Genomic DNA, 72,089 nt, shown 5'->3' with positions numbered 1-72,089 from the left:
CAGTTGTATTACTCCTATCATTGCACCACCCACGATCACTACCTCATGATGGTGTGATGACACAAGATAACAACTTGCATTAATATAGCCCTGCTAGCAAAATCCTTGAATCAGAAATGATTTTATGAAACCCTTTGTCTTCTGATATAAATGATATTAAAAAGTGCATATTTTATGAAGCTTTATATAGTGGAATGTGTAAATTATGCAAAAGTTACAGTACAAGATCTGTATTAGTTGTTGTGAAGATATTTAGTGCTTTGCAAGGTCCTCTCCGCTTCCCTCCCCCCCCCCCCCCACCTTATCTCTGGCTACCTGCGCTGATTTCTTAACTCTCAGCAAGGGTTTTCTGTGCGGTCACAAGTAGCCACATATGCTGGCCTAAGTTATTTTGGAGCAACTATTAGCTGTCCAAACTGGCTTAAATGGCCAAAACAGATGTAGGTGGCTGGTAACGCCCACTTTTGAAAAAAATTCTAATCTTAAAAAAAAACCTAACCAACTCACTTACATTAACTAATTACAGGGCAAATTAAATGTGCAGAATGAGGATTTTTAAGATACTCCAGAAAGATCAAGTTGCTCCAAAAGAAACAGAGGAACTCCTGGATAAATTTGAGCCCTCTGTAATCTCCTTCAGGCTACAACCGCCCCCCACCCCCCGAGATGTCTGCACCTCTCTAATTCTGTCCTTTTTGAGCATCCCTGTTTATAATCGCTCAACCATCGGTGGTGGCCGTGCCTTCTGTTGCCTAGGCCCCAAGCTCTGGAACTCCCTGCCTAAATCTCTCCGTCTCTCTATCTCTCGTTCCTCCTTCCAGATGCTCCTTAAAACCTACCTCTTTGACCAAGTTTTTGGTCACCTGCCCTGATTTCTCCTTATGTGGTTCGGTGTCAAACTTTTTATCTCATAATACTCCTGTGAAGCCCCTTGGGATGTTTCACTAAGTTAAAGGTGCTATATAAATACAAGTTGTTGTTGTTGTTGTGTGAACAGGAGCCATTACCTGCATTTTCCCCTACCTACCAGCTTAGTAAAAACACTTGAGGAATAGGACCAAAGAACGACACCAGACTTAAATATGCATTTCTCCAAATCAAATGCCTTTTTATAAACCAAATGACATATTACTGACTAACATAAGTCTTAATGGAAGCAGATTTTGCAGCAAGTAGCTAAAATGAAAAGATGCCACTCAGCCCACAAACAAAGTATAATTTAAAGAAAGTGTTTTGTGTGATTTGAGGCATATAAGATGAAAAGGAACTCTAACAAAAGAAGTTGGGTAATAAAGAGGAATGTCTGAAACATGAAAGGAAATGCAGCAGTAATTGATTATAATGCATGTACGATTATAATTGTTGCAATTCAAGTGTAAAAGAATTGTTAATATATATGAAGAGTGGCTAGTTAAGGAAGTTAAAATAATAGGTTTCAAGGAATTCCTTCTTCAAAAGGAAGTAAGATCATCCAAAAGATAGATCCGGCGAGAATGATCTGAAAGAGGAAAGAAGATACCCGAGATCCGACAATATTACCACCCTATTCTCCTGTAATACCATCAGTCTCCACATAGTTCTTTCGCCTTGTACTTAATGGAGAATGTACTGTTCAGGTAATATAATTTTGCTCTTAGTTATAGTTGCACTCCTTGGCTCAGTTCACCATTCTTTTAGAGACTTTTTGTTGCTTGTGGCTCAACAATTTATAATGCTCTCATAGCCTAGTTTTTCCTGTAGAGAAGAGTAACGATGTAGAGTAGTGCGAGAGTGTAGAGGAGTGAGTGTGAGAGTAGAGGAGTGAGTGCGAGAACAATAGCTGGGATGACAAAAATGGAATTTGGGTGAATATTGAGAGGAATATAGCTGGGACATTGAGACACAAAGGATGAGCAGGTTGGGAGAAGTGAGCCTTATTTAATTCTTAGTTCTCTCCCGTGTGTTGCTTGAGTTCTGCATGGCTACTGAGAAGATAAGTGGAGATGTGTGGGACTTGTCGTTTAGTGTATAAGCTGAGAGGGGGAGGGAGCAAGATTTAGCAGAGTGCGGATGTCTTGAGTGGGATGTGAGTGGCTTGAGTGTGAATCGAGGAAGGAGTCGTGAGAAGAGATGCATGTTCATCAGGTGAGAAGAGTGTTTTAGTGGAAGCAGTGACGGGAACAAGCAGCAGATGAGTATGTATTAGGAATGAGCATGAGTCATAGTTCAGTGCGCCCTTGTGATTGGTGGTGATGGAAGTGATGCAGGGGTAGTGATTGGTCTGAATGGTGGAAAAGGGAGAAGAGAGAGAAGAGGAGCAGGTGCAATGCAAGGGATGGGGATAGGAGAAGGTGCTCAGTCACCTTTCCTGATCTAGTGATATCATTGAATCTCTTGCTGTACTGGATCAAGGTCCTCTGGGTGATGCTCCGAGTATTAACTTCCTCTGCCACCTCCAACCAGGCGTTCTTGGTCAGGCAGTTCACCAAGAAGAAGAACAAACACAGTGATGTTACCAAGGTGAAGTGGTTTCTGGAGGATGTGTGGCTGCATGAGCGGACGGTCGGTGGTCTTGTGTCTGAAAGGACATATGAAAGCCTGTAATTCATTGACGCAGGAGACGAAAAGAAAGATCTGCTCCACAATAAAGGAAAACTGAAGCCTAATTCTACATCCTCTTGCCACATTGTGGGAGCAGCACTTCACTCTTGGCTCTGACTGCTGCCAGCACCACCTCCAGGGAGGCACCTGAGACATTGGGGGTAACCTTACCCCTCTCTCCAGCCATCTCCTAATTGTAGCTCAACAATAAAACCAGCTGAAAGCAACCATAGGCAACCTCCCTTTGAGTTGCCTTCACCCTTTAAATAGTTCCCTGGGACACCTGCTGGAAATTGCAGAGTCTAAGTCAGCGGTCTGATGCAATTGGCCGGCCTATCCAACAATCTTTATGTGATGAGACCTGGCCAATAAAGTCAGTCAGACTCAGTTTCCGAATTCCAGGTTTGCCACTCGCTTCAGAACCTATCTTGCACCAATCTTGTTAAAATTGACCCCATTGTATTACCGATATTATACCTGTGAAGCTGTTTATCAAAATATGTAAGGTGTGGAATATTTTACCTCATGACAGTCATGTGATGTATATCCACAGTAAATTTTCTGTTCTTCAGTGATGGACAAATCATTGTCATGGTTAGGTTGAAGCGACCCCACAATAAACGTCAAAAACAGCCCCTCAAGCTTCCCATTAGGAATGCTACAGGAGATGTACAATTAATAAATATCTCCCGTTCTCTCCTTCGATGAGTTGATGCCTGCCTTTGACATTCAACTACTGCAAAAGCCATTTATTTCCGGAAAACTTCTGACAATCACTTAATTAAGTTCAAATATAATTCAAAAACTTTGTGAGCCTCAGTGGGTGGAAGGGCATAAACCCCACTTGTACAGATACAAGGATCAAAGTAAAGACATTTTAGCAATTCACTCCTTCAGTACCGTGTTAGCAACACACCTACACAGAGTAGTGTGCCATTGAGTTGAATGAAGGTCATCAGACAATATTAACTTGTTCATACCTAAAATATATGTGCAGCTAAACACTGCAAAAGATTTGGTCCTGTTTGTGTGTTGTAGTCAGTTAGATTTTTAAATAATTATCTTTTTTATGTTAAATACAAATACTCTGAGGTTGGAATTTATCTTGGGTGTTGCAAAAAATCAGGCGATAGTAAAGCGGCAGTTCATTTTAGACTCCACCCAATTTTCTTTTTTGTTGGTTTAAATGGAAAGAAAATCGAGTGTACAACAGATTTCAGATTCACTATCACCCATTTTGTGGGACCAACCGAGGCGAATTTCAACCTCCTCATGCCCATGCGCACAGCAAGATACAAATTCGATTATGTATTTTTTGGAAACATTTTGGAAAATATAAACCTGACCATTCAGTTTGTAAACTGTGCAGAAAAAATTGGCGCTGTAGTTCAAATGCACAATGTCTTCATCTCAATCTGATTAAACAGAAAAATCACAAACAACACTGTCCCTAGTGGAAAAATGACATGTTCTTATGATATGAACGTAAATTAGAAGCATTTGCATCAATGTCAACTTGCTGAGGCTCTGAAATTCCCAAGCAAGCGAAAGAGATAGACTGTGAGGTCAAAATAGAAATGCATTTAACTCTTGGCAAATATTAACAGCACTCTGGACAAGGTAACTCACCCGGCAGTATTGAGTCTACTTGATACAAGGAAATCATGTCAGGTTGTTAGTTCAATGTTGTTCCCACTTTTAAGATGCACTCCGGAGACCAAGAAAGAAAGTAAGCAAATTCTTTCAATTTCTTAAGCAAAGAAATAAAATTGCTAGAACTGGTTAAATTTAATTTTCCCCGTTCATTTGCGGCATTTTTTTTGGCGTGCGGCATTTTTTGGGGCGTATTTATTTTTTTCGAAGTTTCCCCCTGTGATCTGCGCCGGCGTAACTGAGTTAGTTACGATTTTTTTTTTACGGCTGCGCTGGTTTTTACAATTGTTCGCAGTTTGGCCAACATTTTTTTCTCTTAGGTCGGTGTATCTGGTCACTCCTGAAAAACCTTCTGGTGAGTTAAGAAAACCAGTGCACATTCACAAATCTGCGCTGAAAGAAGCCATTGTTTTTAAATCGAAGATTTTGGAGGGAGTCAAGAACACTGTCAAAATCAATAATAAAGTTCAACTTTTTTTTAAACCTGTCAACGTAGAAGTGTAAATTTGTTGGATTTCAGAAGTTCTCTCATTTTTTAACTCACTCACACGCCACCAGCGAAAGTCTTGAAGCAGGGCTGGAGGGTCATAGGTTTGGCCGGCAGAATTGGTCCCATGCCCAGACACAAGGGCTCGGGGCTCAGCTACAAAAAAAACCGTGGGGGGTGGGTGAGGGGGAGGAGAGGAGAGAGAGAGAGAGCGAGGTGCCGATCGGAAGGCTTGGAGCCCGGGGAGGGGGTGGGAGAGAGAGAAGTCACAAGACTCCAATTAGTAAAAGTGGGGGGGTGCGAAGAGGAAGAGAGAGAAGTCACAAGACCTTTGGGTGTGGTCCATCCATACAGACCTGGAGAGATACAACTGTGAGCCTGTGCTGCCTGCTTTACTGCCATTTTGAGCTTCTTTCAAAGTATGGGGGCAACACTGACAATGCCATAACTTGTGCGAACCTTCTGCATGATGGTGCTACGTAGGAGAGAATTGATTTGACTTCATCGCATCAGGGACATCAGAGCCCGTAGGGTGCTGGGCAGGAGGCCTTGCCCACCTCGGGTATATCGAGACAGGCGTTCGTACCTCCTCCTGAGTGATGCAGACTGTGTCAGAAGACTGCATTTCCGCAAAGATGTTGTAAGTGAGATCTGTGAATTGGTCAAAGCAGACCTGCAACCTAGAAGCATCAGGAGGACTGCTTTGTCAGTTGAAGTGAAGGTTACAGCTGCACTTTCATTCTATGCCTCCGATCGTTTCAAGCTACAACTGGGGATGTGTGCACCATCTCTCAACACGCAACACATGTCTCCATTCGCCAAGTCATGGCTGCACTGTACGCGCGTAGGAATGACTTCATAAAGTTCCCCATGAATGCCCAAGCAATCCATGACAGGGTTGTGGGCTTCTCCAGGATTGCTGGCTTCCCAAAAGTACAGGGCTGCATTGATTGTAACCACATCGCTTTGCGAGCACTTTTTGAAGGGTTCCAAGGTATATAGGAACAGAAAAGGCTTCCGCTCCATTAATGTGCAGCTCGTGTGTGACGACATGCATCATATCATGTCAGTTGATGCAAGATACCCTGGGTGCACCCATGATGTGTTCATCCCACACGACAGCATTATATCTGCTATAGAAACATAGAAAATAGGTGTAGGAGTGGGGCATTTGGCCCTTCGAGCCTGCACCACCATTCAATATGATCATGGCTGATCATGCAACTTCAGTACCCCATTCCTGCTTTCTCTCCATATCCCTTGATCCCTTTAGCTGTAAGGGCCACATCTAACTCCCTTTTGAATATATCTAACGAACTGTCCTCAACAACTTTCTGTGATAAGAGAATGCCACAGGTTCACAACTCTCTGAATGAAGAAGTTTCTCCTCATCTCGATCTTACCCAACCCTTATCCTTAGACTGTGATCCCCTGGTTCTGGACTTCCCCAACATTGGGAACATTCTTCCTGCATCTAACCTGTCTAACCCCGTCAGAATTTTATATGTTTCTATGAGGTCCCCTCTCATTCTTCTGAACTCCAGTGAATACAAGCCCAGTTGATCCAGTCTTTCTTGATAGGTCAGTCCCGCCATCCCGGGAATCAGTCTGGTGAACCTTCGCTGCACTCCCTCAATAGCAAGAATGTCCTTCCTCAAATTAGGAGACCAAAACTGTACACAATATTCAAGGTGTGGTCTCACCAAGGCCCTGTACAACTGCAATAAGACCTCCCTGCTCCTATAAAATCCTCTCGCTATGAAGGCCAACATACCATTTGCCTTCTTCACCACCTGCTGTACCTGCATGCCAACTTTCAATAACTGATGTACCATGACACCCAGGTCTCGTTGCACCTCCCCTTTTCCTAATCTGTCACCATTCAGATAATGTTCCGCCTCCCTGTTTTTGCCACAAAAGTGGATAACCTCACGTTTATCTACATTATACTGCATCTGCCATGCATTTGTCCACTCACCTAACCTGTCCAAGTCACCCTGCAGCCTCTTAGCATCCTCCTCACAGCTCACACTGCCTCCCAGCTTAGTGTCATCTGCAACCTTGGAGATATTACTATCAATTCCTTTGTCCAAATCATTAACGTATATTGTAAATAGCTGGGTGCCATGTTTCAGCAGCAGCCAGAAGGGCACAGCTGGCAACTGGGAGACGGCCTCTCCACCTGGCTCATGACGTCTCTACGCATAACCTGGATGGAAGCTGACCGGGAATACAACATGTCACACATTGCGACGCGCAGCATCATTGAAAGGACCATTGGCATATTGAAACAACGTTTCCGATGCCTGGACCATTCCAGTGGCTACTTGCTATACTGCCCTGAGATTGTAGGTCCGTTCACTGTTGTGTGCTGCATGCTGCATAACTTAGCCATCATGAGGCAGCAGAACCTGGTAGTGGAAGACCCACCTGCGGTGAGAGTGGCTGATGATAATGATGTGGTAGATGCAGGTGACGAGCAGGAGGAGGAGAAGGACGACGACAACGAGGATGAGAAATCTATGCAAGTGCCTGAGGCCAGAGCACGACGACGGAGGAAGGCGGGCCATCGTGCCCCTGTAACAATTGTTCGAGCCTTGCACCAGCAGCTCATCCGTGAACGCTTTACTGATGCCTGAGGGCTCAGTGACAACTATTCCACATGACATGTTTACTGTTTGGAGCTGTTTCGTAATGCTGTGTTGTGTTAATGGAACATGATTTAATGTAAAATATATTTTATTCAAAAGTTTACAATGTATTTAACTTAACTTTAATAAAATTATTCTTGTATCAAACTTTACTTTAATATCACTCTTTAAGCACTTAAAAACTTTAAGATCATATAAACTTGTAACTTTACATAACTTACAAAAAACTTTTAATTTGAGAACAGTTACAACAGTAACAACAATAATAACAACAACAACAGCAGCAAAGAAAGGATGCACACATCTCTCATCCCCCCTATTTTAAGACCGCCGCTGCACTTGGTTTTGGACACTCCACCACTCTTGCCCGTAGGCGATGGCGCAGTGTTTCTGGGCTTGATACCAAACTTATTCTTTCTAACATCTCTGGTAATGTGCACCTCTTAAGGATGGGGGGGTGTTGGTGTCAGGCAGCAAGTTGGAGGGCCTGGCTTTGGGCTCTTCAGAGGCTGGTCTGGGGATTGGGGTGCGAGTGACAGTTGATTCTATCAATGGACGTGGAGTCTGGGCGTGTTCCCTTATTGCAGCAGCTAACTCCAACATGCCGTCCCTCATGTGCCCTGACAGTGTCTCAACATTCCCTTCCTCATGATCAGTGACGTGGTTTGCATTACCTCTGACTTTCCCTCCCTCGTGGCCACTATTCCCTCACTGATGGTCCCGGATATCGTTCCCATTTCTCGTGTCATTGCTGTTACTTCTCCCGACAGTCCCGCTACCTCATCACTCACTCCATTGACGGCGTCCAGGAGTGATCGGGTAAGGTCAATGATCTTCACACTCAATGACATCATCTGAACCTCATCTGTTAGATCCTGCACCTCAGGAGAGCATGGTTGAGCTCTCCTTCCCCCTCCTCCCCACGGGTGTGGCTCACACCTCAAAACTGGGACCTACAACCTCGGAAAGTGGGGTCCTGGGTGTGCCTCGCTGCACCACACCACTGGGACCCACAACCTCGGAAGATGTGAAACCATGGAATTTTCTATCAACACTCAAACCACTAGTCACGGAAGGGGCTGTCGCTTCCATGAGCGACACCTCCTACAAAGTCAGTACAACAGTGAGAGCTTCATCCAGCTCTATCCCCTCCCCCTCCCCCTCAGCCCCCTGTTCTTCATCTGGAGGGTTGGATTGGAAGATGTCCTCTTCAGGCTCACCCTCGTCTGAATCTTTTTCTGCATTGTCAGGGTTGGCCTCAAGTTCTGCAAAAGATAACAGGACAGTCAAATGGTTAGCAGCAGAGGTGGGGGCAGGGTGGGTGGCATGAGTAGGCTCACACATCGCAGGCCAGGCAGCAGGCTAATTTGAAGGGCCATGATGTATTTGCAGGACTTACCCTCTCCCTCGAGTGTGGGCCCAACTTGTGCAGTGATGGTTGCTTTTTTCTAGGCAGGACCCATCAAAACAGCGACCCTCTCTTCCAAGGGTATCAGTGGCTGCAGATTTGCTGGGCCTCCTCCTATTCGAGTTCTTTCCCTTTTATTATGTGCCACCTTCCTCTGCAAAGACGAAAATGCAACTTTTTAGAGAGAATGTCTTTCTACAGCTGGTCACATTTACAATTGCAATTGCAATACCATTGAATAAATGAAAATATTACTTACACTAACTACTTGACCAAGGTCCTGCCATTTCTTTTTACACAGGCCTCCAGATCTCATGGTGGTCACCACTACACACTAATCTTCTGCAACTTGGTTTTAGCGTTTCTTCATTTCTTTGGATGGAACTTTTATGTGACCTCTGCTGGTGTCCAGCTCCTGCCATCTGTTTTTAATCACAGTAACTAGTGCCTCCACTTCTTTTGTAAGAAATTCTTGGCCCTTGCACCGCGTTGCATCTTGTATTGCTCCAGCTGTGATTTTCCCAATGCTCTCACAGCACTCCTTCTCTCACACAACTGGCTCTTTAAAAATGGCTGATACGCCAGAAAACGGGCTTGGGGAAAATTGAGTCCACAGCGAGTAAGTGATTCATAATGTGTGGGAAGCTTTATCACTGTAATAGTAGTGTTTGTTTCAAGATGACAGTGAGCTGAAAACTTAAAGCTGCTCGTCTACTGACGGGACAAATCAGCTGCAGTTCCCACTCCACTATTAGGTGTGGTACAAGTAGTGTAATGGTTATGTTAGTGGTAACGTAGAAGCCTAGAAGTAATCCGATAGAGCAGGAATTCATATCTCACCTTGAGCTGTTTTATGGGATATGCGGATAGTGCAGGAAAGTGGAGTTTTGGTAGAAGATCAGCCATGATCTTATTTAATGGCGGAGCAGGCTCGAGGGCCTGCTGCTATTTTTTATGTTCCTAGTCTCTCCTGAGTGAATCCTGGTAGAAAGTGAGGATGTGTAGACATCAGGTAAAGTTAGGCTCCAGATCAGTTATAATTCCCTGTGGTCAAAGAATTTGCCAAAGCATCCTTTCTGGGCTCACACATGAAGATCTGTGAATTTGGTATGGTATTGAAAGGTTCATTGCCTATGCAACGATACTCAAGCATATAGGAGATGGGGGAAGAAACTTTGGTATGGCGAGGGTGAGGAGGTTGGCCCAGAGAGACTGGAATTTTTCTGGACCTGCCCGTAGAACTAACAGCTAATACTGTGGTAACATCAATAGATATGGGCACTAATTTAAAGATGAAGTAAATACATGTTATCCAATTGACACTACATTGTTGGGAAGAATTGTGAAATCAATCCAATAACGCTGCTTTTATAGATGAAATATCAAACGATAAAAGTACCCAGGGAAGGGAAATAGTTTAACTGCAAGCCATCTGGTGTGTGTATATGACATTAATAAGGGAGTATGCAATGCTGGTGTTGAGAAAACAATGATGTGATTAAAACACTTATTCACATTCAGGTCACAGAAAACGTACCACAAAAATGATAAGGATGCAGTTACTTTTAGTTCGATTACAGAAAGGGGAGAGGTGGCTAGACTGGGAAAGGGCCACGTCTGAGTGAAGCTCTGTCAGTGGCTCCTGCAACATTTTTAAAAAGCCTGCATCCCAACATTGTTTCTTTGTTTTAGCCCCTTCACTGACAGAAACTTAAATAGAGGTTGGTACCAAATGCCCTCTCAACAACATTAACTCCAAGAGGTTTGAATATCATTCACATTGGATATTAGCACAAAGTACTGCAATACAAAATAAGAAAGTGATCTCGATATGCCAAATGGCTTTCTCTCATTTTGCAGCTTTCTATGTTCTTAAGTACTTTCCATGCCAAAAGCAGTGGCAGCAACTCATCTGGTCAACAAATGGATTAAACCGCCTATCAGTCTGAAACCTCCAAGTGCTCAGTGCAGTTTACCTGAAGACCGAAGCACTGTTGGTCATATATCAGCATTTTGGCCTACAAATCTGATCACGCCACATCCACTTTTCAGGCATAAGAACATAAGAACATAAGAAATAGGAGCAGGAGTAGGCCATTTGGCCACTCGAGTCTGCTCAGCCATTCAATAAGATCATGGCTGATCTGATCATGGACTCAGCTCCACTTCCCTGCCCGCTCCCCATAATCCTTTATTCCCTTATCACTCAAAAATCTGTCTATCTCCACCTTAAATATATTCAATGACCCAGCCACCACAGCTCTCTGGGGCAGAGAATTCCACAGATTTACAACCGTCAGAGAAGAAATTTCTCCTCATCTCGGTTTTAAATGGGCGGCCCCTTATTCTAAGATTATGTCCCCTAGTTTTAGTTTCCCCTATGAGTGAAAATATCCTCTCTGCATACAACTTGTCGAGCCTCTTCATTATCTTATAAATTTCAATAAGATCACCACTCATTCTTCTGAACTCCAATGAGTATAGGCTCAACCTACTCAACCTATCTTCATAAGTCAACACCCTCATCTCTGGAATCAACCTAGTGAACCTTCTCTGAACAGCCTCCAATGCAAGTATGTTCTTCCTTAAATACAGAGACCAAAATGGCATAAAACGGGCGCCTAATTGTCCAATATGGTGGACAACATGGGACCTGCAGCTGGTTCCTAGTCCGTGTGGTTGCGCAGCACAAAGCTACCCTAATTCAGAACTAATTGCCAATCTTACTTGAGAGATCACAGAATGTCTAAGATGGGAAATTGATATATATTACACTGCTGCAGTATATGTGCTCTTCTAAGGGTTGGGGCTGAGTTTTACTCTGCATCTAATCATGTGCTCCATGATCTGGGAATTGTGATTGGTTAACTTAACTAAAATGTGCTCCTATCTCCATCACACTAATATCCCTCAAACAGTTTTAATATCCAATTCTATCTGAAAATATATTACAAGTATGTAATGTAATGTTATAGCCAGCAGTGTGATGTGACAAATCTCTCTTCCTGAGAGGTTCACCATAACCAGTCAGCCTCACTTGTGAAGATATTTATCATATAATGCTGCTGGCCATGACTTATTCTCTACATCTGTGTTCTACATTCTCCAATGACAATGCTGTGTGTGATGACATTTATACGTTCACTTTAAATTTCCACTTGCAGCTGTTAGTGCCTATAGCATATTGAACACTTTCTCGGAGGAGTTTTGATGTTTAGTGAAATTGAAAGGTTTGTGGTTATTTTTCCTGACATCCATGGACTACATTTGGACAAGTATTTAGTGCCTGAAGTTATGCCAAAGCATGTGTGCGCAGCTATTACTCAGCAGATCCATGTACGATAGGGTGTCAAATACCTGCCAACATTCCACCGAGACATGAAGGGATACATCAGAACTTTAAAACTGTTGGGTCACTTGGACGCATGGTAATAATTGCCTTAACAAAAGACTGCTCTTCTTATGTGCGCTCCTGGTACACTATACTTTGATTAGCACCCACATGCATTGGGCAGACCAAGAGAACTAAATTCAATAACAGCTGGGTTTAAGTGACTGGTGTACTGGAGAAGGACGTTTACTTGCTATTCCGATGGGGCAGCTCAGCATTGCTTTAGACGGTGAATTGTTCACTTGTTGACCAGCTAATGTTCCTACAGAGGCTGATTAATTCGAACTGATAACCTGGTTCTTTTACAAGAGTCATTTTACACCAATGTGATAATCCACGTACAGTTTCATCAGAGTGTCAGCCCAGGTATTAGCAATAGCACTCTCGCTTCTGAGTCAGAAGGTTGTGGCTTCAAGCTCCAATCCAGGGACTTGAGCACAAATTCTAGGCTGGCACTCTAATACAGTACCAAGGGAGTTCTGCAATGTCAGAGGTGCCATCTTTTAGATAAGACGTTAAATTGTGCACCATCTGCCCTCTCAGGTGAACACAAAAGATCCCACGACACTATTATGAAGAGGAGCAAGTTAATGCTCCTCGATGTCCTAGCCAATATTTATCCCTCAACTAACATGACTAAAAAGCAGACTATCTGGTAAGTATCACATTGCTGTTTGTGGGACCTTGCTGTGTGCAAGTTGGCTGCTGTGTTTCCTACATTACAACAGTGACTGAACTTCAAAAGTACTTTATTGATTGTAAAGCACTTTGGGACATCCTGAGGTTGTGAAAGAAGCTATATAAATGCAAGTCGTTCTTTCTAGTTGCAGTTGGTCAAATTATGCTTTATTCATTTTATCCCATAATATTGGCAAAAGAAAGCAGTATATTTATTTGAAGTAACAGCATAGTGTAGTTCATTACTTGGCTTGTTCAATAAAACTAACCGAGTGCCTGTGAGCATTTGTAGAACCAGTTGACGTGGAAGGTGGAACATCAATAAATCACCTAAATTTTAAAAAAGCTTGTGTAAGATGACAAAAATAGATTTCTATAATATATACACCATGTAGCGTAATGACCATTAAAGTGCTGCTGCAAAGTATTCTAATACTACAGGTCCACAAACACAACAGTGAGATTCTAATCAGAAACCATGCAATCATCAGCTCAGTAAACTTAGTGCAAAAAACAGTAGAACTATAGGGTAAATTCAGTGCTCCTGCACTGCCAGTGAGGAGCCCCACTTGAGAAGCAGTGTACGTCAGAGTTACGGCTACAACACTACCGAGCTAGTTCGTTGATCCGTGCTCCCTTTGAGCAAAGCTTCCCGCTGGGAGTACAGGATGACTAAATTTACCGCATTAGCAAACAATACATAAAGTAACAAATCCCTGGGAGTGAGTTAAAAGGTTATGCTCCAATCTCTGTACGATGTTACCGACACCTCCTCAATTGAATTATAGCCTTATAACTCACATGCCGATTATTTTGCACTTATCAACTTTTTGCTACTGCCTCTCATAATGCCCAGTCAGTTATTGATTATTGAAATTATCAACTTGCTTCTCCGAAATCAAACATTACTTTAAATAACTTAAATAGTACTGATAAGTAGGAACCATAAACATAATTGGATATGTTGACAATTTAATTACCAATCTCTAAAGCTGCAGAACTGACAGCACAAGAAATCCTTGGTCATTCATTACAGTCCCGATATTAATGCATCAGCTCATACTGCCAGCAAGCTACTTAATCCATGAAACATGCAACAAGGCAAACGGTTTCAGGACACAATCAGCTGATGCTTGGGTATTATACAAGTTCCCAATAATACGTTCATATGATATGCATTTAAATGGATTGTTTCAGATCCCCACAAGGAGACCTGCTAAGAGCAGTAAGCATTGATGCTAGTCTGATGCTGTGAGATGATGATAAAAATACTGATAGTATAACCATGAATCCTCTTGTAATACTGACATATTTTATAGCATAAGTGAGCTTTTGAAACCTCAGCGGTTCCTTCTTCAGATGATAAAGTGTCTTGAGTGCTTATTTATGACTAATATGGGGATACCAATGACTCCATAATAAAAAAAAATAAACTCATTAGCACAAAAACATACTATCACAGAAATATTTTGTTCCTGTTCTTTCATTTCCATTTTATCATTTTTAGATTTTCTTTTTTCCATTTTAATAAATGAGAATTATATTAGTTACGCTTCCGACCATCCTGGTTTCTTGTTGGTTGACTATTCCAAAGCACCCCTGGCCGGCTGCCTACGTTCTAGCCTCCATAAACTTGAGGTCATCCAAACCTCTGCTGCCCGTGAACCAACTCACACCAAGTCCCGTTCACCCATCACCCCTGTGCTCGCTGACCTACATTGGCTCCCGGTTAAGCAACGACTCGATTTTAAAATTCTCATCCTTGTTTTCAAATCCCTGCATGGCCTTTCTATCTCTGTAATATCCTTCAGCCCTACAACCTTCTGAGGTATCTGCGCTCCTCCAATTCTGTCCTCTTGAACATCCACGATTTTAATCACTGGCATGCCGTGCCTTCAGCTGCCAAGGTCCTAAGCTCTGCAATTCCCTCCCTGAACCTTTCCACCTCTCTATCCTCCTTTAAGACGCTCCTTAAAACCTACCTCTTTGATCTGCCCTAATATCATCTTATGTGGCTCTGTTTCAAATTTTGTTTAATAAGGCTCCTGTGAAGCACCATGGGATGTTTTTCTATGTTAAAGGCGCTATATAAATACAAATTATTATCGTTGTGTGTGATGCTCATTTGAGTATCTCATACAAGAAGGATTGGCAATCAGGAACCATACTATGAGTGTTTCCATCCAATTTTTCAGCTGCAATAGATACTTTAAAGGAGCTATTATCACCTTCTTCACACTTCATTAAATATTAACAAATAGATTAATAAATATAAATATATAAGCTGATTTGTTATAAGTGACAGTTTAATCTGCGTTAAGTTTTTTTATCATTTGATTTGAGTTTCAGTAAATTATATGTTAATAACTAAAATAAATGATCCATTTGGTCCTATTCTGTAATAAAGGATCCTAAACACAATAAAGTAACCTGTTCTCCACTACTGGATCAAATTTAATAGAATATATATTACAGCCTGATTAGGAATTACTGTTCTACTAATTTAAAACAACCCTCGTAATCATTTCTTGCCAGCCCAGTTGTATTCTTTATTTTATATTATTCCTGATTAGGTTTCAGTAACATGAGAAGTTATATTTAGTGGATAGAGAGGGCTACAGTCTGGATTTCAGTTCAAAGTCTCATTTATTGTTTTGTTCTAATTTTCTCTACTGCTTATTTGTCTCAAAGGCATTACTGGGGTGCAGTTTTATGGTACTAGTAAGTCTCAGATACCTTGCCGAAGTGACCATTCTTCACATGCAAGCCTAGACAATGAGTGTCAACAACGAAGCATCATAATTGAGCCTAATTCTCTCCTGACTTGATATTCACGTGTATTTTCCACCAGGGGGTCACCGGAAAGCATTCAGAAGTGAGAAACCTGGTTGAGTACCACCCTCCTCCACCCAGTCTTAGGCTGAGGACACTGAGACCAATAGTAGCTCTGCCTCCCCCCCAACTCTCAGTTCTTAACTAAGCTACACAGACCTGGGACTTCCAGTGCCATAATAGATGGTCCATTTACCCATTGACTATGAGGAGAGCATAAAGTGCCATTATATTTTTTCTCAGCAATTTTTTTGACATTCCTGTTCCTAAAAAGAAAGAAAGGCTTGCATTTATATAGCGCCTTTCACGACCACTGGACATCTCAAAGCACTTTACATGCAATGAAATGTTTTTGAAGTGTAGTCACTGTTGTAATGTGGGAAACGCGACAGCCAATTTGCACACAGCCAGCTCCCACAAACATCTATGTGATAATGACCAGATAATCTATTTTTATTATGTTGACTGAGGGATCAATATTGGCCAGGTCACCGAGGATAACTCCAATGCTTTTCTTCGAAATAGTGCCATGGGATCTTTTACATCCACCTGAGAGAGCAGACGGGGCCTGGGTTTAACATCTCATCCAAAAGACAGCACCTCCGACAGTGCAGCACTCGCTCAGCACCGCACTGGAGCGTCAGCCTAGATTTATGTGCTCAAGTCCTGGGAGTGGGACTTGAACCCACAACCTTCTGACTCAGAGGTGAGTGTGCTACCCACTGAGCCACAGCTAACAAGATAGCTCTTTGCAATGGTATAGTTCCATCAGTACCTGCCAATTTTGGCCAAAGGACCAGTCTTCAGATCTGAACCTTGACGGAGAACATCTCATAGGAAGAGGGAATATTGCACTGACGCGTGAACGAGTCCCATCTTCTTTAGCCCACGCATGCTGAAGCCAATTATAGAGCCTCCTCAGTTGAGATCAGCCTATTCAGCACTGCTCAGAGATCAAACCTAGTCTGCATGGTTCAGCAACTCACTGATAAACTCAATGAGCTATTGGGAGAGCAAAGTCTCATTTAAAATGTTTATGTTCTATAGAGAATGCCTTATTCAATTCTCGGGTAATTGTTTTATAAAACTCCACGCAACACACCTTGAGAGTAATTCTGAGATTGGTGAAGGTGTAAAACAGGTGATATCAGATTAGGCGGCCATTGTATATCTCTCCCGATTTTCACTTCAGAGATTTATAACGGGCGGCTGATGCGATATTGCCTGATTCACACTATCGCCCAAAGACAAAGTGACCCAGCTAACTCAGAAATCTAGTCCTCTTGGCTGTGGGATTATTACATCAGTTTTAACACAATGGAAATGTAGTTTCAGTGTGATATTAGAGTCCACATTGCAGCTGTACTGCTTATCCCTAGACAATAAGGGATGCCAGTGTGGTGACATGGTATGATATCATTGCATTACCATCTGCCTGACCTTAGACCTTATCTCAGTGGTACCTGAGATGCCTCACACTGGAGTCACACAGGGTACAAGTATTAATGGGACTTAATGTAACTGTTTATTGCTATAAAATCAATTCTGTGTTATCAATTTCAAAATTACCACAAAGTTCAAGACATAAATTAAGTTGAAAGAATGACTGATACTGTCGGCTTTATTTCAAGGACCTTAATAATGTACATTCCTCAGTTTCATCTACATTCAAGGAAACAACCGAGATTTTACTTTTGGTCAAATCAGTGTCTTGTTAGGTGCAGTTAAAAGGGAGAAAATAGAAAAATGGTTAAAAACTCTACTACTAAATAAATCCAAACTAAAATTCTAATGATGAAAGGTCAGGGAAAGAATAAAACCAGATCTTTTAAGAATCCCTCAGTGACTATTGACAAAAGTAAAGTATAACAATATTTCTAACCTTTTTGCCTTTCCTTCACCTATTTATTTGTCTTCGATTTTAATTTCCTTCAACCTGCATTCAGTAAAGACAGCATTCTATGAATAGCTGCAAGAGAATCAATATCCCAAATAAAACCGCCCTTTAATACCATTAATGTATCGTTTCCACTCCACCCTGCACAATACGGAAACTAAAATAAATGTTGCTGTTCATACACATTGTAAATTAGTGTTTTATGCAGACAAATTATGCATCTACAATTTTCCTTTGTTCCCTTCTTTGGGAATGATCCAAAATTTAATACATAAACTGGATTGAAGAGAAATCTATAAAAAGAATCTCAGAAACAAGATACACCTCTGCTTATAAATGTTTACTGTCTAATGAACAGGGAGAAAAATTCAGAAATAAACATTTCTCCTTCAGAATGTGATATCAATTCTCCTGTGAAAAAGGTAATGAATTATCCATATAAATGATGGATGGAAAAAAATTAGTGGCCGTGCTTTCGAAGCCATGGGACACAGCAATTCTTAATAGATCTATCTGAGAGCATATTAAAGCAGTGCAATTTTTGTTCTCACGCACTCTCTTAAGGGTTAAAGCTGCAATTTATTATACAGAGAACAAATAATATTTGACATGTTCCCGGCCTCACTATAAATCTTGTTTTATATTTCTAAAATACTGGCATTGCAAAAATCAGGTATTAAAATTATTACCGATGCTTTGACTTCTTCCCACCTCAACCTGGAATCATTAGGGGATAATATATAGATCATTCCATCCAAGTCAGTAAGATTTCTCTGCAGTGCATATCCCTGAGAAAGCGAAAGGTAGGAAATTAATACAATCTTTTGTCACTAACAGCCTAATGCACCTCAGTTGTCTTAAATGTATGATTTATCTCACCAGTAGCTGTGTGCAATGCAAACCAAACTAGCTGCATTGTTTGTGCTAAATATATTCCTGCAGTACACCATAGCTTCAAAATATCCATAGGCTTTTTTCCAGATGGCCTACCTTTGCCAGAGATGCTGCAGACAGTTGCGTGGAAATTAAAGCAGTTTAGTGCATGTATAGATAGGTTGGTGTGTGTGAGTGTATTTATATATTGGTCTATATTTATATGCAAGGTATAAAGATTGATGTAAATGGTAACAAAATGTGACTAAATGTATTGAAACCAGTTCAGGCAGCTGTACTTTACAGTTTGCATGAAAATAGCAAAATCCATAGATAACAGATAAAATATAATCTGCTATTTGCAGTACTGTGGCTGTTGTATGGTGCAGTTGTGTATAAAATCAGTCACAAGAACAGGATGCCTGGGACCAATACTGAAGATCAGAAATCCTCCTGCTTTTGGAACATGTTACAAAAATATTGCATAGATTATGGCTCACAGGGGAAAGGTGAAACCTGGTTAGTTTTACAGCTGTGCGCTTACATTTTAAACCCTGCTCGCATGCTTTCTCTCGGTGCTGAACAGCTGGCTGCAGCGAACAAATAAATCAACGCTCTCGTTACCCTCAAACTCTGCATAAAGAATCCGTCGTTAAACACAGCATTCCCTCCGGTCTTATTCATGGGCAATTGTCTTTGGGGCCCAGTTCTGGAGTCCGGAGGCCCTCCCCTGGTCAGTTATCACTGCTGACCTAAACTGCTATCTCTGGAGATTTACACTATTCAGCTCTAATAGGAAGTCCTGTAGGAGATTAGTGCTCACCAATGTAGTTCAGGAGGACCCAAGGGGTGCACTATCTAAAACTGATCTTCCTGGCACTGTAGGGCAATCGACCACAAGGATAACAAGTGCTATCCCATTGATATTGAGGGGCATCGTTACAAAGTAATGAATGAAGCCTAATTCACAGAGGGGTGGCCGGCCCAGTTGGTTTGTATCTTTAATATTAATCACCCCCAAGTATTTTGCCATTAATCGCACAAGCAGATGAAGGGAGAGAGAAGAGGGGGTAGAATCAATTTCCTTTCAAGTTCCACCCTTTCAAGACATTTCCATTGTTTCCCTCGGCAAAAAAAAACAAAGTTCAACAAATTCAGCACGGTTTCTGTCAATATCTATTATTATATCGATGCTTACCATACATAGTAGGGCCCTACTGAATCACCGGGACACGTTAGCGGTAAGATGAGATACCTCTTTATTTGGCCTGGCTAAAAATAGCAGTCAAATGGCAGAGTCAGGACACTGCAGGACAAGTAGTCAATGGGCTGAGCGAGCGATTGAACTCCAAATACTCCCGCCTCGGCAATCTGCAGCTGACAGGCTATTTTTTGCCATGGTTAACTAAATATGGTCAGGGAGGGAGCAAGGCTGAAGAGACTGGTCGCCGGTAGTGCGTGTTTCAGATGCTTAGCTGGGTATATAAGTACTAGAAATGTGGTCCCACTTTCTGATTAGAAAGTATTCTGAGCAGCCCCTCCTGCGTGTGTGAATCCTGACCTCTACTTCTGTCTGACCTCTGGAGGGGAGAAGGTAGCCTCATGCGGTCCTGTTCAGCGCAGCTCATATGTATCAAGGTGTGCTGTGCTGCAGCATCAATTCAAGTGAAGGTTGCCTCTCCTCAACTCCTGGCTATGTCCTTCAGCGTGGTCTGCCTCTCTCTCTCTCTCTGTCTCTCTCGCTTGCTCTCTCTCTCTCTCTCTCTCTCTCTGCCTTGCCTGTATTCTATACCTTTTAACACCCAACAACGTGGGCAACTCTGTGCTGCAGCAGGATAGGAGTTGGGGGCTGCCAGATTCAGGAAGAATTTCTACATCTGAGGACTAATACCATCACAGGGCCCGTTTTCTGCATAAGAGATTGGCTATGAGAGAAGGCTGACGGCTGCTGCATGAAGTGCATTATTACCTCGTGATACTGTGACCCTCCTCTATGCATCCCTAACTCTCCAAAGCTGATTCAGCTTTCAGCTAGTGCTCTGGTGACACAATGCTGCAACAGAATCTCTGATCTGGTATGTTTTTCTCTTCTTTCCCTTCTCTTCTAACTGCTCTGACTGCACTTGTGTCTGACAGTGGAGCCCCTTGTCCAGACAACAGATAGACGTGTCTGTCTGTGCGTGCCAGTCGGTCTGTGTGTCTGTATCTGTACATATATTTTAGTGTGATGGTGGGAGCCTGTGTGTGTGTGTGTGTGTGTGTGAATGCAGGAGGTTGCAAGGGTTTAATTCTGCCGTGGTGTATTTCGTATTTTTTTTTTAAATTGCAGAGCAAGCAATGCACTGGAATGATCTAAACAGAAATATGAGACCTCTGACATGCGATCACTTTGAAAGGTTAAACAACCTTTTATGCTTAATGCTGAGACAGGCTGCTTGATGGATGCTGACTGAAGTGATGTAAAAAAAAGCAGTGATAAATAATAATAATTACTTAATAGCAGCAGATCTTACAATGTGACTAGAGTTACTCAAAGCCCATGTCCCTTAAATCATAGTTGAATAAAAACTTTCATCCCACGTCCTGCCTGGGGAATTCTTAAAAAATAATGTTGAAGCTCAGAGCGATATTGTAAGGGGGCAGAGGGGGGAATTCTGTCCATTTCCTGCCATCCTCGTGTCAATTGCATGTAAGCTTCCTTAGTGAGATCATCTATATCCAGCTTCTGATTTCATTTGTCTCTCACCGTCTGCCCTCCTCATTTGTCAAATGGCCGAGGAATGTGTTCCACATTCATCTTCACCTTCCTGTGCTCCCATTATCATGTGAAATTTTAAAGGTGCTGACTAGTGTTTGAGAGAATGCAGTGCAGCTGAACTATCCCTGACATCTGAGGAAAGTTAGCGTGTTCACGAATAGAAATTAATTTCAGACAAGTTCTCTCCTTTGTAATGAACTAAAAATGACAAGTAACAGTAAAAAAAACAGTGGGGCCTTTTTGAATTTTTTTTTCTTTTGGAAAATTAATATTTCCTCCCAGCTTTAAATGGTCATTGCTGAAGTTTGCGTAAAGCCTCCCTGGTAGTTTTGATCAGAAGAATGTGTGAAATTGTAAAATTCATTAACACCAAGACATTTGCTCTGCATTTGCCTGCAAATTGGTATTGATCTGTGAGGCTTGGACGGAGTAGCAGTCAACAAAGCAGGTGAGTGGACGAGCAGAGCATACCATTACAGCAATGCTGAATGAGCATTAAGTGCCCCGTGTGACCTCTTGCTTTTGCCTTAGTGCCTAAATCCTGCCCATAATAGCCTTTTATTCAGTCTGATCATCATTTTCAGCGTCGCCACTCTGGCCACATTGTTAGGGGAGGTTTAAAGCTCAGCCCCGAATGACTGTGCAGCAGACAGAGAAAGACAGAGATGCAGAAAGAGCGACTGAAAGCAGAGGATGGGACTTGAAACCACGAGGGGCTGAGCCGGCGCTCCATCCGGCCTTATGGGATCTCTGTTTGTGGGGAAGCCTCGCTGTCTAACAGCGACTTGCAAGTGAACTGACAGCAATGGCAACAGATGTGTGTTTCAGCGGTGCCAAGTCTAAACGTGCTCGCACCCCGAAATCCAGAAGTAATCCCGGGAGGAACTAAATACCCACTGGTCAAAAAATGACTTATGAGACCCCCTAATAAATGGAATTTGCCACTTTATACTAGGTAAGCAAAATTCATTTTTCTTTGGCTAAACTGTGTGTTGAACAACCAGTTTGGATGATGAAAAGTCTTTTTTTGATCTTGGCATGAATTAAAATATGCAACATGGCATGGCTGCAAGAATGTCTCTTACTTTAAGCTGTTGTGAAATGTAGCTTTTCCACACCATCCCTGTTTCCCTCCCCCACCATCCCCGTTCCCCACCCCCTGCACACACCCCCCCCCCCCCCCACACTCCCAAACTATACTAATCCATGGAAAATATGTGAAGCAAACTGCATTAGCACATTGTAGTTTTTAACGATAGTTTTAAAACAAAAATGAGGGAAGGGGTGAGGGGGAAACACTTTTAACAAGTGCTTTAAGTTTGTTGCATGTAACCCAGACCCTGGGAAACAAGGATTCTGAATCAGCATTTTTTTTTAACATGAAGGATGCGCATCCAGCAATTACCTACTTGGAGCACATACTTCTTTATATGCCCATATGAACATTGCAAGCTATGGAATGTAAAGAAGTATGTATTTCTGGTAGGGAATGTTCAACGAAGAAGAGTGACCATTCCAGAAAAAAAAATTGCCTGACAGGGCAGCCTGAATGTGGAGTCAATTGATGAGCTTGTTGTAGTGCATGTATTGTTCTATCACTTTTCCTGTGTCAGCAGGTGGAATTGCTCATCAGGACATTAAATATTCAATATGCTGACTGCGGCAGTGCTTTGAAATGCAAGGCTGGAGGAAAGCTCTCTGTCCACATTTGTTTTAACAAACCAGAATCAAAATAGCATTCATTTTATTTATTTTGAAAGGGGGAATAATGTCAAGTAAATGGTGACAATTGTGTTTAGTCAGGCAGTCGCCACATTGTACTACCGTACTTCAAATTTCAGGAGTACCCTCATCTCTAGATAGGTCGAACAGCATACAGCAGCAGACTTACATTCTTTCTGGTGCCAAAGAAATTATTTAAATCTGTTTTCTTCAGCATGAGATAGTAGTAACTTTAGTATTTTGCTGTTATTATTACCAAAATTAGCAAATTAAGAATTTCCAGCAAATTTTCAGTCAAATATTTTGCAAACAGAACATTCATATATTACTAAACCTTGTAGACATTTGTTTTAATGTATTTTCCAAAATGTAATTCAGCAGGAGAGTAGCCCACCTCCCATATTGGGAGCTGCACCATTTGGAAAGCTTGGCCTAAGTTACAGGACAACTTGTATACAAACTAAAAAGTTTTGCCGCAAAGTCGCACTCGACTTTCCAGATTTAACTGATTATGTAGATCGTCACTGTTTGTCTTTTGGATAACATAAGAGTAAAATTGTCACGACAAATCTTTATTATAAACTACATTTTATGACCATTTTTAAATGATAGATTTTGCCTTCATTAGATGTTAATGTGAAACTAGTTCATTACTGAAAAACCAAAATTGAAACCCTGCACGACCTTCTAGAAAGATCGAGTTGTAATACAATGTCGCGAATGAGATTTTTTTATTGATGTTTTACATGTGGCATGTTTCTTCACCATATTTTGCTTCTATCTGGCATGGCTGTGTATACAGTTTTAGAAATTATACATTGAATTAAATTGCCGGTCATATCTTACGGTTTTGACTCAGTAGTTAGGAAGAGACTAGTTAGTTACAAATGAAAACCACTAATAATTTCTAAAACAGGATTTTAAATCCCGCAAAAGAAAGAGAAAATCAGTTTTGTGAGGTACCGTTATGGAAAGGCAATTGAAAGTTGGCAAGTCTTGGAAGAAGGTCAGAGGGTGTAAATGTTGTTGATTAGCCAACTGTCATGTGATACATGTTCTTTAGGAGAATCCCACTGATGTTAAGCCCTGCAGTGGAACTGCGGCAGCAACAGGTGTGAAAGAGACTAGATTGAGAACATTCTGCGGTTTAAAAGGATGACCTTTGATGAGGCATTGTGGGTTATATTCAACCCAACTTGACAGGCACAGTTGCACGGTATAAATCTGCATTCTCGGCTAAGAACTTGGTCCATTCGGGCATTGAATAGCATTTTATGACCATGTTGGGCTATTTGGTTAATACATTTTATCTACCACTCAATGCCAGCACCTCAGGGAATTTATGGTTTATTAATAGAAAGGTAGAGGCTACTGCTTTTGAGTCATTTTTCTTGACTGCAACACAATCTTCCATTTACCAATTCGATTCTGATTTTGAATTTCGTATTAAAGTAACACGTATCCTAGCCTTTACATTGCTTTTTCAAATATATGCTCAAGTTTTAGATTTTCTTTTCTACTTTAAAGCTTAATTCCAAAATTGTAACATATTAGATATTTTGCACTGAGAAACATATTGGAAGTGAATCCAGAAAAGGTGTCCTTTCTGAAGTTAATTTATTATTCATCTATTACACAACTAAGAAATGCCAATGGGATCTTTCAATGAATGTTAGTTGGTAAACTAGCAATCCAGTCAAATTTAGTATCTACAAAAGATAAGACCGCTTACAATCCAAATTTAATAGCTCAACTATCAAAGGCAGTAACCATTTTATTGCGCAAGTGTTTAAGAGCCTCGACTTGGCCCCAGTGTAAGCATTAGTGAATGGTGCATAAGCAATCTCATTTTAAACTGTCGTCGCAAAGTGAAAAATGTTGTTGTGTTGAGAAGTAAACCACTATTAAGCATGATTAGATTGACCCAAAGGACAGATACTTCAACTGCTGCTTTAGAGGTCGATCGCTTCTCTCACATCAGGATGGAGAATTGTAAGACATTTTTTTTTAAAAGAGCGCAAGTGAAATCAGAAGCACGTGTTGAGAATTTAAGGACGGAAAGCGTTTGATGTAGAATGCCCAGGGTTAGCAGAAGTGAGAATTTTATGTGTGGCAAAAGGTTAAAGAAGGCAAACGCCAGCTGCCGTTTTAGCATAAATTGAGAGTACGGTACCTGGATCAACAAATCAAAGAAAAATCTGCTGAGTCAGAGTTTGGGCTGTGCACGTCCTATTGCAGAAAGATTAGCACTGCAGTGCAGTATCTCTTTATGCGTCTGACACTGGCCTGGCTATTTAATCTTGCCCTATTTCCACAGTTATATTCAGATAAAAGTAGGGAAAAGGCCACCTCGTCCCTCAAAGACATTCCATCGCAATGGTGTAGTTGCGTCACACACACTCTATGCTAAGAAGGGCCTTCTCTATCGGTTTGATTAACTTTCACCCTCCCTATTCACTCTCCCCTCCCAAAAGGTGTAGAAGTCTGAACATTTGCTGACACCGTTGTAACTGAAGGATTTTGTCAGGAAGCCTGATTGACGTTCCGAACAGATGCAGCTTTTTGTGAAACGCTCTGCTGCCTGAGCAAGTAGCTCGCCATGCCCTGATATGGGCAGTGCATGGAAGTGCGCTGTTGTCTAAATAAGCACCCCAGCAGACCAATGTGTCCAAGAACGCCATGACAGCTGATATAAATAGTCCTCATTCTCAGCTGCCCTCTGTGCCGAAATCCCACTTAACTGGCTCCTGTAATGGAACTGCAAGATGCTTTTCATGGTAACCAAATGCAGTAGTGTATAGTGATTGGTAGCTGAGCAGCTGGGCAAGATAAATCTGAAATATTCCTGTTGTTGCTCATCATGGCTTAAATTTAAAGCTGTCAAAACCAATTTTTAAATATATATATATATATATATATAAAATCTGTCAATTGCCACATCTAAACCAGCAATATCTGAATGTTTAAACCCCAAAGTAATAGCTAAGTTATAAGTATTGATGTTTTTCTTTATCTTAAAGCTGTTGGAACAATCTGATTTTATAAGAGCTGCATACATAAAAGATAGCACGCATTAACAACTATAAAATGCTTCCATAATATTTGTGGTCATTTTTAACCTATTTATATCAAACACAATGAGTACTGCATAGAATGGCATAGCCTTGGCTTCAGAGTGAAATTCTGCATGATTACAATTTGTCTAACAAGATTGGAATATCGTACCCAGCCGAAACAATCCTATTTAACAAATACTTTGCACGCTAGCATTCAATAAGATTTATTCAATGTAATCTTTAAAAGAGTCTTATGGGGAAAAAAAACTTTTACAACTTTCTTTTACAAATGTAAGAGTTTTTGAATATGTTGGAATTTAGAGGCTCTTAGCCCAGTGGGTTATGTAGTTATGTGATAAAGTTACCCGCACAGTCAATTGAGCGCACTAGATGTGACATTTAAACTCTGAATTTTTCTTCCTTGGGCCTGATTCAGTTTATTGAAGTATTGTATTTGTATTTGTTCAGCTAAATAGTACAAGTGCTCACTGATGGTCAAATCCAGGCCAGTTGGCAGGAGAAACTCTGAATCTATTCAGCATTGTACAAAGAGCAACAGAAAATAGATGTGCTAGCTCATTTCTATCCTGAGTGCTCATTTAAACCATTTGAAGTCAATATTCTTTCTCATTGATTTGGTTCAATGTTGTGAGCAATTTTTTTTTTAATGAGATTTTAAATGAATAATTAATATTTTATCAGACCAGCTTCCTCATTAAATAATCAAATTTGTGATGTCAAAAGTTTCTGGGTTTTAAGTTAATATTTTTTTAGCACATTTGCATTAACAAAGCAAATGATGTCGCTGATTCAAAGTTAAAAGATCTGCTGTCTCAGATCTGAAGCTCTTCACCATATTCATAAAGTAATGAAATATTTTTATACATTAAAATTTAATGCAACAAGTGTTGGTAGAGAGGTAGTAATAGTATTATGAAGAAGAACCTCAAAATGACTGTTTTATATTAGCCTTTAAACATTTTTTAAAAGGTTGGGTTGAAATGTTAAACATTCTGCAGAGGTTACCTTAGATTTTATCAGTTAATTGATGTTATTACTTACTTTTAGAGGCAAATTCACACTTATTTTGATACAATTGTTTAAAAACATTTCATTTCTTCGAATAAACCTAATAGCTCAATAAATGTTCAAGGTAAAAGCTGTGAGAACCCATTTCACCTTTTACAATTACATTGTGTTTTGATTTTCCGTATTCCAACTGATGATAATGGTGATTCAAAGACCGAACTCTCTCAGAATGTCTATTTCAAGAGCGCAAAATGGATTTGCAATAAGCACTCTATGGGCTGCTTTCTTCGCTAAAATAAGTGATTAAAGATGACAATAAAAGCTAAAATCTTTGAAATTAAGTTGTGTCTAACTTATTAGTCCTCAACCCTAAGAGTACGGAAGCATCAAACCACTGCAGCTTTTGTATAATTTCTGCCATGCAGTATATGCAAACATTTAAAAGCGTATTTTTTTATAATCGCTAACATAAAATAGTAACACTTCTTGTTCGTTAATGGTGGAAACCATTCAAAATACTTCAAATGCTTCCTTTAATAATAATAGTTATGTAGTGCATCCCCTTGTTTTTAAAAAAAAGAGTTTTTTAAATCTATGGACTTCAACAGATTTATAACCGATTACTCTATTTACTTAATAGGAGAGTTACTAGGTTTAGAGGTTGTCAATAGTGGATGATATATTTTAAGTCATCTTACAGGGAGGTTTTATTACCAGCTTGGACACTGCAAGTATTGAGATCTAAGATGGAATCTTAATGGCAATCCCCCAAACTCTGTGATTTTGTTTTCTTAGTCTGTAACCTATTTTGGAGCCAATATCGTCTGTTCTAATTATTTTCTATGCTGTTTTTTTTTAATTTAAAAATTAAAAGTTCACCAATATAATCTTAAAAAAAACCCAATGCATATAAAATAGTGAGGTGAATAAAATGAATACTGTGAATCTGAAACTAAAACAGCAAATGTTGGAAATACACAGCAGTGCAGTCAGCATCTGAAGGAGAAAGATGAGCTAATATTTAAATCATTAGGAAAAAAACAGGGGTTTTAAGATCTGATGTCAGCAGCTTTTATGGAACAAGTATGAGAGATGGAAACGTGGTGGAAGAGTATGGTCCAACTAACTCAATAATGTCCATTTCTGAAACTTGTGAAGTCAGACTCTATCTCTCATTAACAAAAGTGATTATGGGAAGCATGACTATTTTAATCAATATATAAACAGGGACCTGCCCCTTGTTCAGGAACATATTTATGAGACCGAAAGATCAATGCAAGCTCTCTGCCACTCTTGTGGCAACTGTAGCTATGAAGTCAACTAGCTGACCTCCTGACGATTCCACTCTGTATTGACTGTCGAGAGGTATGATTCACTCTGTAATTGCCATCCCGCCCACTTCCTTTGCTTCTATTCAGCGTCTTTCTCCAGTATACATCTGAAACCAGGAGCAGAACAGCATAGGGAATTCAAATTTGTGTCTCACCACAGCTGGGTTACACTAAAGATGTGTCACAAAGCACCGTGTCACTGCACTCCCCCAGCACCTCCATCTTCATATTTCTTTGCAGTCAAAATAGAACCTTATCTGGCATTCGGTAAATACACTGCAAATAGAAAGGGTACAATTCAAGAGGAATTTTGACAGAATTATAAAAGTAGTTATCACCACAATAAAAGATAACATTTAAATTAAGTAACAACTAGAACTCTGTGCTTTAATGACAGTGTCTGCGACAGGCATAGCTTGGCCACCAAAGGGTTTGATTCAATTGACAATTAGTTGGCCACAAAGAGTAATATGATTTGTGACGTTCATTTTATGGGTTTGCATCATTCAACTGGGATGTGTTTTGAAGTATTAATTTTATTTCTCACAAGGAGAGAATCCATTGGTTTTTGTCAAGAAAAAGTATAAAACACATAAGGATTTCTTATATTTTGGAGGTCACACAGGTAAAATCAGGAGGAGAATTCCCTACAAACGTTTGCACTGAATGACTTAGTTGTTAATAAATCACAGGCTGGCAGACTTCCATTGAAGCAATCACTGCGTAAAATTGAAATTAACCCTAAATTAAGAGAAATTTATTCAGGAGCAATTATTCTGTTAAATTTGAAGTATTGTTACTTTTCCTTTTTATTATTGAAATACTTGTTATGGCTTTACTATTGTAAAATATACCAACAAGCTTTTCAAAACCATACAATCTTATAACACAGAAGGGGGCCATTCAACCCATTGTGCCTGTGCTGGCTCTTTGAAAGAGCTATCCAATTAATCCTATTCCCTGCTCTTTCCCCATAATTCTGCAAATGTTTCCTTTTCAAATATGTATCTAATTCCCTTTTGAAAGTTACTATTGAATCTGCTTCCTCCACCCTTTCAGGCACTGCATTCCAGATCAGAACAACTTGCTGCATAAAAAACTTTTCTCCTCATTATTCCTCTGCTTCTTTTGCCAATTATCTTAGATCTGCGTCCTCTGGTTACCGACCCACCAGTCAGTGGAAACAATTTCCCCACATTTGCTCTTTCAAAACCTCTGATAATTTTGAACACCTCTATTGAATCTCCCCTTAACCTTCTCTGCTCTAAGGAGAACAATCCCATCTTCTCTAGTCTCTCCATGTCCCTCATCCCTGGTATCATTCTGCTAATAGCTGGAAGTATCCATATGCCCCATTTCATGCTTCTAATAGTAGCGGGACATTAGTTGCCTGAAATGATAGAAACTACCATTATCAGTGGTTCTGGAATGTATAGAGAATTGTTTAAGTTTAAAACACCATAAAATGACAGTACCTGTAGTAAAGATGGAGACTAGTTTTAAAACAAACTATTAAATTGACAACTTAGGTGACTATTTTTGGATAATTCAATGTGTACTGTTATGTACTTAAATAAAAACTCCTGTTTTTTTTTAACGTAAAACTGTTAGGCTCATTGTAATGTACTGGAACTTTCTTACCTTACATACAGTAACCATATACTTATCTACGCATATTTCTCATATCGCCGCCTCAGTTTAAGCAAACATGTAAAATGTATCTGAGGTTTACTTATTTTATGTCACAGGAATGTTTCCGTGTTTGAGAAGGACATCCTCTGCTTTGTGTTGCGATATAGAGATCTCCAGACTGTTCAAATGTGTTAAATGCTGTTAATTTGGTGGAACCTCACTGAAAAATTAACCCCTTGATTATTCAATTTAAGTGAACTGCTATTTTCATTTTGCACATTTGTGGCAAATAAATTTTAATTATACTTGTTCATGTTCTGGATAATCACGTGAAAATATACAACAGTTCCTATAAAATATCATCTCATACACCATGGTATTTTTTCTGAAACAAGCCTATTTGAACTTCAAATGTAGTTTACTTAGACTGATACTTAAATTCTGCACAGCAGATTTATTGAGGTTTATGAACTATGAAAATAAAAATTAATGAATTAAGTAGCCAATTGAACAAACTCCAGTAAGCAAGTGGCCCTCACCAGCCTCTAGCCCCTTCCAACCCAATTTCCTTCTGCGTTCACACCAGAAAGATACTCTCCAATTTGCTCACAATTGCACTTGCAAACTCCCAACTGTCTAGCCTTTGGCTTTAGATTCACCATTATACGCCTGCAGTTGTTAATTTGCTCACCTACTCTTTCATCTCCGCTTTTAATGCCCTTATCCACAGCAAAAACCATCACTCTCATCTTGGTTCTTCCTCATTTGACAGTCCTCATCTTTGCTCCTTCAGTTCAAGGGCCACAGACTGGAACTTGGCTGATGCATCATAGGCAGTCTCTCGAGATCGAGGAAGACTTGCTTCCACTCTAAAAGGGAGCTCTCAGGTGACTGAACAGTCCAATGCAGGAATTACAGTCTCTGTCACAGGTGGGACAGGCAGTCGTTGAAGGAAAGGGTGGGTGGGGAGTCTGGTTTGCTGCACGCTCCGTCCGCTGCCTGCATTTGTTTACTGCATGCTCTCGGCGACGAGACTCGAGGTGCTCAGTGTCCTCCCAGATGCTCTTCCTTGGCTGATACACAACTAACTTAGCCATCCATTGCTAGATTTGACTGGATTGAGCGCTACTGAACCTCACTTTCCTTTACCAAAACCAATCACTTCACCATGCTCATTCTGGAGATCCAAGTTAATCCCCAGCTTTTTTTACACTACCAAATGTCTCCCTGTTCCATGCATCTTCCACACTGACCTCTAACACATGCCAGGATTTCTTTGTCACCAAGATAGAGACCATCCATTCAGTTGACTCTGCTGCTTCCTCCATTCCATTTACCCATGAACCCTAATGTCCTCAGGCTCCCCCACCCTAGTCTCTCTTAGGCAGTCCCTTGTATCAAGGATGACTTGCGTCCCAAGCCCTTATCTCTCTAGTTTCTCTCCAATCTCTCATGCTTGCTTCAACCTCATCTTGTCCATGACACCCATCTCCTGCTCCCTCAATCTCATTTTAACTGAACTGCTATTCACCAGACTTCCCTTCCAGTTTACAATGATAGCTGACAATATAAATGGTTGTGTCTCTCACTGGCCCCATTACTTAAAAAACTGCCACCATCATCCCCTTCCTTAAAAAGCCCACCCTTTGTCCTATCGTTGGCAGCCTTGCCTTCAGATGCATGTGCCCTACACTGTGGAGTCCCCTCCCACCCCCCTCTTCTCCGTTAAGACCCTTTGTAAAATCCACTACTCCTAATATCTCCTTTCGTAGTGTTCTTTTATCCTTCCATCTTAGTGTAGTGCTGTTGTTTTTTTTTTCTTCCTTTGGCAAGTTGTTTGTTAAGGAAGTAGAGTTCATTGTCTCAAAAAATTACACACCACTGTCTTAGATTTGTTTTGGTTAATTTTGAGGCAATCTGAATCTCTCCGTTGTCCTAGGTAGAGTGTGTTTTGCTGCAATTAGCTTTGATTTTGGGGTGTTTATTCTGGGGTGTCATTATAGCAAAAGGTGCTGTGCTATGAGGAAATAGTTTAAACTCAATAGCATGCTAGAATGGGAATCATTAGCACCTCATCATATTTTTTGTTTTGGTAATTGCAGAAACCATACAAGAATTACCCTGATGTATTTCCTGCTTAATTGCCATCTGCATACATTTTTCCACCTGTCCGTGTCTGTCAGTCATAGCTTTCCCTGCATCCTGTTGACATTTTAACTTTTTTCCTCCTTTTTAACTATTCATGTTATTCTCTTTCACCTTTCCTAATCGTTGTATATTTCTCCCAAATTTCTATTTAAGTGCTTGAGTGGAGGTGACACTGTCTAACACAAGCACTTTAATGTTAACTGAATATATGTTTTGCTACCTCTTGATTTATAGGTGTTTTAACGCTGATGGGTAGTTATGATAGTGTACAGCTCTTGTATTCATCAGCGGCGTACAATTGAAGAGATGGTGCTGGATGGTGGCTACAGAATGGTGCTGTTACAGAGATCGCAAATCAATCTGCAGAAAACAATAACCACCTTTGCTTCTAGTTTTATTCCTATCATTTTTTTCTGCAAATGACTAGGAAACCTTGAGGACAAAAGTGCCAGCCTCCAACTTTCTAAGATACAATATTTTTTTGTGCTTGAACTTTCACATGGGAGATAATTATCTATTCGTGAATAAGATATAAAACAATCAAACACTTAGAGAATCACGTGTAGGAAATGAGCCGTAATAGGCTTAAAAATATCAATAAAAGATTGATGTGACTGAAATGTTATCAGTGCAGTTGATAAGTACAATATTATTTCAATGGATTTGCAAGTGTCTTTGTGTTGATTAATAGATGATAATTTGATTACATTCTTGCATAAAATGTGAATGCATCATTTTTTTTTTAATTGATAAATCAATATTTCAGATAAACATCTGCTCTTTCTTGAGCCAAATGCTTTGCTAAAGCTGGTAAAATGGAACCAAATCAACTCTTCTATGGATTTGGTCCCCTTCAACCAGCTGTAGCTGTGCATTGATCGCCACAGCATGAGCTGGAGACAGAGAAACGTGCCTGAGCTGACACTGCCAACGAATGCTGAAGATAAACAGCTATGAAGACATTGTCAATAGGGAAATTATGATGCTTGACATCTGCAAATACATCATGCACGTGTAAACTGGTGGGCTGAACCCTAGTCATCAAGCAGGCCTGTACAAATCTAAGAGCATATGGAAAGAGAAATCTTTATCTTGGCATTTCCTTCTGAGGTGTTTTTACAGGAGAATCATGATGCATCAAAGCAATATATTTTTTATGTAGCTGGCTTGTAATATTAGTTAATCAATACTTGTACAAGTTGTGAGTTGATTGTATAAATAAATGGTTTAATCTCTTTTATCTGGTTCACTGGAGTCACTGCAACGATTTTCTTCCATTATTACTATAGTCAAGGTGCTTTTTTTTGATACTCATCAAAGTAAGGGATGTTAGGAACATAACACTCAGACCATCCAGTGTCTGCATCAAGCACTTTCAGGATGAATGTAACATGTTTAGATGCAGAGTAAAGCTCCCATACTTTGTAACAACCACCATCTCATAATATCACCTCAAACTGCATCAATTTTTCATTTCATAAAAACATAAGAAATAGTAGCAGGAGTAGGGCATTTGACCCCTTGAGCCTGCTCCGTCATTCAATAAGATCATGGCTGATCTGATCATGGACTCAGCTCCACTTCCCTTTCCGCTCCCCATAACCCTTTACTCACTTATCGCACAAAAATCTGTCTATCTCCGCCTCAAATATATTCAGTGACCAAGCCTCCACAGCTCTCTGGGGCAGAGAATTCCATAGATTTACAACCTTCTGAGAGAAGAAATTTCTCCTCATCTCAGTTTTAAATGGGTGGCCCCTTATTAAGAGACTATGTCCTCTAGTTTTAGTTTCCCCTATGAGTGGAAATATCCTCTCTGCATCCACCTTGTCGAGCCCCCTCATTATCTTATAAGTTTCAATAAGATCACCTCTCATTCTTCTGAACTCCAATGTGTATAGGCCAAACCTACTCAACCTATCCTCATGAGTCAACCCCCTCATCTCCGGAATCAACCTATTAAACCTCTGAACAGCCTCCAATACAAATATATCCTTCCTTAAATACAGAGACCAAAACTGTACACAGCACTCCAGGTGTGGCCTCACCAATACCCAGTACAGCTGTAGCAGGACTTCTCTGCTTTTATACTCTATCCCCCTTGCAATAAAGGCCAACATTCCATTTGCCTTCCTGATTACTTGCTGTATCTGCATACTAACTTTTTGTGTTTCGTGCACAAGGACCCCGAGGTCCCTCTGTACTGCAGCACTTCGTTTACCAGCCACATTGTGCCCTTCCAAAGTGAGATTGCTAGTTTAATAGTAATTAGTGCTGAATTAGGGTTAGTTTTGTAGCAGGGTTCTATGCCCATTAGGTACGTGATTGCTCAAACCTAGTTCACTTTGTACCCTTATAGCCAACAGACAAGAGGAGGTTTAGGTCCCATCAGTCTATACTGGATGTGAAACCAAGCTTAGAATTCAGAGCTTAAAAGCCAATGTCTAACCCACTGCACCACCTAGTCCATCTTCACCCTGACCAGTCAGTTGAGTCATGTTAACAGTTTTGACCTAATTTTACAATGACATATCAGCAAATTAAAACAAATGTGTAACAATGAGCTGTTAATTAATTAATTCCACTTCATGAATTTCTGGAAAGTCTGTTAATATGTTTTTTAAAAAAAACAAGTATGATTAGACCAAATTAATTTCTAGTTCTTCAGGTGCATCCACAAATGATGATAAATATGTGCTTACTATCTCTCTGACATTTTGCATTCTCAGTACTGGGATTCAGGTTCGAATGCACAACCATACCAGCCTAAAGAAACCTTTATTTTGTGGTTCCAGTTTTTGGGGAGGGGCGTCATATCGGCCACTCTTGCCGTTTACATTTACATCCAGCACGTTTCTCTCTCAGATGCCAGCTAAAAGCGGAACTAGTGAATCCAGTGACAATTCACAAGGCCTATCAAAAAAGCAAGCCTCTGTTGCTGCCAAAACAAGGTAAGTTGGCACTCCTGTAAAGGTAAATTCACCTTTATCACCTCCCAGTAGGGAGCCATGCGTGAAGGAAACGTGTGTTGGACAATCAACACTATCTCTGATATGTGCTCCCTTTAAGCATTTCTCCCTTTTGGATCAGTGAATTCACCCTATATTTTCAGCTACTGTCAATGGTGAGAGAGCCACACTTGTGCTGTCTGCTGCACTCCTATAATTTAAAACCCTAAAGATCCATTCAACTTAGAACAAGCTCACTTGAGAATTCCCAGCAACGCTGCTGCTGAGATGCATTACAAACTGTTCTAGCTCACTCTTGAAGGCCAAAATATTCATTAGTGTGAGGTCATGCACTTTGGCAGAAAAAAATCAAAGAGCAAGTCATTATTTAAATGGAGAAAGATTGCAAAGTGCCCCAGTACAGCGGGACCTAGGGGTGCTTGTGCATGAAACACAAAAGGATAGTATGCAGGTACAGCAAGTGATCAGGAAGGCCAATGGTATCTTGGCCTTTATTGCAAAGGGGATGGAATATAAAAGCAGGGAAGTCTTGCTACAGCTATACAAGGTATTGGTGAGGCCACACCTGGAATACTGCGTGCAATTTTGGTTTCCATATTTACGAAAGGATATACTTGCTTTGGAGGCAGTTCAGAGAAAGTTCACTAGATTGATTCTGGAGATGGTTGACTTATGAGCAAAGGTTGAGCAGGTTGGACCTCTACTCATTGGAGTTCAGAAGAATGAGAGGTGACCTTATTGAAATGTATAAGATTATGAGGGGGCTTGACAAGGTGGATGCAGAGAGGATGTTTCCACTGATGGGGGAGACTAGAACTAGATGGCATGAATAAAGGGCCACCCATTTAAAACAGAGATGAGGAGGAATTTCTTCTCTCAAGAGAGGGTTGTAAATTTGTGGAGTTTGCTGCCTCAGAGCTGTGGAAGCTGGGACATTGAATACATTTAAGACAGAAATAGTTTCTTGAGCGATGAGGGGATAAGAGGTTATGGGGAGCGGGGAAGTGGAGCTGAGTCCATGATCAGATCAGCCATGATCTTATTGAATGGCGGAGCAGGCTCGAGGGGCCGTATGACCTACTCCTGCTCCTATTTCTTATGTTCTTATTATCCATCTGTGCTCAGTTCATTTCAAAGGCAAGAAGAGCATGTCCAACTTTCAAAATTAACTGCAGCTCAGATTTAAATCGCTTTTAAAGCTTGATAGAAATGGAGGCTCAATTTACAATGCAACAAACCTTTCATGATTCATGATGTGTCAAAATACTAAAGCAAGACAAAAATGCACCTTATTAACAAAACTGACTGTATCATCTCATCTGTAATACATCCGCGTTAGGGCTTGTCAAGGATAACCATTATTTTTATCTGAATATATAGGTCGGAGAACTTGAAATTATTTTGCATAAATGTAATTTTTTTAATTTTCAGCAGCAGCCGACAACAACTGCTAATAATGACTGTTCATCAGTGAAACCACAAACACACGATGAACAGTTTGAGCTCTTGAGGTGGTCACAGCTTGTACATATATGTTTTAGGATCACCGTGACCAATCAGACTGTCCAGTGGAAAATGAAAATTTTGTACCCCTTTATTCATTGCATTAAAGAAAGAAAGATTTGTATTTATATAACGCCTTTCACAACCACTGGACGTCTCAATGCGCTTTACAGCCAATGAAGTACTCTTGGAGTGTAGTCATTGTGGTAACGTGGGAAAATAAAACAATCATATGAAGAATTTCACAATCAAATAATATATTATAGTCAGCATAATATATATATAAATTTAAAAAAAAACATTCTTCACAGCCTTGGGCAGTAATATATCAGGGCAGATCGCCCGATCTTTATAGAACATGCTCGATTTTCATTTCATTCTACTCTGCCAGATTCTCATTCAGGTGATGAAGACCAAATGCTACAGTTTAAATTCTTGCATCGAGCATAGGGCCATCAGTCCCACACTCCTTTACAGATGCAAAACTATCTTAGGATAAAAGAGAAAAAAAAACAGTCATTAAGCTGGAGTCTAAAATTTACAATCAGTAATAGCTGTGGCTCAGTGGGTAGCACTCTTGCCTCTGAGTCAGAAGGTTGTGGGTTCGAGTCCCACTCCAGGGACTTGAGCATATAAATCTAGGCTGACACTCCAGTGCAGTGCTGAGGGAGTGCTACACTGTCAGAGGTGCCATCTTTCAGATGAGACATTAAACCGAGGCCCCATATGAACGTAAATGATCATATTGCTATTTGTGGGAGCTTGCTGTGTGCAAGTTGGCTGCCGCATTTCCCACATTACAACAGTGACTATGCTCCTAAAGTAATTTATTGGCAGTAAAGTGCTTTGAGGCGTCTGGTGGTCATGAAAGGCGCTATATAAATCCAAGTCTTTCTTTTACAATGGCACTCTGATTGTTCTCAAGTGTCGAAGCAGTTACAATGACTTGGTTTCATCTATTTCGATCCCTTCCCAATTGAGTGTACTTGGACAATTATCTTAAAGGGATTGGTCCAGTTAGTAGCTGATCAACCTTGCTCCAGAACTCAATCTACCTATGAATAACACCTCAGCAACAGGCAATATCCGCACAATAATACATAGTCTGACTAACTCCAAGTTATTATCAATTAACCTATTATACTGCTAAAAGGATTCATTAACTCCACTATGAGTTACCATAAAATATTTTACTTGGGAATTTTAGCTTCCCATGAACAAATCAGTACAGAATTCTTAAAATAAATTAGAGACAGCTGATCAGAAGAAACAGAAAAGGGTTGGTGTAGGGTATCCTTTATTTCATCAATTAATTATTTCATAGGATTATATAGAATTACATAGAATATACAGCACAGAAACAGGCCATTCGGCCCAACCAGTCCATGCTCCACTCGAGCCTCCTCCTGTCTTTCCTCATCTAAATCTAACAGCATAACCCTCTATTCGCTTCTCCCTCATAGGCTTGTCTAGTTGCCCTTTAAAAGCATTTATACTATTTGCTTCAACCACTCCCAGTGGTAGCGAGTTCCACATTCTCACCACTCTTTGGGTAAAGAAGTTTCTTCTGAATTCCCTATTGGATTTATTGATGGCCACTAGTTATGCTTTTCCCCACAAGTGGAAACACTCTCTGTATCCACTCTATCAAAACCTTTCATAATTTTAAAGACCTCTATTAGGTCACCTCTCAGCCTTTCTTTTTCAAGAGAAAAGAGACCCAGCCTGTTCATCCTTTCAAAGAGTCATGGAAATAATAGAAAATTACAACACAGACAGAGGCCATTCAGCCCATCATGTCCGTTTCAGTCGAAAAAGAGTTACCCAGCCTAATCCCACCTTCCAGCGCTAGGTCCGTAGCCTTGTAGGGTACAGTTCTTTAAGGGCTTTGCCTTGGATCCCATGGGCTTTTACTTTCATGGCCAGTCTGCCATGTGGCACCTTATCAAAAGCCTTTCTAAAATCCATATACACTATGGAGTGCGGGGACTTGCGGGTATTGTAGCCGCCATTACTGTTGATTCAACCAACCTGTGTAGCAGCTGGAGCCTGAAAATCTCTGGCTTCACTGTCCCTGGGCTGGGAAAATGAGATATGAGACAACATTCTCCCTCTTACCCCTTTCTAAATTACTTTTACAGGATTTTAGAGGTGCTTTCCTTGCCAAAGTAGTGCAATGATACAAAAGCTGTACCTGGTCCTAGTTATTCAGCAAGTACAAAATGAGAATTAGCATGTTATTACAATAACACACAAGATACCCAGATAAACGGTGAAACTTTACAAATTACTTTGATGGTTATCAGCCTTTGACCCATAAAGGAAATAATTCAGCTGACAGTAATTAAATCTTCTGGGCACCACCTGGTCACTTTATACAAAGAAAACCCAGTGTAGTTTACAAGTACCTCAGCTATGAATTTTGACTGGGACATACAACAACAACTTGCATTTATATAGTGCCTTCAGTTTAGTATAATGTCCCAGGCTCTTTACAGGAGCATTATGAAACAAAATTTGACACGAAGTTGCATAAGGAGAAATTCGGACAAGTGACCAAAAGCTTGGTCAAAGAGGTAGATTTCAGAGAGAGAGATAGAGGGAGAGAGGTTTCGGGAGGGAATTCCAGAACCTAGAATCCAGGCAGCTGAAGGCACAGCCACCAATGGTGGAGCAATTAAAATTGGAAATGCGCAAGGGATCAGATTTGGACTGGGTTTGTGCTACATATGAGAAAGGTTTGTTTCCACAGCAGTCAAACATATAAGAGCATAACATAAGAACATTGAAATCGGAGCAGGAGTAGGCCATGCAACCCCTCGAGCCAGCTCCGCCATTCAATAAGATCATGGCTGATCATCGACCTCAACTCCAATTTCCTGCCTGATGTCTATATCCCTTAATTCGCCTAGACTCCAAAAATCTATCGATTTCAGTCTTTAATATACTCAGCGTTCACAGCACTTTGGGGCAGCAAATTCCAAAGATTCACAACCCTCTGAGTGAAGAAATTCCTCCTCATCTCGGAATTAAATTACCTACCCATTATTCTGAAACTATGCCTCCTAGTTCTAGACATTTCATCCAGGGAAAACAACCTCTCAGCATCTACATGTCAATCTCCTTCAGAATCTTGTATGTTTCAATGAGATCACCTCTCATTCTTCTAAACTCCAGAGAGTATAGACCCATTCTACACAATCTCTCATCATAGGACAGTTCCCTCTTCCCAGGAATCAATCTAGTGAACCTTCGTTGCACCGGGTCCAAGGCAAGTATGTACTTCCTTAGATAAGGAGACTAAAAGACTAAAACTGTGCACAACATTCCAGGTGTGGTCTCACCAAGGCCCAAGACCCAATTGTAGCAAGACTTCCTTACTCTTATACTCCAGCTCCCTTGCAATAAAGGCCAATATGCTATTTGCCTTCCTTATTGCTTGCTGTACCTGCATGCTAGCTTTCTGTATTTCTTGCACGAAGTCACCTAAAGCTCTGAACACCAACATTTAAAACATATTCTGATTTCCTATTCTTCCTACCAAAGTGAAAAACCTCGCATTTTCCTACATTATACTCCATCTGCCACCTTACTGCCCACTCACTTAGTCTATCTATATCCCTTTGCAGACTCTTTGGGGGCGAAATTGCCCTGCATCCTGTTTGGGGTGCATAATTAGAATTATGTGAAAATTTATCGCCCAGAGCGAGGTATAAGTAAGTGACCCGGAATTCAATTCTTTGACTCTGAAAAAAGTTCAGGGCGCTATCGCTGGGCGCTAGAGGGGCGGAAGTGGTGCACTGATGAAGTCAGCTGATGCGGCAGAATGTCCCTTCCCTTCAATTAAAGGGGAGGGCCGCTGCGCGCTCTGTAGTCCCTTTGGCGGCTGCCACTAGCCCGGCACCCAGAACAGAGTGCCAGTCTGCAGGATGGTGCCCCAGTCAAGGCAAGGGCCACCATTGCCGGGCCAACAGAAGAGTCAGTCGACAGAAAAATATGGCAGCTAATGATGCAAATGGCCTCCCCTTTAAGGAACACCCCGGCGGTGGATGATCGCAAGTTTTGCGACGTCGGCCGGTGCCATCCCCGTCACCTGCAGGGCAATTTCCTCACGGGGTGCAAAGGGGTCAGCGCGCATGGCGATGACGTCATCACTATGCGTGCGCCAGCCCAGGGCACCCCCGGAGGCGCTAATGGGCCTATAAAAAAGGGCAATTTTGCCTCCTTTGTGTTCTCCTCACAGCTTACTGTCCCACCTAGCATTGTATTGTCAGCAAACCTGGATACCTTACACTTGGTTTCTTCATCAAGGTCATTACTATAGATTGTAAAAAGCTGAGGCCCCAGCATTGATCCTTGCGGCATTCCACAAGTTACAGCCTGCCAACCTGAAAATGACCCATTTATCTATATTCTCTGTTTTATGTCTGTTACTGAATCCTCTATCCATGCTAATACATTACCTCCAATCCCATGAGCCCCTATCTTGTGTAGTAACCTTTTATGTGGCACCTTATCGAATGCCTTTCAGAAATCCACATTTACTATATCCACTGGTTCCCCTTTAACTACCCTGCTAGTTACATCCTCAAAAAACTCTAATAAATTTATCAAATATGATTTCCCTTTCATAAAACCATGTTGACTCTGCCTAATTATGTTATGATTTTCTAAATGTCCTGATACCACGTCCTTTACAATGGATTCCAGTATTTTCCCGATGAATGATGTGCTTATCTTATGAAGCTCTATCTGCAGAATGTAAACATAACTCCCACACTAAACAAGGTAATGTTAGAGTTCCTAACCCACAATATAGGTGGGAGGCTGAAATATCCCATTGAAACAAATCAGTCATTTTGTTTTCAGGCAAGACTGAGGAGGTTGCTTTTAAGCAAATTACTTTAATTGTAATTCACCTTCTAAATAAATTATGTACAATAAGTCAACAATATATTACATGGGAGGTAAAAAAACAGTAAATTAGATGGTATTTTGAGATCAATTAAATTGCCACTTCCATGTGGAAATAAGTCATGCTGCATACACACATAATTTCTTGGCATTCTGTATTTAAAGTATAACATAATACTCTATAATGCGGATTTTTCTGGTGTGAATTAGTGACAATTGAACATAAAACCTTGTGTAGCTCTTTCAAAATTATAATAAAGATATCAGCAGCTAGTACAGCCGTCTATGTGACATTATATGGGCAGGAGCTTTTGAAAGGAACATTGCCAATGTATTAACTAATGTTGTACAATCTAAATTTGAAATAGAGTTGAAAAGCTGATGCCATGTCTATCTCAGTAAACATCAAAATAATTTATAGAAAACCTGGAGTGAAATAGCATTATTTTCCATAATATCTAGTGCACTGTGATTAGGTGAAGATAAGACTTCTAAATAGTCTATTCTGCATATATGTACCACCCTGGTGTGACTTTTTTTTTGGTAGCTATTATATTCACTGAATTAGGGATGACACAACACTTAAGTGACCTATAAACTCTAATTCTGATATTTTGACCAGAAACTCTGAATTCAAGTTCCATTCTCAAAGACGTTCATGCTCAGGTGCCTCTTCAGCAGTTTTACCTGGAAACATCTGAGCAGGTTTAAGCACAAAACTCTGAGCAGGGAAGTCTTGCTACAGTTATACAGGATATTGGTGAGGCCACATCTAGAATACTGCGTACAGTTTTGGTTTCCATATTTAAGAAAGGATATACTTGCTTTGGAGGCAGTTCAGAGAAGGTTCACTAGGTTGATTCCGGAGATGAGGGGGTTGATTTATGAGCAAAGATTGAGTAGGTTGGGCCTCTACTCATTGGAATTCAGAAGAATGAGAGGTGATCTTATTGAAACGTATAAGATTATGAGGGGGCTTGACAAGGTGAATACAGAGGATATTTCCACTGATAGGGGAGACTGGAACTAGAAGGCATAATCTTAGAATAAGGGGCCGCCCATTTAAAACTGAGATGAGGAGGAATTTCTTCTCTCAGAGGGTTGTAAATCTGTGGAATTCGTTGCCTCAGAGAGCTGTGGAAGCTGGTTCATTGAATAAATTTAAGACCGAGATAGACAGTTTCTTAACCGATAAGGGAATAAGGGGTTATGGGGAACAGGCAGGGAAGTGGATCTGAGTCCATGATCGGATCAGCCACGATCATATTAAATGGCGGAGCAGGCTCGAGGGGCCCTATGGCCTACGCCTGCTCCTATTTCTTATGTTTTTATTTCCTTCCAAGGTGCAGTAGGAACCAATTTCTCAGAGATATCACTGGCTAGCCCGTCCTTTCCTCCTACATGCAGATTGGAGGAAAAAGAGAAAAAATCATAAGCCAATATCAATGAAGACAATATCAATAGCGACAATCCGCATTTATATAATGCCTTCAATATGGAAAAAATGTCTTCAAGATACAAAATTATTCTGAGCATATCAAAAGTTTACAATGTCATTAGAAATTTTAGGTACATCCATCTTTCTTTAAGTTCAGTTCAGTTCTGGAGGGAATGGATCTGAGTCGGGCTTTGGGCCCTTTAACTTATCCATCTATCACATCGTCTAGAAGCTTGGCACAGCCTCAAAAACAGAATTTTCAACCTTCCTCTCAGCGGTCTCTGTGCACATTGTGACAACAGGGTGAAAGTAAACACTTGACACCAGCACAACTACTGACAGCAGCTGAATGCATCGACAAAAGAAAATCACAGTTTTAGAGTTGGGTTGTGCCAAATAGAAACACAAATGTTTCGATAGTAATGGTTTATTTTATAATTCATCAACCCTGAGCCACATTTTTCCTTGTCAAAATATGTTTGTATCTGTGTGTACTTTGGCACATGAAAAAAGATCCTCTCAGCTGGCTGAGAGTTACTTGAAATGTAGACTCTTACACACAATGCATCCCAGTTCTATGCCAACTCTCAATCTGACCATGCAATGTTTTAATCAAGGACTGCAGAACACTCATTATAATCTTTGAGGACAGCGTTTATTTTCCAAAGCTCCTGGGCAACGTGTTTGAATGAAGTTCAAGCGATTTTAGAATCAATCATTTATTTTGTTAGCAACAATTTATGTTCAATAAAAATATGAAAAACATTTCTAACAGTGAGAAGCTTCACTCCATGAACTGCTCAGTTGATGTTTGCCAGCTCTGGAGAGGTGGAGCACTTGAGAGGCACACTCAACATGAGGAAAGTATCTCTGTGTGTTTTTACAACATTATAATCTACACAACTTGGGTACCAAAGCAAGTGATTTGTAAGTGAAACACAGTCCAAGTCCGACTGTAATGAGCATTGATGTGATACTAATGAGTTAATTAGAATTACTATAATCTTATTATCTCCATAAATGGTTAGTGCAAGTGCCATGCCATCTTAATTTAATTCGCAGTTACAACAAGCTGATTGAACAGGATCAGTTTTGGTTGCAGTTTATTGGTGATACAACGTGCACCGCTGTTATAATTAATGCTGTGATTTCCACTTTGTTTCTTTTGTCGTTTTTTACAACTACCTAAACTTGGACCGCACTCTGCCAATTCATCAAATATAGGATTTCACCGACTGCAGCTTCAGATTCTGAAGGTAAAAAGATGGCAAATTAAACTTCATGATTTACGACAAACCCATGCTCGGTTTTGAAAGTCAAAAGTTCTGATTGTGCTTTCAATTCATACAAATGTTCTTTTGGATTATGCTGACTAATTCCACATACTCATGCTACATTTTCTGTGATAGTTCAATGTATGAGCTGGGTAATGTTAAATTATCACAACAACAACAACTTGTATTTATATAGCGCCTTTAACATAGTAAAATGTCCCAAGGCGCTTCTCAGGAGTGTTATAAGACAAAATAAAATGACAGCCGAATACACCAGTATTTGAAGTATTTTCACCCCTTTTTCTTTCTTTTTTGTCATGCATTGAACCAGAATTGGCCCAGAGGACAGGCAGGCAACACGTTTCCAGGACCCCATCAATGTCACTTTGTACTTGGCTAAATCCCCATGAGCAGCCTGGGCTCATGGGGACTCACCTTCCTATTTTTCCTGTCTGGGAAAATGCCGCCTCAAAAACAGCACCTTTCAGATTGGTAACTCACTACCTGAATGACTATGCTTGAAAGTTCAAACTTTGTCATCGCATAACACAGGGGTCTGGGGCTGGGCATCAATCTTGGACTTGATGAATAAAGACAAGTCTGCACAGTTTATGATACAAGAAAAAGAAAGACTTGCATTTATATAACCACCGGACATCCCAAAGTGCTTTACAACCAATGAAGTACTTTTTTGAAGTGTAGTCACTGCTATAATGTAGAATACGTGGCAGCCAATTTGCGCAAAGCAAGCTCCCACAAACAGCAATGTGATAATGACCAGATTATCTGTTTTTAGTGATGTTGATTGAGGGATAAATATTGGCCAGGACACTGGAACCATGGCCCCTGCTCATGTTCAAAATAAGGCCATGGGATCTTTTACGTCCACCTCAGAGAACAGGCGGGACCTCAGTTTTAACGTCTCATCTGAAAGACGGCACCTGCGACAGTGCAGCTCTCTCTCAGTACTGTACTGAAGTGTCAGCCTAGATTTTTGTGCTCAAGTCTCTGGAGTGGGAGCTGAACCCACAACCTTCTGACTCTGAGGGATAAACATGGGATGAAATAGTTCTGATGGTAGTAAGAGAGATAGGGAGTGACAGAAGAGATAGCATCAAGTTACCGGCAGGCTTCCAGTTTATCTGCTCTCCCTAGCAGTCATGGTAAGAAACTATGGGCCCAAGTTTCGGGCCGCGCCTAAAACAGCGCAGCCTGGACCTGGACACCCGTTTTTCGCGCCAGAAAGTGCGCCTAAAAAAAACTCACCTATTCTCCGGCTCCCTGCAGGTCCTCTGGAGCTGGGCGCGGCGCAGCATGAGCTGTAGGAGGCGGAGCCAGGTCCCTGCGCTGAAAACAGTGCCGGGACCTCTGCACATGCACGCTACAGCAGCCCCTAGCCCTGGCTGAATGGCCTCACTGGAGCTGTGTGGATAAGGCTCCTCCCACCCGACCCAACCCGACCTCCGCTCCCAGCCCCCCCCCCCCCCCCCCGGACCTCCGCGACTCTCTCTTCCCCCCCCCGATCTCCGCGACTCTTCCCCCCCCCGGACCTCCGGGACTCCCTCCTCCTCCACCACTGTCCCCCCTCCCCCCGGACCTCCGCAACTGTCTCCCCCCCCCCCCCCGCCCCGGACCTCCGCAACTGTTCCCCCCCCACCGGACCTCCGCGACCCTCCCCGAGACCCGACGCCACCTACCTGTAAATCCAGCCCGAAGTCTTGGGCCCGGCCGTTCAGCCTCCTTCTCTCCCCCGCCCCCCCCCTCTCTTCTTCCCTCCCTCTCTCCTCTCTCCTTCCTTCCCTCCCTCCTTCCCTCCCTCCCTCCTCTCTCCTTCCCTCCCTCCTCTCTCCTTCCCACTCCCTCCCTCCCTCCTCTCTCCTTCCCACTCCCTCCCTCCCTCCTCTCTCCTTCCCTCCCTCCCTCCTCTCTCCTTCCCTCCTCTCTCCTTCCCTCCTCTCTCCTTCCCTCCTTCCCTCCTCTCTTCTTCCCTCCCTCCCTCCTCTCTCCTTCCCTCCCTCCCTCCTCTCTCCCTCCCTCCTCTCTCCTTCCCTTCCTCCTTCCCTCCCTCCCCCTTCTCCCCCCCTCTCCCCCCTTCTCCCCCTCTCCCCTCCTCCCCCCCTTCTCCTCGCCCCTCCTCTCCTCCTCCCACCCCCCCCTCCTCTCCCCTCCACCTCCCCCCCCACCCCACCACCCCCTCCTCCTCCCCACCCCTTCCTTCTCCTCCCCCCCCCACCCCACCCCCCTCCTCCCCCATTTGGCCATTTGGCTCCTCGAGCCTGCTCCGCCGTTCAATAGGATCATGGCTGATCTGATCATGGACTCAGCTGCACTTCCCTGCCCGCTCCCCATAACCCTTGACTCCCTTATTGCTCAAAAATATGTCTACCTCCGCCTTAAATATATTCAGTGACCCAGCCTCCACAGCTCTCTGCGGCAAAAAATTCCATAGATTTGCAACCCTCTGAGAGAAGACATTTCTCCTCATCTCAGTTTTAAATGGGCGGCCCCTTATTCTAAGACTATGTCCCTTAGTTTGTTTCCCCTATGAGTGGAAATATCCTCTCTGCATCCACCTTGTCGAGCCCCCTCATTATCTTATAAGTTTCAATCAGATCTCCTCTCATTCTTCTGAACTCCAATGTGTATAGGCCCAACCTACTCAATCTATCCTCAGAAGTCAACCCCCTCATCTCCTGAGCTAACTTTGGCCTCATTTTTTGCTTCAGTGATCTGTCTTCCCATTGCACCAGCTAGAAGCAGTTCAGAAAATGGTAGTCACGATGTAAGAACAGCAGACGTTTGAATAAATCAATTCTTTTAAAGTAGTCAGCCAAACAAAATACCAATAGTCTTTGTGCACCGGTCGACAAAGGAAATATGGCTTATATCTGACGGGCACCCCCTCATAATAACTCGCTTGTTTTTGCACCTGACAGTAATCAGAGACATTCAACTAATGACCACCTGTATCTCACCTGAAAAACAGGGGACTAGCAGTTGAAAGTCTGATGGGGATCTTATGCACCCATTTGCCCATCTGAATCAACTTTCAGGCAGGCCTTTAAATGGCCACCCAGCACTCCCACACAAAACAGGCGGGAAGCCGTTTAGATATACAAATTGAGGTCCAAACCCATTATAGGATCCCAATTGAAATTTTGAAGAAGAAATGGGCAGAGCATGCTGATTCTTTTTCTTCAGACGTTAAGAGGCCTAACCGACCTCTCAGGAATGCTCCTCCAGGTCCCATTAAAAAAAAACATCCATTCCATTGCCAGCCCATTCTCGACTGATAGCGAAGTCAATGGAAATAAAAATCGGGTGAAATGTAAAACGGGCTACCGACCCCTTTTACACTATCGCACAAAGCCAAGTCCTACTCCACTCTGAGGTGCTTCACAAATAGGCATAAGGAAAACGGATGCCAAGCCGGGAAGTTAGAGGTGTGACCAGACTCTTAGTCAAAAGAGCATGTTTTTGAAAGGTTTTTAAAGGAGGAGGGAGAAAAAGAGATGGAGGGGTTCAGGGAAAGAATTGCAGAGAGTCGGACCCAGACGACTGAAGTCTCTGTTGTCAATGGGAAGACGAAAGGGGAGATGCACAAAAGACTAGATTCAGATGAATGGAATGTTCGGGGGTGGGGGGAATATATGGGTGGAGCAGATTGCAGAGTCAGTGTGGGGTAAGGTGACTGGAGGAAGGCAATAAAGGGATTTGCAGATGAGAACAACGATTTAAAAATTAATACATTGGGAATGGGAAGCAAATGTCATCATCATCATAGGCAGTCTCTTGAAATCGAGGAAGACTTGATTCCACTCTAAAAGTGAGTTCTCAGGTGACTGTACAGTCCAATAAGGGAACTACCGTCTCTGTCACAGATGGGACAGACATTCATTGAAGGAAAGGGTGGGTGGGGAGTCTGGTTTGCTGCACGCTCCTTCCGCTGTATGTGCTTGTTTTCTGCATGCTCTCGCGACAAGACTCAAGGTGCTCAGTGCTCTCCCGGATGCTCTTCCTCCACTTAGGGTGGTCTTTGGCTAGGGATTCCCAGGTGTCGATGGGGATGTTGCACTATATCGAGGAGGCTTTGAGGATATCCTTGAAATGTTTCCTCTGCCCACTTGGGAATCGCTTGCCGTGTAGGAGTTCAGAGTAGAGCGCTTGCTTTGGGAGTCTTGTGTCGGGCATGCAGACAATGTGGCCCGCCCCCCAGTCATCAAAATCCACGGCACAGCCTTGGACAACGTGGACCACTTTCCATACCTCGGGAGCCTACTATCAGCAAGGGCGGAAGCAAATGTAGGTCAGTGAAGATAGGTGAGATAAGCTAGCAAAACAGTGTAGGACACGATTCTTGTGGACGAGGTTTCCACACGTTGGAGTTTACGGAAGATGGAAGAAGGGAGGCCAGTCAGGATAACCATGGACTACTCAAGTGTGGGATGGATGAAGGCATGTATGAGGGTTTCAGAAGCAAAGGGACTGAGTGGTGATGAACAGTGTTACAGAGGTGGAAATTAGCAGTCATCAGGAGAAGATGGGAGGGTAGAAAAATGGTGTGAAAAAAATCCATGACAACAAATACAAATTTACTACAGTAGTATAAAACCTCAGTGTAAGGTCTAAGCAGATTGTCAGGTGCATTCCCTTTAGTCTCGTGCAAGCAATCCTGATCAATTTGACACAAGATTTTCTAGCTTTCTCCAAAACAAACAATGTTCTCACATTTCCAACCAAATAACCTATCCTTGGCCCCCTTCTATTTCTCATCTATATGATGCTCCTTGGCATCATCATCCGAAAACACAGCATCAGTTTCCACATGTACGCTGACGACACCCAGCGCTACCTCAACACCACTTTTCTCGACCCCTCCACAGTCTCTAAATTGTCAGACTGCTTGTCCGATGATGAGAAATTTTCTCCAGTTGAATATCGGGAAGACCGAAGCCATTGTTTTAGGTACCCACCACAAACTCTGTTCCCTAGCCACTGACTCCATCCCTCTCCCCAACTCCTATCTGAGGCTGAACCAGACTGTTTGAAACCTTGATGTCATATTTGACCCTGAAATGAGATTTCGACCACATATCCGCAGCATAACTAAGACTGCCTATTTCCACCTCCATAACATCTCCTGTCTCCACCCTTGCCTCAGCTCATCCGCTGCTGCAGCTCTCATCCATACCTTTGTTACCTCTCCAACACACTCCTGGCTGGCCTCCCACATCCTGCCCTATGTAAACTAGAGGTGATCCAAAACTCGGCTGTCCATGTCCTAACTCGCACCAAATCCCGCTCACCCATCACCTCTGTGCTCCGATTAAGCAACGCCTCGATTTCAAAATTCTCATCCATATTTTCAAATCACTCCATGGCCTCACCCCTCTCTAGCTCTGTAATCTCCTCCAGCCCCACAATGCCCCGCGATGTCTGTGCTCCTCTAATTGTGTCCTCTTGACCATCCCTGATTATAATCACTCAACCATTGCTGGCCATGCCTTCTGTTGCCTCGGCTCCAAGTTCTGGAACTCCCTGCCTAAACCACTCCGCCACTCTACCTCTCTTTCCTCCTTCAAGACACTCCTTAAAACATACTGTTGTGTCTATAGTGTACTTATGAATGACTCCACAAGCAATGTGTTGTATTTGAACTGTAGTGACCTTGGTCCTTTATTCCAAACACCAGAGTGCCGTGTAAGCATGGTGTGTAGCCTTTTATACAGGGCCCTTCCACCAGGGAAGGAAACCTCCGGTCTCCACCAGTTGCACCCTCTAGTGATGCCAGCATGTATGTACACGGTGTGAACCTTATTGAGAATACATCTGGTAAACAAGTCTCCATCTTATACAATCTCACAGTGACTACACAAAGAGTACATCCATCGTCAGCATATACAACATCACTCTCTCCCAAGTCCTTTGTGCCAATTACCTTTGCACTATGTGCTCTGGCTTAGCTGTCCCCAGACTTAAGTGCCAATAGCCCTTGCACCTTGGCTGTGCTTTGGTTTGGCTCTCTCCCTGTTAACCCCCAAGTCCTTTTTGCCACAACGTTGGGTAGTGGTTATCAGATTGGATGGTTCAATGATGCGGTGGAGGTTCCAGTAAGTTCTGGGTGTGTGTCCATGGCTACATACATCCATCCCCCCCCACCCCCCGCCACCACCACAGCGAGATCATGCAGCTGGCCTGTTACATTAGCATGCAGGATCAGACACAGTGCAAGCAAAAAGAAAGAAAAAAAATATATATATTTTTTTTAGTTTGTATCGTGGCACCTAGGTTCCGTGACTTACATTCGTTACATTTTACGATCGTGCGCCAGGATTGGGTAGATTGCATTCATGGTTTAGTCATGGTCAGTACTGAGGTATTAGTACAGGTATGCGAGGACGCTAGTTCCAGAGCAACCGGATGGGGTCCTAGTCGTCTGATGGTGGTGCTGCGCCCCCTGCTAGCAGGGTGGCCTTGGTTCGCTCACCGAGCCAGGATTCAGGGCCTTTGGCGTTGCCTAATGGTGGGCAGAGGCACAGATGTGTGTGGACTCCCTGTCCTCCTTTGAGGGCTGCAAAGTCTTCTGCCTGCTCATTTATGGTGTTGGGAACCTGGCTGTTCCAGGTCCCGTTTGGGGAACACATTGGTCCTGACCTTTCGCTCCCGGACATGGCCGAGGTAGTGACTGGGTCTGGGGGCTGCGCCGTCTCCACCCGGGTGGTGGGCTACGGCAGCCGACTGCGCGTATTGGCGCCATTTTCGTTTCCAGGTCCGTGGCGCATGGTGCCATCGGGTGCCTACAGCATGGGATAGACCTGGGGCAGGGATCAGGCTCCACGCCTTTACCCTCCCAAATTCGCTCACTTGCTGCTCTAGGGGACACTCTATTCCTGACATCTCGCAACATCATTTGGTTCTTTGCATTAGGACTGGTACCAACATCATGCAACAAAATGTTGTTCTTTATATTAAGACTGGTCCTGACATCTCGCAACAACATTCTGTTCATTACATTGATCGCCATGCATACAATATCTCTAAGTTCAGTTGGTTGCAGGTTTCTGTTAAGAGAACCCTGCTGGCTTTACCCAAATCCGATCCTTTGTTGGACGCCATGTTTTGGTCCCTCAGCGTTGCACCTCGTGATGTTGCCGTGGCCATCTTTTTTTTCTGCTCCTCGCTGCAGAAGGAACGCAATCTTGCTTCGGTCCTCGAGGTCGACTGCCTTGATCCTTCTCTCCCGTGATTCTGCCACAAACACTGGAAGGGTACTTGTGAATTCGATCTTCCTCCTCAGGAGTACTGTCACTGGAGCCAGGAATGTATTTTTGGATCGTTCCGGTCAGATCATTGCCACGCAGTCGTGATGGACGGTCTGTGCCTCAGGTGCTGCGCTGGTCTGTTCTCTGGTGCCTTTCCCAAGCGAAGGTGAGGTTTTGTTCTGAATCTGAGCACGAGGGACATCGATTGCTGGAGTGAAGAGGTCTTCCCATTTCCACTGGATCTTCCCCATCCACCTTCTTCAGAGTAGCGTTGGACCATCACCTGCAACAATCCACAGAGGTAACTTGTGCACCATGCCATTATGGATTACACTTACACCCGCACTACCAAGGACTGGGATCGGCTCCTAGGTGTAGCTGCGCAACGTTTCCTGCACTGGAACCAGCTCGGGTCGTTTTTCGTTCCACAGGCTCTTGAAGGCATCCTGTCTCATCACTGACTGATTCGCTCCTGTGTCCACTTCCATGAAGACTGGAACGCTGTTCATTTCGACTTCCATCTTCACTGGAAGACAATCGATGGTGCAGGTATACACTCCATAAACTTCTTCTTGGGGCTGAGCTGCCTCTCTGGCCAAATCATCATACTCCCCGCTGGATTCAAAGTCATCTACCGACTCCTCCGCTAGATGGTGAGTCGTATTTCTTTTACACATGTGCTGGAGCTGGCCCTTCATGTTACAGGCTTTGCATATGTACTCCGCAAACCGACACTGGTGAGCCCTATGGTTTCCTTCACAACGCCAGCGTGGTGCTACTCGATTAGCACCCCTCGGCGGACTCTGAGTTCTGGAATCCTGAGGTCTGTGCTCTCTGCCCTGGGCAGAGCCACATTCTACAGTCTTGCCTGTGAAAGGCACCATTTCTGTGTACAGTACTTGCCGGGTTTGAGTCCACAGGCTGAATGATTTGCTTGGTGCTGCAGATCGAGGTCATGAATGCCTCACTGATGCTGATGGCTTTCTGCAGGTTGACTGTGGTGTCGGCAGATAGTAGCTTGCGAAGGAGGCCCTCATGGCCAATTGCTATAACGAAGATGTCTCGCAATGATTCGTTGACAAGGTTCCACACAAGAGATTGGTGTGCAAAATTAAAGCACATGGTATTGGGGGTAATGTACTGACATGGATAGAGAATTGGTTGTCAGACAGGAAGCAGAGAGTGGGGATAACCGGGTCCTTTTCAGAATGGCAGGCAGTGACTAGTGGGGTGCTGCAGGGCTCAGTGCTGGGACCCCAGCTATTTACAATATACATTAATGATTTGGATGAGGGAATTGATTGTAATATCTCCAAGTTTCCAGATGACACTAAGCTGGATGGCGGTGTGAGCTGTGAGGAGGACGCTAAAAGGCTGCAGGGTGACTTGGACAGGTTAGGTGAGTGGGCAAACGTGTGGCAGATGCAGTAAAATGTGGATAAATATGAGGTTATCCACTTTGGTGGCAAAAACACAAAGGCAGAATATTATCTGAATGGTGGCAGATTAGGAAAAGGGGAGGTGCAATGAGACCTGGTTGTCACAGTACATCAGTCATTGAAAGTTAGCATGCAGGTACAGCAGGTGGTGAAGAAGGCAAATGGCATGTTGGCCTTCATAGCTAGGGGATTTGAGTATAGGAGCAGGGAGGTTTTACTGCAGTTGTACAGGGCCTTTGTGAGGCCTCACCTGGAATATTGTGTTCAGTTTTGGTCTCTTAATCTGAGGAAGAACGTTCTTGCTATTGAGGGAGTGCAGCGAAGATTCACCAGACTGATTCCCGGGATAGCAGGACTGACATATGAGGAGAGACTGGATCGACTGGGCCTGTATTCACTGGAGTTTAGAAGGATGAGAGGGGATCTCATAGAAACATATAAAATTCTGACGGGACTGGACAGGTTAGATGCGGGAAGAATGTTTCCGATGTTGGGGAAGTCCAGAACCAAGGGACATAGTCTAAGGATAAGGGGTAAACCATTTAGGACTGAGATGAGGAGAAACTTCTTCACTCAGAGTCGTTAACCTGTGGCATTCCCTGCCGCAGAGAGTTGTTGATGTCAGTTCATTGGATATATTCAAGAGGGAGTTTAGATATGGCCCTTACGGCTAAAGGGATCAAGGGGTATGGAGAGAAAGCAGGAAAGGGATACTGAGGTGAATGATCAGCCATGATCTTATTGAATGCTGGTGCAGGCTCGAAGGGCCAAATGGCCTACTCCCGCACCTATTTTCTATGTTTCTATGTTGAGGTGCATGCCAAAATCACATGGTGCTGCAAGTCTCCTGAGATCGGCAGCATGTTTTGCAATCTCCTGGCCCTCAGGTCTGCGGTGCGTGTAGAATCTGTGCCTGGCTGTGAGGATGCTCTGCTTTGGTTTAAGTTGGTCGCGAATTAGTTCAGTCAGCTCATCGTATGTCTTATCCTTGGCCTTCGTGGGTGCCAGCAAGTCCCTGACGAGGTGGTAGACCTCGGGCCCACAAATGGCCAGCAGTATAGCCTTGCGCTTCTCCGCCAATGTGTCCGTCTCCGCTGCCAGGTCGTTTGCCACAAAATATTGCTCAAGCCTTTCCGTGATGGCATCCCAATCATTACCCTCTGCAAAGTCTTTTAGTGTGCCAAAGGCAGCCATGATCACGTGAAAGTCCTTATTCTCGTTGCCAGTTGTTGTGTCTATTTGTACTTATGAATGACTCCACAAGGCAATGTGTTGTACTTGTACTGTATAGACCTTGGTCCTTTATTCCAAACTCCAGAGTGCCGTGTAAGCATGGTGTGCGGCCTTTTATACAGGGCCCTGCCACCAGGGCAGGAAACCCCCGGTCTCCACCAGTTGCACCCTCTAGTGGTGCCAGCATGTATGTACATGGTGTGAACCTTTTTTGATAGTACATCAGGTAAACAAGTCTCCATCTTATACAATCTCACAGTGACTACACAAAGAGTACATCCATCGTCAGCATATACAACACATACCTCTTTGACCAAGCTTTTTGTCACCTGCACTAATTATGCGGCTCGGTGTCAAATTTTTGTCTCGTAAAACTCCTGTGAAGCGCCTTGGGATGTTTCACTACGTTAAAGGTGCTATATAAATAGAAGTTGTTGTTGTTGTTGTTGATTAATTGAAATCCAGGGAACTACCACCTGCCGAGTTGAATAAATAAACTTGAATGAGTTTACAGTGCGATTCCGGCCATGTTTCTCCCACCAACTGATCCCCCTACTTTATAACCTTTGAACTACAGCACTGGTGTTAAAATTGTTATTTATCTGCTTTACTGGTCTACTACAATCACAAGCTATACATATTTCAAAGTTAATAAAACAGCATTATACATCCAAGGGCCAAATATAGAACGAGAACATTAGGGGCTGTGTAAATCTCATCCAGCAAATTAACCAGTAAAGGTTGACAGATTTTTTTAAAAATCAGTGATATGTTGATCATTTTCAATTAGAGTGTGGGAGCATTTTTAAATAAAATCATTAAGAAATTATGGCATTTGCTTATCTAAGCTTCGAAGTGCATCTATTTATATCCAGGAACCAGATCACAGCAAATAATTTCCACAGCTGGGTGCAAAGAACTTTATTAGTATTATAAACCCAGTGGCCCATTTACCAACCTATTGGGTTTCAGGATCTCAATAAAAATATGGCTCATAGAATGGAGTGCAACCACAGTACAATAATATTAATTAAACATTAATGAATTGTATATAACATTCAGTTCCTCAGAGAGATTTTCCTCTTGCGAAAATAAGTTAATGAAAATTTTACTAGTAGGTGTCCCAATAAAATCAAGTTCTGATGCACCACTGGGGCCAAGGAGCAAAATAATATGGTCATAGCAGTTTAGCAAACTGAACACTCTTAAGCATCTTTCTGCATCTGTATTATCCCCAAGACACCTGTTTATTACACAATCATATGAAATAGTGATGACAACTTACTAAATAACAAACTGCCATATGAAGCATTTAATATACAATTAATCATGGCATGCTGTCATTGATAAGTTGCCATAACAAATCTCATCTAGCAAATTAACCAGTAAAGGTTAATGCACTACCACGACCTTGCTTGAAGTGAAACCCACGACTTCCAAAATCACAGACCATTGGTCTTCTTTACACAGCCCCTAATGCTCTCGTTCCTTCAAAAACCACAGGAGTTCTATAAAAAAATGCTGAAAAAATTACAGGGGAAGCCAGGTTCTTTCTCCAGTTGTGAGATATAACACACAGGGGAATATTTGTCATTGACTGCAATAATTGGGCTGATCACAGAAGTGATCTGTTCTCGGCTTTCCCCGAACAGCTTTTCCCAGTGGAATATTGAAAACTCCTTCCTTTAGCACGAGCAGCACTATCAAGGTTCTGATATTTTACACCCTTCAAAGAACGTCACACTCAGAAGATCATCATAATCCTTGACCACCCCTTTCACTCAATCTGCATGATGTTTCTTTTCTTGCCTAAGTATAGTAGATAATGTGGAAAGAGGCCAGAGATCTTTAAGGAACATCTCCCCTTTTTGTAGCTTTGTACATAGGCTGCTCTGCCAAACACAAATATATTTCCTTTTGAGGTGCTTGTTTTCTTTGAGAAATTCAACAATGTTTTTCTGAATCATCTACAATTATTTAGCACCATGTTCAAATTGGTTTATAAGAAAGAAAGACTTGCATTCACATCTGTCTCAAGGTGCTTTACAACCAATGAAGTACTTTTGAAGTATAGTCACTGTAGTAGTGTGGCAGCTAATTTGCTCACAGCAAACTCCCACAAACAGCAATGTGATAATGACCAGATCACCTCTGTTTGTTATGCTGATTGAGGGATAAATATTGGCCAGGACACTGGGCTAACTCTCCTGCTCTTCTTCAAAATATTGCCATGGGATCTTTTACATCCACCTCAGAGGGCAGGCAGGGCCTCAGTTTAATGTGTCATCTGAAAGACATCACCTCCATCAGTGCAGCACTTCCTCAGCACTGCACTGGAGTGTCAGCCTCAATTTTTATGCTCAAGCCCCTGTCGTGGGACTTGAACCCACAATCTTCTGACTCAGAAGGCAAGAGTGCTACCCACTGAGCCACTGGCTGACACTCAACTATAGTGCACTGGGGAAGTCAGGGAAATGGAGACAGAAGACTGAGGATCAGAGGTGGAGAGGGAGACTGCTGAATGGGAATTGGGACTCGGGCAGAGGCAGAGAAGGAGACTGAGTAGTGGGGTGGGCATGAAGCCCAGTATTTCCTACAGAGCCGGGAGCAGCAGAAATGTGGTGACTGGGAGCGGCACCAAGAGAAGAGCAGCCAGTAAAGAGGTCAGTGAAAAATGGATGGAGACTGAGAATTCCACTGAAAAAAAACAACAGGGAAGGAAGTAGGAAGGTTCATAAACTGAGGGCTATGGGTATATGGGATGTTTCAGCACGTGGTTATTGAGACAGAGACTAGAACATCCTTTAAAAGGGAATAGGATAAGTATTTGAAAATGAGAACTATAAAAGGATCTGGGAGCAATGCTGTTACAGGAAAGAGAGCCAACATTGGCACAAATACCGGGGGTGAAATGGCCTCCTCCTATCATTCCATGGAACCTCCCTTTTATTGAATCCCAGTCAGCAAAGAGATCAAGGTGGGAGGGGGGGAGGGGTGGGGGGCGGCGGATCGCGGGGTCAGGCCAGCAGTGAGTCGGCAGTGAGGAAGGACTTCAATTTGTTCATGTCGGAGCTCTGCGCATGCGCCACCCAGTGGCTGGGAATGGTTTCGGACAAGGAGTGTCTCCGTATAAGGGAGGTTCAACCTGTAGTAAGATATTGGGGTGTTACAGCTATTACTACCAGTAACATATGGACTATCAGTGAGGTATGGTATTGCTGTTGGTTATGAGTGGAATTTGAGTGTTACCAATATTACTATTGGTTATTGGTGCAATTTCAGTGAGTTACTTTTAGTTATTGGTGGAAACAAAGTTCCTCCCACTTCTGCTTTCCCCCTGAGAATCCCTCCCTGCCCTCAATTTCCCTTCTTCGCCTGCTTTCTCGTGGTCTCCTGGTTCTTGGAACTTCTTTCACAATAGCTGTTGGCACTAAACCATGTGCAAAGATACTGAGGACCCAACCCAGATAAACACAGTAACATTCGCAGACGTTACATGATCAGATGTCATGTGATCCGGTGTCACATGACCTGACGTCACATGATCAAACCTCCAGGAATACCTCCAACCAGAGTAGCAGACACACGAACCTCATGACGCAACTACACAGAGAGTGAGACATGTATAGAAGAGAAGAGAAAAAGGGAAGGACAGACTTACAGAAAACCTGGAAACGATTTGATGGCAGGTAGATACAGGGTCAACATGAGAAGGTGACTCAAACCCATACAGACAAAAGCAGAGAAAAAGAGAGATTAATAAAACGTGGAGATATGCATAGAAGAATTAGAGTGTAGGAGGCAAAAAAACAGGCAGTGAAATGAATGAATTTTACATTTGTCCACAATCAAAGCCATAAGAGGTCAATTAGATTGTTTTAAATTGTCATATGGCAGCCATTGTGGAACAGGTGACTTCCAAACAAATCATGCACAAATTTTCAAATTTATACTGATCTTGTACAGCGAGTTATACAGCATGATATCACAAACAATTTGCTTGACAGTGATATGCAATGCTAATTCCATTTAACAGTCAACACTTTTAGAAATAGGAACCCCACTGAGTCTTCTTCTGCTATTTCTCTGCCTTCCTCTCTCCCTGTGGAGAAGTGCCTGACCTCGGCTTTGTCCCTTAATGCTATGATCAAGTTTGGGAATGTGGACTGGAATGCTCCAGGGTGAACTGTGCCACTGCTAACTGTTTTAGAAGGAAAACATTTTAAGCCCATTTACTGGAAGTTGTACTGAGTAGAACAAAAAATAACACAGATAGAAAAAGAAAAATCTGCAAATGGTGAAACATCTGAAATAAAAACAATCTTTCCAACATTTCTCTTCTGTATAAAAAAGTATCAAAGAAAGCTTAAATATGGGGGAAGTTGCTATAGGCTTCATATATATATATAATGTAGAAATGTTCAATTGATATTTAATGGAGTGCTAAAGATAATTAATTATGAAAAGAGATTACATCAAAAAGTATAAAGTGCTTTCTGTAATTTCCACAGAAACTTCTGTGAATACATTTCTGTCATTTTAACATTAGCTTTAAAAACACACACAATACCATTAACAATTTATTGATGTTGCACTATTGTATTAATGTATGTGGTTCATGGAGAATAAAGAATGAAAGTAGACCAAGGAGTATCCCAGTGGCCTGACCAACATTTCTCCCACCTTATATATAATAAGAATTTTAAGAATTAGGAACAGGAGTAGGCCATCTAGCCCCTCGAGCCTGCTCCGCCATTCAACAAGATCATGGCTGATCTGGCCGTGGACTCGGCTCCACTCACCCGCCCGCTCCCCGTAACCCTTAATTCCCTTATTGGTTAAATATCTATCTATCTGTGATTTGAATACATTCAATGAGCTAGCCTCAACTGCTTCCTTGGGCAGAGAATTCCACAGATTCACAACCCTCTGGGAGAAGAAATTCCTTCTCAACTCGGTTTTAAATTGGCTCCCCCGTATTTTGAGGCTGTGCCCCCTAGTTCTAGTCTCCCCGACCAGTGGAAACAACCTCTCTGCCTCGATCCTGTCTATCCCTTTCATTATTTTAAATGTTTCTTTAAGATCACCCCTCATTCTTCTGAACTCCAACGAGTAAAGACCCAGTCTGCTCAATCTATCATCATAAGGTAACCCTCTCATCTCCGGAATCAGCCTAGTGAATCGTCTCTGTACCCCCTCCAAAGCTAGTATATCCTTCCTTAAGTAAGGTGACCAAAACTGCACGCAGTACTCCAGGTGCGGCCTCACTAATACCCTATACAGTTGCAGCAGGACCTTTTGTACTCCATCCCTCTCGCAATGAAGGCCAACATTCCATTTGCCTTCCTGATTACCTGCTGCACCTGCAAACTAACTTTTTGGGATTCATGCACAAGGACCCCCAGGTCCCTCTGCACCGCAGCATGTTGTAATTTCTCCCCATTCAAATAATATTCCCTTTTACTGTTTTTTTTCCCCAAGGTGGATGACCTCACATTTTCCGACATTGTATTCCACTGCCAAACCTTAGCCCATTCGCTTAACCTATCTAAATCTCTTTGCAGCCTCTCTGTGTCCTCTACACAACCCGCTTTCCCACTAATCTTTGTGTCATCTGCAAATTTTGTTACACTTATCATATTGTCAGGATGTCCTAAAACATTTTATATCCAACAGATTACTTTTTGAAGTGTAGTCACTGTTGTTAAATAGGCAAGAATGGCAGCCATTTTGTGCTCAGCAAGGTCCAGCAAACAGCAAGTGAGATAATTGACCAGTTAAGCTATTTTTGTTGATGTTGGTTCATGGAGAAATGTTAATCAGGACACCCTGAGAATTCCCGCTTCTTCAACTCTTTCACATCGGCCTTAACAAGCCTTGGTTTAACATCTCATCCGAAAGGCAGCACTTCAAACAATGTTGCATTCCTTCAGTACTGCACTGCGTCAGCCTAGCTTATCTGCTGAATCCTGAAGTGGGGCTAGGAGGGAGAGAGAAAGATACTTGCTCTCCTCTCTATCTCTGTGCATTGCACACAGTAGAACAATAGGGAAAAAATCAACATATTGGGGAGGATTTTAACCCTACTCGTTCAGCAGAAACATGGGGGATGGGCAGTTAAAATTGCCCTGGCTCTTACTGTCCGAATGCTGCCATGATTGCAACATCTGCAATTTTAACCTGGTGTACTGAGCAGGCAGCAAGGACACACGCCCGGAGCCAACAGGGTCCTTCTTTACATATGCATGTGGCGTCCCGATGACATCATTGAGACCTGACTGTAATTTTAACTCCGGCCTGAGTGGTGAATCCACCTGGAGTTAAAAGCAGTGCTTGTTCTAGAAGCACAAGCGTTGGCAACCCTGATATCACTTCAATATGTTCTCCACCTTTTACCGATAGCCTGGCTCCATCCAATGTTTAAAATTGTACCACATTAATTGGCACACTCAAGTCATTGATGGGGCCTATATTCACCAATGATGGATGTCATATTGAATAAAGCAGACAGTTTCAGCATAGGATATTAAACATTAAAACAGCTCATAAACTATTCTGTCAATTGCAACCGCTACTGTCTGCAACACAGACTTTCTCAGCGGCTATATTTAATCACCGCAGATTAGAATAATTAGAAATTTTCTTACTGAATAATTTGTATTTCATACATGAACTGGAAATGTTTCACCCCAATTACTTAAATTGAATTAGAGATGCTGTAGCACTGCTTTTCACTTATATGAAAAAAGTCAGTACAGGCCCAACATATAACCGACACTTGGAGCTCAGCTCCAGTCAAACACTGCTATAAATTGTAAATTGCTAGTATTAGTCTAGGTTCAGTTAGTCCAGAGTCTGCCTCTGTCAATCCACATGCAGCAAAATCAATGAAACTGAATTTAAAAGCAGGAGTGATGCTGTTTGTTTTCGCTGCAGAAGCATCTGTGCTCAGACAATACTGAAGGAAGAATTCTTTTATCTGACCTTGGACTACTTTCAAATCGATTTCTGAGCATAATTAACCAATGGCCAAATTAGCTTCTCAAATCCGACACTGATCTTTATTTCAGAAACAAATTCCACACATGCCTGGCGCTAATCGATCATTACCCAGCCAAGTTCTGACTTAAACATTGTTGACAAGGAGTCTTATCTTAAGCAACTTCTTGATACAGAAGTAATCAGGAGAACTAAGTCAAATATTCATAGGCTTCAACATTATACTGTGGAAATTGAAAATACATCCTCACCTTCAGTTTCATTTTTTACTCATTTGCTTCATCCATGCAGTGAAGTCTTTGATTAATACTTCAATGGACTAATAAAATGCTGGTTTTATTAAATGCCTTTGTTACCTCTGGACTAAATTATTCTGATGCTCTCCTGGTCGACCTCCCACCCTCTGTAAACTTGAGCTTATCCAAAATTGTGCTGGTTATATTCTAAGTTGCTCCAAGTCATGTTCACCCATCACCCCTGTGCTCGCTGACCTACATTGGCTCCTGGTCTGGCAACACCTCGATTTTAAAATTCTCGTCCTTGTTTTCAAATCCCTCCGTGGCCTCGCCCCTCCCTATCTCTGTAACCTCCGCCAGTTCTACTACCCTTCGAGACCTTGGCGCTCTTACGCATCCCTGATAATAATCGCTCCACCATTTCCTTCAGCTGCCTAGGCCTTAAATTCCCTGCCTAAACCTCTCCACCACTCTCTCCTCCTTTAAAACCTACCACTTTGAAAAAACTTTTGGTTACATGTCCTACTATCTCCTTACATGGCTCGCTGTCAAATTTTGTTTGATAATAATCCTGTGAAATGCCTTGAGATGTTTTACTACCTTTAAGTTACTATATAAATGCAAGTTGTTGTTGTTGTTTGCAATCAATTCGACAGTGTTCATTTTAATGATGAAAAGAAATACCATACATGCTGGAAATTTGTTATAGTAACAGAAAATTCAGGAAATGCACAGCGAGTCTATCAGCATCTCAAGAGAAATGTATATTATTTTGGGTTGACCATTCATCAAGCAATGATCAACTAATATCAAGCATGATATACATAGTGTAAGCAGTAGAATACAAATTGGAGGAAATCATGCTTAAACTATGTAATTCTCTCCATCTCCTCTCCAGCCCACCTAGGTCCTCATTTGCCTTGGGAGTGAACCTCTTAGCATGCTGTCTGTCATTTTCAATCATACTGTGCTCCTCCAGCCCCGGGTGTACTGCGCATATGCACGGGCGCTCCCTGCCTGCATTAGTGTTTGTGATCGGACAGCTCACCAGAAGCATGGGAACAAAGCAAAAAAAAAAATTTTTTTTAATTTGCGCATGCGCAGAAGGGCCGATTTTTTTCGGGACGGAAGTTTCGGCTCCGGCACACAAAATCTGTTGTGCAGCGCCAGAGTTAGCACTAACTCTCATTACTGTTTGCCGAACATTGTGCGCTCTGGCGCTAATGTTAACCCCTCACTAAAAAAAAAATTTTGCCGCGATTTGCGCCCGGAAACAGGTGAAATCGCAAAACCCCAAAATCCAGCCCTTAGAGTAGGAACATCAGTTCTAGCACCAAGGCATAAGGGAAATAGTCAGGCACTGGAGGAAGTACAGAGAAGAGACATGCGACTGACCCCTTGTGTTACAGCAGTGAGGAAAGAATGGGGAAACCTTCGTCTCTAAGCCTTGAAATTGAGAAGTGATATTTAAGATAGCATAGAAAAAGTAAACCCGGAACACTAAACTGTGACAAGGAGACACAAGTTCAAATAATAATAGACTTATAATCAGGAAGATCTTCTTCAGATTACGAGTGATCAACATGTGGATGGACTACCTCAATGGGCAGTGGAATGTGGAATCATTTAAGAGGCAGTTGGAATAAATAATGAGGGGGTTGGGGAGAATTGTAGGATTGTCTGGATGGATGGGGCTGAATGGCTTTCTTCACCTTATGATTTTGAGATATGAGATATGTGTTTCTGAAATAAAGTTACAAAGGTCTGTATCAGATTTGAGTCCCACTCAAAACATTAACATCTCTCTCAAGTGCTAACTGACCAGTTGTGAATTTCTAACAATTTCTGGTATTTGATTCGCAGTGTTTGCAGTTTTATTTTCAATCTAAAAGAGAAAGATAGGTTAGCATGTCAGCAGAACTGATGAGAACAGTACCGCAGAAGAGTTGTAATCAATGTTCACACCTGAAATGTTACTTACACAAGATATATTTTAAAATAAAATATTACCTGATGTTAGGATAAACGAGAATGCAACAAAGTATGGCAAAGTAAATATTCAATAACTGCTCCAAGGAGAAACATGCAAACTTTTTTACAGAGTGAATTACAAAAGTGCCATCAATGCAAAGGAACGATATTGTTAAGCACCCCAGCCATTAGCCGATTAAATATAGTTAATTAAGCTGATTACACATTAAACTTTGCAGTGGCAGTTATACAGACTAATTTGAACAACACTTGAAGTTAAGTACCTGTAATTAGTATTGATTTGAGAGTAAACCATTGATTAACTATTTGTTGTCTGTTACTGCGGAAAATTCTGAGTCCAGGAATCTCAAGACAAAACTCGTATATTCAGGATTTGTACTAGAAACATAAAGGGAAGGCTGGAAGGATTTTTTTTAAAAACAAAGGATTATTAGGATATGGAATTCGTTATAATAGGTAATTACTGACATTTAATAAATGGAAAGTATTTAAGGATTATGGGGAAAGAGCAGAAGCATAAGGGGCCAAATGGGCTTCTCATGGACTAAAATTTGTGCTATTATGATTAGTGTATGTGATTATTTCCTTTTATTGCTGATCACAATAAACCAGCTATTTTAAATCAACCCAATAATATGGACATCGCCATCCACAGCATATCAGAGAGCATGACAAAGTGGTGCACTGGGCAGTGACATAGATTCGTGGATGCAACCAATTTCATATGTTTCCCATATCAGTTGAAAACAATGGGTGAACTTTGTCTCCTAATAAAGAAAAACAGGGGAATGGTTTGCTCCATAGTCAACAACCGGCTAATGAAACCTCGTTTTCAGATATTGCACATTTGAAAGCCATGAGTTATGTGATTTCATGACTAGATTCTTAGTTATGGAGAAAAAGTCATTATTCCATCTTTTGTTCAGAGTGGGATTTCAGGCCAAATTATATACTTCATAAAATACACCTAAAAGCCACGTATTTTCTGAGCACTGTATTACGATAAACAGAACACATCCTTATATCAAAGTGCAGATCATAATCCTGTTATTATTTTACCACTGACCTCGGACAGTTATTGGGCTATTGTACCTGTGATGCTGCTCGCAAATGTTCCTCATTACCAGTGGTCTCCTCTGTGTCAGCCATAGCACATTCACCTCTGAGTCAGAAGGTTGTGGGTTTAAGTCCGACTCCAGGAACTTGAGCACATAAATCCAGACTGATACTCCAGTGCAGTGCTGAGGGAGTGCTGCACTGTTGGATGAGACGTTAAACCGAGGCCCCGTCTGCTCTCTCAGGTGGACGTAAAAGATCCTATGGCACTATTTCGAAGAAGAGCAGGGGAATTATCCCCAGTGTCTTGGCCAATATTTATCCCTCAATCAACATAACAAAAAAAAGGATTATTTGGTCAGTATCACATTGCTGTTTGTGGGAGCTTGCTGTGTGCAAATTGCTGCTGCGTTTCCTACATTACAACAGTGACTACACTCCAGAAGTACTTCATTGGCTGTAAAGCGCTTTGCGATGTCTGGTGGTTGTGAAAGGCGCTATAGAAATGCAAGCCTTTCTTTATTTCTTTTCCTCACTTATAGTAAACTCATCCTGATGGGACACTTGTTTTTGTCAACTGGCCAAGCAATGCGGTCAGGGTCAATTGAAGGTATCTATGAACTCTCTTTCCTTTTGGCTGTGAAATTATACTTCAAATTGTACTTTTGATGCATGAACCAGCCACAGACCAACTCAGGATCATGTATGTGTCTGAGGGTTACTCTAAACTATCCATTATTAGTAGCATGCAATAAAACAGTGTTCATTATTTTTCAGTAAATCACTGTCTTTTGGTGAGATAGTGCAATCACAACCTTAAATTAGCACCATAATCTGGCAATTCACAAGCCTATCACCTGGTGCAAAGCCTCAGGGCATGCTATTGATAACAGTAAAGGTTAACAGTTAAAGGAAGACATTGATATTGGTACAATAAAATGCTGTACTGAAATACAATGCTATCAGTACAAGATGCTGTTATTGAAATACAATGAAAATATGTTATTCTATGAAGAGTGGTTGGAAATGAGTTGAAGGATGTAATGCACTCCCAGCAACTCATTATTCTCTAAGCACTGCATACCAACAGCAACAAAAACAGCTTGCATTTATATAGTGTCTTTAACATTGTAAAATATCCCAAGGCGCTTCACGGGAGCGTTATCAAACAAAATTTGACACCGAGCCGAATAAGGAGATATTAGGACAGGTGACCAAAAGCGTGGTCAAAGAGGTAGGTTTTATGGAGTGTCTTAATAGAGGAAAGAGAGGTAGAGAGGTGCAAAGATTTAGGGAGGGAATTCCAGAGCTTGGAGCCTAGGCAGCTGAGAGCCAGCTGCCAATGGTGGAGCGATGAAAATCGGGAATGCTCAAGAGACCAGAATTGGAGGAGCGCAGATATCTCAGGGGGATCGTGGGGCTGAAGGAGGTTACAGAGATAGGGAGGGGTGAGGCCATGGAGAGATTTGAAAACAAGGATTAGAATTTTAAAATCGAGGTGTTACTGGGCATAGCCAATGTAGGTCAACGAGTACAGGAGGTGATGGGTGAACAGGACTTGGTGTGAGTTAGGGTATGGGCAGCAGAGTGTTGGATGAACCATACTGATCATTCAGCCTGTAAATTGTTTCTCAATAAACTAATGGTGTTCCATTCATTAATGCGTCAGTAAGAATATCATTATACATCAGTAATTTGAGAAGTTCAAGTGGTTGATGTCTGTACGCATGATTATCAACAGACCAAAAGTCAAGCTAAAACTGAATAAAAGCCCTGCTTCATAATGCATGCTCTACAGTGTAAAATTTCTGCTTCTGTGCTCCCAGAATGTAGCCATGTCTGCCTGGAGTGCATATCGGCAAATCAAAAGTGGGTAGCCCTTGATGTTCCAATATGTGCTGTCAGTAGCCATGTACCTCACTGAAATCACACAGCGGAATATTTGCCTGTTTATTTATTTATTCAATCTCAGGATATGGGCGTCGCTGGCAAGGCCAGCATTCATTACCCATCCCTAGTTGCCCTTGAAAAGGTGGTGGGTCTACTTCTTGAACTGCTGCAGGCCATGTGGTGAAGGTACTCCTCAGTGCTGTTCGCAGGGAATTCCAGGATTTTGACCCGGCAGTGATGAAGGAATGGCGATATATGTCCAAGTCTGGATGGAGTGTGGCTTGGAGGGGAACTTGGAGGTGATCGTGTTCCCATACATCTGCTGTCCTTGTCCTTCTAGATAGTGGAGGACAGGAGTTTGGGAAGCTGAAGAAACCTTGGCGAGTTGCTACAGTGCATCCTGTAGATAGTACACACTGCAGCCAGTATGATCAAATGATAAAAGTATATGGCTAAAGTAATAAGATTTAAAACAATAAGCTCATTTCTGCAATAAAAACAGAAAATGCTTGAAAACCCTTCAGCAGGTCAGGCAGCATTTGTGAAGAGAGAAACAGAATTAACATTTCAGGCTGATAACCTTTCATCAGAACTGGAAGATCCTTTCCCTCTCCCCGAGCAGCATTTGGAGGAGTCCCTTTCCTCCACGACACCTTGGTCCACTCTTCTATAACCCCCAACAACCACTCTCCTTCCCCTGGCACCTTCCCATGTCAGCGCAGGAGATGCAACACCTGCCCTTTCACCACCGTCCTTCCCACCAACCAGGGCCCCAAACACTCCTTCCAGGTGAAACAGCAATTTACTTGTCCTTCTTCCAACATGGTATACCACATTCATTGTTCACGATGTGGTCTCCTCTACAGTGGGAAGATCAAATACAGATTGGGTGATCGCCTTGCAGTATTTTGCTTTGCTCTGAGCTGTTTTCTGAGTTAGGTAATGGCTGTTCAACATGTCAGTTAGACTAATCACTCCATGTCATTCTCTATGAAACCCCTCTATCAGCAGCATCCAAGCATTTATCTTGATGGTCCACTTAAACACTAACAAGGAGCCCTACACGCCACATATAAAATTCAAATCAATGTCATCACGGATTTGCATATACCTTTCAGAGTTCAGGTTTAGGATGTATCCACCAGTAGAGCAAAGGTATTATGAACAGATCTTTTCAAACTTCCAGGTCCATGAAATGCAAAGTCAGTGAATAAGAAATATAATTGCAGATAAAAATGGAACTGCCTGGGCTTCATGGGGTGGGTTTCCAGGGGCCATGGGTGTAGTTCGGGTACCTCGACCTATTAAATTACAGGCAAGCTACCCTCTGTAATTATTCCTTTGCACTATCACTGTATTCACATCACAGCTCCCGTATTAAGCATCCACTTTATCACCACCCACCTAAGATCAATTCCCCGTAATATGATGCCCACAGTTTTGTGATTAGAAAGTAGATTTGCAGTGAGCTTGAATATATGGCCTTATAGAAATCGCGAATTGTTGAGATTTAAACTGCAGTATGGGAACTTTTCATATATTTTGGTTTTCAGCCATTCATGTAAATGTTGGCTCAAGACAAGCTTTGGGAGCAGGTTCATATCTGTAAATCACTCTGTGCCATCAGGTATTCTATATGTAGTGCTGTGTAGAAGCAGTACATTAGCCATTCCTCCCCTCCCCCAGTCCTTGGATGTCCTTTCATCCAACATCCTGACAACACATTTTTCTATGCATTTTTAACTGTGTAGTATCAGACCATTGAAATTTTAATAAAGTCAGTCTCTCGGCACACAGATTACACCGAGTATACTGCATAATGTTTATACCTACAGTAATATTATTTAACCCTTTCCTTTTAAAAATAATATTCATAAAAGCATGTCACTTGCCATGTTTAATTTTATGACTAATTGGAGACCGAATTATCATGCAAATTATCCATACAACCATTTTCTATGATGTGGGTTTTAACACATCGCAGGTAAATAGCTGCAACATCTAAACATTCCAAGCACAGAAATTCTGCATAAATCTGAGGACCGGCTGAAAATAGAAAAATCTGGAGCAATGCCAGGCCATAACTAGGCTTTCCCTTGCATTTATTTGTCTTTTTTTAATCTCTTGCTCTCTCTTTCTGTCATATTTCCTCGCTGTGGTGATTTCCCACCCCCTGAGTGAACTGTTACAAAATCTCCTTGCACTACCAGCAGGTCATTTCTTCCCTCTTTTTGACAGAAATTACATCAATGTCGGTGATTTTATTTATACTGAGCTGTTGGCTTGGAGTGTTGCACCAGAACAAATCCTTAGCACCCAGTCCTATTTGTACCAATGAATACTTCCATTTATTGGCAGAAAGGTACAACTAGGGCTTTATATTCAATTTTCCTCTCAATTAACCAACACAAATCACTGGATAATGTTAAAACTACATTTTCTTTGGTCTTAACTTAGCACAAGCAGTACTTAAAGTGTGCAGATGTCAGCCCACATTTTCTGAAGCATATAATGTGTATGCAAAGGGACAAGGACAGGTACGGAAAATGATTGTGTCTGTGCTGCATTTTAAAGATGAGGCATCTTTTAATAAACATTTTATTTCTCTGTCCTCATGGTTGAGTGTCTCTGTACCATATACCGACCTTGGCAGAGAGGGTGGGCGGGCGGGCGACCTGCCCTTTATTTCAATGCAGCTCTAAAACTAGCCATGAAACAATGTAGAAGAATGTCCTAAGGTGACTCTCCCTCTCATTTTACTTCCTTCCTCCTAGTGGGGAAGCAGGAGGACTTTGCTGTGATGAGATTCAGCACTGTGTGGAGAGTCACTGCACACTATATGAATTTTGGGCTTATCAAGTGGGAGACATTTGCACATTTGGAAATCACAGGCTGCTAATTTGGGGAGATAGGGTGTGCAAGGTTGCGCTTGGAAATTGGTGCTCCTGACTCTAATTCTTTGCCCAAAAATGGGCATAATGGGAACCAATTTCTCCCCCGCAGTGGTGGCATCATAAACTCGCAGACCGGCTGTAGTCTGATTAGATACAGAGACCAAAACTCCCTTTACTCTGGCCCAGTAGTATGCTGCAGTTCCAACTTCAGGAGCATACCTCAAACTACATCAGTGTGGCATTCTTCTAGTTACCACACCAAGTTAATCCGATGGATGAGTTGGTTAAAACAAGACCTAGTTGTTGCAATAGTTCAGTTAAACATAAACAATCCCTTAGCACTATATAGAGAATAGCAGGAGTTCATTCCGTATCCTGGGCAACATTCCTCCATCTATCTACATCACCAAATACAGATTATCTATTGCCCATCACGCTGCCAATTTTGGAAAATGGCTGCCACGTCTGCCTACAAAGCAACAGTCTCTGCACTTTAAAGCAATTAATGCAATTAATTGTATGTGAAGCACTTTGAGATGTTTTTGTGAGATGCAATAAGGGCTACAAATGAGAGCCTTGCTTTCCTACAGTTTTTCTTTGATTAGCCAATTTAGGGGCTATTAATACTGAATTGGTGATAGTTTTGTGCTATGGGCTATATCCACATTTATTTAATTGTATACCCAAATCGTGTATTATTTGTTGATTTTACCACCGATAATCATTACTTATTTTTCTGAATGTGAATTGCTAGTTGATATTCATTTCTCTCTAGTGAATGAAAGAGATAAGACCTTTTTTCATTTTAAAACACTCAATTATTTAGATAAATGTTTTACTTCATTATGGGAATCATTACAAGTCCTAAAAGGAAAACAGACAAATATTTAACAATTAACATCAAGGTAAAACCAAGAATTATTGAAAATACTTTAAAGAAAATGATCATATTTTGGTTTGCATATTGGTGAAATTGTAGTATATTTTCTTAACACAATATTTACAGGAGGATACACTGACAGTATTGATGTACACAAGTAGCTTCACATGATTCAGGGTCAGGGCGACCATAAAGGTCTATAAAGGTGGGATATATAGTCCGATGTGAGTGCACAAATTGTCCCGCAGTGTAGGGTTGGGTCACTGTTCCTTTGCACCCGAGAGGTGGTAATGTGCTTTCACTTTCTGCATGGTGCCAACCTGTCTCTTCCTGTGCTGTACTTTGGTTGTGAGGTTAGCGAGGGGAGACTTGTCCTGTGCTGCACTGTGTTGTGAGGCTAGCGAGGGGTGACTTGTCTTGTCCAGGAAGGAAGGGCAAATTGCTGATTACTTCCCCAGTTCTAGGCAAAAGCTGTACTCTGTACACTAAGTGCTTAATCCATGTCTGTAGTGGGACATTTGGTTGGTTCTCAAGTGATATATTTAATTACAACAAAACATAGCATATGTCTTTTACACAAGACCAACACAAATATAGGAAGCACATAGCCCTTCACATGGTCAGTGTAAAACTTTCCACCTATAGAATGAACACCCCCTAGGCAAATATACACACCAACTTAAGTCCATGTCACTCCCTGGATAATAGAGATAAATGAGTAGTGCCAACCCTTTATTTGTTCCACTTCAACAGTTCTGTGATCTAGACAGATGCATAGACTAGATTCCGCTGGACAGGCCAACAGCTGTTAATATGCCTCAGATTCCTGAAAATCCCCAATTTCAAATGAGGGCTTGCCCCCTCCCCCACCCATTAAATCCTCAAATTAGTAGCAAGTTATTCATTTAAACATCTTCTTCCACAATGTGGTCAGAGCATCACACTGTACATTACACTATGCCCTGGCTTAATCACCTAACTGGTTTCATCTGTCACAAAACATGAACTGGATTATACAATAGCTAATTGAATATATATAGATATGTATATCTAGCACAAAACATTGAATGGAATTCATCAACCTGAACTGCACAGTCCAGCTGTTAAGGCTCAACAGATCCTTTTGAATCCATTTTGTCAGAACATTCTACTTTCCTAGAAAACTCTTGTTGCTTAATGTGATATCTTCAGACCCACTATACAAGCACACACACTACAAGGTGGATCTTTACAGACCTGTGTCACATGACTGTGCCACATGACCTTTTATTGTTATGACATCAGTAGTTGTTATTACATCAGTAGTCCACTAGGTGGAGTTCAATTACACCAAATTAGTTGTACATTATGCATCCTTCAGTTATCCAGCAATCAAAGTATTGGATCCAAAAAGCAAAGTTTAATGTGGGGACTATACCTGTATAGGTTACACTAGGTGGCTGTCTGGAAAACCATTGCTTGCATTGTTACATAATTTTCACCTAAGAAACACATTAGTCTTAGTTCAAAGGATAGGCAGATGAACTGACTCCAAGTTTCTGTCAATCTGACTTTGTTAGTAGAAGATACATGAGACTTCCCAGCAGCCCACCACCACCCCACCGCCAAACTAGTTTATTTTCCTTTATTCCTTTCCTTCTCCCGTCCAGAAGCCTATACTCACTACAGCAAAAGCAAATGTTGTCTTAATTAGAGTGGTAGGATATAGATTAGCACCTGTGACATCCGGACTACTGAGTTACTTATGTCGGCTGTGTCACTGTGGCTTTATTTGTGTGGATGTCTATTTAATGTATGTGTCTGTCTTATAAAGACAAGTTAATAAAGAAAGTACATAGACTGCATGGAATCTTTACTCTATGATTTCCTGTACTTTTCCTGTACAACTAGCTTGGACTTGCTTTCATAGAATCATAGAAGTTTACAGCACAGAAGGAGGCCATTTCGGCCCATCGTGTCTGTGCCAGCTGAGCAAGAGCTACCC

At 41.9% G+C, this 72,089-nt stretch overlaps 1 long non-coding RNA gene across 1 annotated transcript; it reads left to right on the top strand.

Annotated features, from left to right (window-relative positions):
- Positions 1-19,976: 19,976 nt before the first annotated feature.
- Positions 19,977-33,361, top strand: LOC139277588 (uncharacterized). The gene is made up of 3 exons (XR_011596114.1): positions 19,977-20,525; positions 21,793-22,163; positions 32,893-33,361. It is a non-coding gene; the product is annotated as an uncharacterized lncRNA (long non-coding RNA).
- The last annotated feature ends 38,728 nt before the right edge of the window (positions 33,362-72,089 follow it).

This window comes from Pristiophorus japonicus, chromosome 12 (assembly GCF_044704955.1).
Source record: "Pristiophorus japonicus isolate sPriJap1 chromosome 12, sPriJap1.hap1, whole genome shotgun sequence".
NCBI classification, from domain to species: Eukaryota; Metazoa; Chordata; class Chondrichthyes; family Pristiophoridae; genus Pristiophorus; species Pristiophorus japonicus.
This window is presented reverse-complemented; position numbering and strand designations above follow the sequence as displayed.